The 72,089-nt window shown below is 45.0% G+C and overlaps 1 protein-coding gene across 2 annotated transcripts; it reads right to left on the minus strand.

The window, feature by feature from the left end:
- Positions 1-1,357: 1,357 nt before the first annotated feature.
- Positions 1,358-35,895, minus strand: NCBP3 (nuclear cap binding subunit 3). Of its 2 annotated transcripts, none has more exons than XM_044283904.1 (14): positions 35,613-35,895; positions 21,993-22,058; positions 20,108-20,213; positions 19,559-19,684; positions 17,958-18,077; positions 16,329-16,432; positions 13,756-13,797; positions 10,924-11,032; positions 8,612-8,711; positions 7,513-7,610; positions 6,405-6,657; positions 5,874-6,019; positions 4,431-4,601; positions 1,358-2,176 (listed from the first exon to the last, which is right to left on the minus strand). In XM_044283904.1, the coding sequence occupies exons 1-14, from the start codon at positions 35,739-35,741 to the stop codon at positions 1,941-1,943; spliced, it is 1,806 nt and encodes a 601-aa protein (XP_044139839.1). In that variant the 5' UTR covers positions 35,742-35,895; the 3' UTR covers positions 1,358-1,940. The 2 variants fall into 2 exon arrangements, with proteins under 2 accessions (XP_044139839.1, XP_044139838.1); XM_044283903.1 differs by having other exon boundaries at positions 6,405-6,675.
- Positions 35,896-72,089: the final 36,194 nt, after the last annotated feature.

The raw sequence follows: 72,089 nt of genomic DNA on the forward strand, positions 1-72,089 counted from the left end.
AAAATGAATCCCCAAGTTTATCAAGACATTTTGCAGGAGAACTTAAGGCCATCTGTCCACCAGCTGAAGCTCAACAGAAGATGGGTGTTGCAACAGGACAACGACCCAAAGCATAGAAGTAAATCAACAACAGAATGGCTTAAACAGAAGAAAATACGCCTTCTGGAATGGTCCAGTCAGAGTCCTGACCTCAACCTGATTGAGATGCTGTGGCATGACCTCAATAAAGCGATTCACACCAGACATCCCAAGAATATTGTTGAACTGAAAACGTTCTGTAAAGAGGAATGGTCAAGAATTACTCCTGACCGTTGTGCACGTCAGATCTGCAACTACAGGAAACGTTTGGTTGACGTAATTGCTGCCAAAGGAGGTTCAACCAGTTATTAAATCCAAAGGTTCACATACACCTACACTGTGAATGTTTACATGGTGTGTTCAATACAAACACGGTAACCTTTGATTCTTTGTGTGTTATTAGTTTAAGCAGACTGTGATTGTCTATTGTTGTGACTTAGATGAAGATCAAATCACATTTTATGACCAATTTGTGCAGAAATCCATATCATTTCGAAGGGTTCACATACTTTTCCTTGCAACTGTATATTCTCAAATACCTTTCATTTATAATGGCTCGTTTTGTCTGGAAGCAATCATCAGGGGAAACAAAATGGCTGCTGTCCCATTAGTTCACACAAAACCTGTCCTAATCTAACAGGAGGACAAGTTACTTTACAACACTGAGGTAAAGCGCTGCCTCATCCTCCTCTCTGCTCTACTGATCCTGTATACAGATGATAAGAACTTTAGCTGAATCTCTGGAGAATTTAGTTCCTCAGGAGACATGAAGTACAGAGAGGAGGACAGGACAGACTGTAGTAATGGAGACTGCATTCAAGTGCTGCTGCTCATTAGCCACATCCCCACCTCCTCTCATGATCTCCATTCTCAAAGAGATTTACATGTATTCAGGATCATGATTCCTGACAAGCAGAGAAGAGAGGAGGATGAGGCAGCACTATAGCTCATTGTAGTTAAGTAACGTGTCCTCCTGTGTGATTAGGACAGGTTTTGTGGTTACTGATAGGACGGCGGCCATTTTATTTCTCCTAATGATTTCTCCCTAGACAAAACAAGCCATTATAACTAATGAAATTCATTTGTGAATATATTTATTATAAAATAATATTCCTGGAGAACCACTTTAAAATAAACAACTGTAAGGATCATGGTTATTGCATGAATGGTGCTATCTTAGCTGTAAATACCACAAATAAAGTGTAACCTAAAAAAAGATCCCAAAACAAGGGTTGAACACATTTTCCCCTGATTTGCAGGTCTATAAAACAAAGAGGGCTGTGATTTAGTATGTTTCAAAGTCAATTTTACACAGTGCATCCTAGTTTTGAATTACAAGCACATTTTAACTGGCGAAACCTTTAGTTCTCGGTACAACATGTAAGGAATCTAAAAAGATAAAGATATACAAAATCTTGAGTATCATCAGATGGACCACACATTTACTCAGGATGCAGATGCACAACTAGTGATTACAGCCCACAGGCAATGAAAGTTATATAGCAGACATCACGTCAGAGATATATGTCCAGAAAGTTAAAAACAGACTCCCCTCCAAGTAAAAAAAAAAAAAAAAAAATCAAAGAAAAAAAAATATATTTAAAAAGAAAGGTGTTTTATCCTGATTCACAGTAAGTTTACATCAGCTATAAAAAGGAAACACTGCATATTAACCAATACACTTTAATCCCCAGGGACACAGACGTCAATTTTGCAGAGCCTTGTTGAGAACACAGCTACCACTATTGGCGTCTCAGCTTCAGTATAAAACAATTGTCTGAAAGGCAGGAGCGGCACATTTTCAAGTTGCTGCCATGCTACAGGAAGCCATTGTCCTAAGAAACGCAAGTCTATCATCATGATCATGAGTCTGTGTCGGAGCCAGAACTGCTCTCCCGGCTGATTTCAATTTGTAAGGAAGGCAGGTTGTCCAAACGGCTTTTCTTTTGCCGAATCTGTTCCTTCTCTTTAATTAAAGCTCCCCAGGCTTGCTGCAACACGGAGTCATCTTCTTCTGGAGCTGCGCTGACCTTCTGTCCTTTCTCCACAGTTTTGACTTTGTCTTTTGGTGCTGTTCCTAATCGATTCCACAAACCGCCTGCAATGGATGACAACATATAAGGTTGATCTAAGGCCTCTTTCACATCAACGCAACTTATTTCCACTCTTTTTCTCCATTACAGAAGAACAAAAATAACTTAAGTGTTAGATTCAGCAGATAAATGAATGGAATGGAGCATAAAATAACCCATTGACTATAATGGGAGAACTTACATGCAGATCCCCGTTATTTCTGACTAGGAGCCGTTTTTGAGCCGTAAATGGAGCCCCTGACGGCTTTTAACCTGCCCCCCCCCCCAGTTCACCCTTTACACCCTCTTTCAAACCTAAAAAAACAAAGTCTGGAAGAGAACAGGCATAAATCTGAGAGCCTCAGATGCACAACACCTTCTAACAATAAAAGTTCAGGATGTCCATATCTTCACAATCAAAACCAGATAAAAAATGTCTACCATAAAACTTTTAGTAGAAAAGAACCCCCCACCCAATGTGACAGAGCATGTATCCTCTCTTTTTGTTTAGGGAGAGTGGAACATGAAAAGGTCCTGAATGACAGTATCAGCTTTCTTTCTCCGATCACTTTTGGCGCCCTCCCCTCTTTTTCTTTGACACAGAACCAGTAAGTACTTTTTATTCCGATGCTCGTATTCAGTCGAGTGCGGGGCCCGTAATATTACAAATCTAGAGCGGTTATCCTAGTATCTTTGAAAGTTAATATTCTGGCCGTTAATTTCATATCTGAGCTGTAGTCCGTATATTTTAGTCGTGCAAATGTTTACAAATAATAAATTATATATATATATACACACACACACACACACACACACACAAACACATATACATACACACACACGGGAAATAGTTTTTAAAAATCCATTAACGTGTTTTCTACTGTAAAAAGCTACCGAAAATTTGTAGCAGAAATCGCTTTTTTCCATCGTTGCCTTACAAGAGCTATAAACTTTTTTATTTTTCCGTCTATGTAGTTATATGGGGGAGGATTGTTTTTTGCGGGACAAGCTGTTTTTTTATGGTGCCATTTTGAGAGGGGGATAAGAAAAAACAGCAATACTGCCACTGAGTTCTAACATGATACATTTTGTGGTGTTCATTTTTCGGCATAAATATCACGATAACTTCATTCTCTTCAGTACAGCTGTACCATAGTTTTACTACTTCTGTATTACAAAATCCATTTTTTTTTAAACAAGAAAATATTTTTGCATCGCCACATCCCAAGACCTATAACTTTTATTTTACTTTCTAATGAGCTGTGTAACAACTTGATTCTTGTGGGATGCCTTTTCATTGGCATCATTTTGGGATACATAAGGCTTTTTAATCACTTTTCATTCCTTTTTTTTAAATGGCAAATAAGCAAAAAGCACCAATTCTGTAATTATTATTATTATTATTTTTTTGGGAAAAGCATTTTTTATTAGATTTTTTATTTATTTAATTTGATCCAGGGATCTGTTCCATGGATCAATATAGCAGGATTACAGGTTGGACTTGATGGACTTTTGTCTTTTTCAAGCCTTAACAACTATGTAACTATTTAATAGTCCCACAAGGGGATTGTAATAGGCGATCTTTTGATCACTTCTTAGATACAATGCACTAGTCCAATAGTGCAATGCATTTTAATGAAATGCTGGAGGTAGGCCTGAGGCCTACACTAGGCTCTGGCCTGCCGGCACAGGCACCCTGTGACCTCCTACATACCTGTGGCATGTAAGGGGTTAGACAGCCTAGCATCAGCGCTCCTGCCAGTCCGGGCTGTTAGACCAGGAGTGCAGCTTTAATGTGAGAGCTAAGCCCCTGCTCTCCGCTGCATGGGAGACCTGTGCAGCGCTTAGACTGGGCCACTGTGAAAAGGCAGTGGCCCAGCCTAAGGACCCTCAGTGACCACTGTAAAAAGGTGTATGGGTGTTCACCAAGAGGTTAAAGGCTAGGTTCATCTTTACAAGCAATATTACTATTCTCTCAATGCATATAAAAATAATGAAGCAACTTTTATGCAGATTGTGCTCTAGCACAAAAAACAAAAACAAAACACACATGTAATACGTGTGGTTTTGTTATGGTTTTATCATGTGTTTTTTTATTCTGAAATGCAGTGATACTATGGAATGACATTCACTGTGCGTGCATAACTGGTTAATAATAATAATGGAGCTGTAACCAGAGTCATGACAGCTCTTATTCAGAGTAATACGCACTGTACATTAATAGGCAAACGGAAATAATTTTTCATTTGGAGTTACCGGCACAAACATTGAACATCTCACCTGTTTTCTTCTCCTTGCTGTCAGAGTACAGCCCCTTCCCTTCCGTTTGTTTTGGTACACCGAGTCGGCTATGCACATCGGAAATGGGTTCTCTGCGAGATTCTGGAATCTTACTCAAAACCTTCCTTGGTTCAGGCGAATGTGGTCTTTTGCCAAGCCTCTGCCGCACATCTGTGTAGGTGAGCCAAAAAAACTGATTCTATAATACAATGGTTCTTATATTGTATTATTATACAGTGTCTTTCCAGAATATAATTTTAATGGCACACCAGGCCCGTCTCCAATATCATCCGATTGCTAAATGAATGCCATTTGTGACGTGACTGACTATCCAAGTGACCGACACTATTCAAGATGCATTACACAGGACTCATCCCAAGGCCATACAATTCCACAGTAAAGACTGGGGATTATTGTACTGGTATAAGGCCACATTCACATCTGTGTCAAAGGCTCTCTTAGGAGCTTCCATCACAGACTCCCTCAAAATAAAAGGACAAATGCATGTCCGGTAAAATGCAGGGTCATATGGCCGAAACCCAAAACACCCCACTATAGTCCAGGGGATCCCATCAGGTGTCATTTTGTATGTGACATGTGAGTGATTCGGTGCTTCCGTTATTTTCACAGTTTTCCTATAACAGAGCACAATGGCAGAAATACAAATAGGGAATATGGCCCAAAAAAGGTACACAAGTATTTTAACCCTTTCCCACCCCGTGCAGTAAACACAGACCGCTGGATTTTAAAGGGGTATTTCCATCTCAGACAATGGGGGCATATCGCTAGAATATGCCTCCATTGTCTGAAAGGTGTGGGTCCCGTCTCTAAAATGTGGCTGGCAGTGCTGGGTCCGGCCACCACCAATAGTTCCTATTCGCCCGCTGAAAACAGCGGCGTGGTCAGCTATTTTCAGAATCCCCATAGAATCGAATAGGAGCGCACCACACTTGGACGGCAACCACTTCCATGCACACTTGCACGGCCACCACTTACACAAGCCGCACAAGCGTGGTGCGCACTCCTTCACTTTGCCGGCTGGGTTTACGATATGCTCCCATTGTCCGAGATGGGAAAACTCCTTTAACAGGTGGGATTATGTTAAAATATCGGGAACTTAGATTGTCAGCTCCACTAGGGACAGTGAGTGAAATCTGTAAAGAACTGCAAAATAGGTCAGCACTATATAAGTGAGTAAAATAAATAAAGATTTTTTGAGCATTGTGCAAAAAAGAAAAAAGAAATGCCAGTCTGTGTGTGTAGAAAAATTATACAAAAAAATAAGCACACTGAAAAACATAGAATACTTCACGCAGCAATATCAACAGATTAAAAACTGGAAGACCCTTCAAATTTACCATGACTGTGACCCGGTGGTAAACGTCACAGCAGTTTGGAACATGTTATAACAGGACTACAATAACCGTGTCTAGCCAGTCCTACCAGATTTGACAGCAGTGGCCTGTCTACTTGTACCGCTCTGTCTCTTCTCCTCCAGCAGGAGCCGGATGTCACTCGGCTTCTCAGAAGAGGTTTTACTTCCAATTCGATTTTTCACGCTAGTAGATTCTGATGATCTCATTGAGTTCCTGTATACGGGAGTCGTAGAAGACATTAACTGTTTACTATCCAATGATACTTTACAAATTAACAGCTGATTCTAAAGTCAAAAACTTTACAGGTTTCACTTCTTTACTGCTAAACACACACTACATTATAAAAGAGAATGTACTTATGTTTCATAAAATCAGACATGGAAATACATTCCATATGAGAACTCCAATCCTACTTTGTTTGTTTCACTACGAGTTCATCCAATTTGTCACCAGTTCCTAACGTTCAGCTTTAATCTTTGGTGACAAGGAGAAACCTGGATTGTACAGCGACTTACTCATGAAAGGTCCAATTTCTTGAATACCACTGCTTATTCATTAACCCCACCCCGAACACAGCACATGTCAGGCAGGCCCTTACCTGATGGTTTTCAGCTGCGACTCCACCTCATCTGCATACATGGTCATCTTCATGCTCTTTTTTGGCGATGGCGTGGAGATCATCTTCAGCTCCAGGTCATAGTCCATTTCGTCAGAGTCTGAGGTGCTGGCTGCAGAACGCCTTGCCCCCTCCCGCTCTCTTTTAAAAGCTTGAAGCTCATCTCTGTACTCTACAACAACACGGTCATCTTCATCCATATCCTCTTCCTCCTCCTCCTCTTCTATAGGCTCCTCTGGAACATTCACCAGGCCTATATATCAGGCAAATATTCAACCTATCAGCCAAGCTACTGAGTTCAAGGGCCTTGATCGCTGCCCTCCTATAAATATTGCCACTTACATTACAGGATATACTAGAATGGTTGTGGTGGACCAGGCTAGTGAAACACATTAGCCTGTATAACATCATGTCAGCATAAGGCTGTGTACACATCTCATTCTGTATCTGATGGAGGGCTGAATCATATTCCACTGTATAGACATACAGTGGGATAGGTTGCCATAGGCTTCCATAGTATAATAAAAATGCTGATGAATATAAAGCCCAGCATATACCAAAAAGGATACTTGGCATATGCTGGGTGCAGCACATATCGGGGGTATATGTTAAGATATAGCTACATATAGCTAAACACTGATACACATATTTTTGTCTGAACATACAGGACACTGAGAATTATTCTAGACCAGACATTACGGTATATTTTTTTTGTAAAATTATTAAAAATAGGTGCAAAACTAACACCACAACCATATGGCTAAACAGCACACAGTACTATATGGTGTAAGGCTATGTTGAAACCTCAGTTTTCCCTGCGTATGGGGTATACTATAGGAGGAGCTCCCAATGTATACCCTTAAGGTGTCCACAGGGTATAAAAAGCAGAACATATGCCAAAGGCTTTTTTTTTTTTTTTTTTCCCTTTACGATGCAAGTCAGTGGTAATGTATGCAAATATATTTGATACACTGGCAAGCACTGGGGTTATGACATATATATGCTAGAAACATCACCATAGAGCCTATCCTTGCATCAGTGGCATTTATACCCATGGTCTAAATGTATTCCAGCTAACATCCTCTGTTACCTGAATGAAGGTGCTGGTAGGCAGGTGCATCATCTCCAATAAACGTCCTCTTTTTAGTTATATCTCTTTGGCCACGGCGTGAATGGTATCTTTTTTTCCTACATATATTAGAAAGAGTTTTTTAATTATGATTTTTATAGATTTGTCGATCTCTCATCACATAAATTCTAACATAATACACAGGGATCGGGCGACAAGTGATGTGCAGCATTAATGTCCAATTAAACGTTTTCTTCATTACAGGATCAAAATTAAGGCAAGAGACTTTGAATACTGCAGCTTGCCATGTAAATTCTCATATCTGAGGTCATTGCTGTCTCTTGTGGGTGTCTAAGTAATAAATCAAGCAGCATGTCCATGGCTCATGGAACTGGAATAATCCTCAAATGCAATCTCGGACAAGTGCAAATCTGTGTAGTCCAGTGAAATCTGCTGTTGTCACTAACTAAATCTCCTCCAGGCTGTTTCATGTAGATGAGGTATGGCTATTGCCAACCACAGCAGCTTGTCCTATGCCATAGATCTGCATCTGTTTATCCCAGGCATCCTTATATAAAAATATAGCTTCTAACAGATGTGAGGCCTGGACAAGGCACCATGGTACACACAGATACCAGAGCTACTGTCTGTACTGTAGGCAACGATCACTAAAATGATTATAAATGCTGCATTATTCTCCTCTAGGAGTAGGTTCACATCTCCAGCATTTAACTCCAGTAGTCTGTTCTGACAGAGGAGCAGACTGCTGGAGTTACCTATCCGGCAGTACCAGACACTGCCGCACCCCACAGGATCCCCATTGACTATGATGGGATCAGATGGAGATCCAGCGGGTTTCCGAAATAAATGCCAGCATTCTGCCGGAAACCTGCTGGATCCTTGCCAGATCTCATTATAGTCAATGTGGATCAGGCGGTGTGCGGCAGCATCCGGCTATGCCGGACGCAGTAACTCCAGTAATCTGTTCCTCTGCTGGAATAAACCGCTCATCCAAGCAAAATCCCTGTTTTTGGAGCCAAATTCTCTAAGGGTTCATTGACAGGTTGTACAAGTGAAAAGTACAATCTCTGTGCAACACATTTTTCTAAACACCAAGTACCATGAGTTGCTGAGGATTCCTTTCATGCCACCGTAGTTTGGATTTCCATACTTCAAGTAATATTGGCTTCTTCGTGCTGCTCCCAGCTCTTTCTTGTCATCTAACAAACCAAAAACATCAGATTAGGGAGTAGAAAGCATCTACAGTAACACAATCATGGGAAATGAAATGTATCAGTAAACCATTTTATGGTATAAAAAGGTACAAACAGAATTATGTACGGTTGTAACACTACACCATTTCCCTGTATTTGACCACTATAAGATCTCCACCGGATAATTGTTCAAGTACTTTCTTTTTGTTCCTTTGTTTTATTATTTGTATGTACCAAATACCTTTATCATTGGTATCTCATGATACATTCCTGATGCTATAAACTTTCAATAAAGCATTTGAAACATAAAGGTACAAACAGCTACCAGTCTGTTACTTCCAGGGGCAGACTGGCCACAGACCCTACTGGGGACGCACAAGGCCTCCCCACAGCTGCTGGCCGGGTACATTACGATCCAGCAGTACTTGATGCTGCAAGTGTAAGGTACTCATGTACCTGGTGGGTGGCTGCAAATGCCCTTATGGATTTAACCTTATTGCTGTCCTCAGGACAGTGACAGAGTTGAATACTGCGGCAGTGAATGGGAGCCCATGGCTTCCTGAGCTGTTGTTCACCCTTATAGGCCACTATATAAGGCCTCTTGCACACAATTGTATGGCTTTTTCAGTATTTTGTGGTCCGCAAAAAATACGGATGACGTCCGTGTGCATTCCGTTTTTTGCGGAACAGAACAGCTGGCCCCTGATAGAACAGTACTATCCTTGTCCGTTATGTGGACAATAATTGGACATGCTCTATCTTTGAACGGAAAGGAAAAAGAGAAACGGAAGGCATACGGAATAGGCTACTTTCACACCTGCGTTTAGGTGTGGATCCGTCTGGTATCTGTACAGACGGATCCGCACCTATAATGCAAACGCTTAGATCCGTTCAGAACGGATCTGTTTGCATTTTTTGTTCATGATAATGCAAACGGATCCGTCTAGACTTTACATTGAAAGTCAATGGGGGGCGGATCCGTTTGAAAAATGCACCATATTGTGTCACCTTTGAACAGATCCGCCCCCATTGACTTCCATTGTAAGTCTGGACGGATCCGTTTGCCTGCTGAGCGGAGCGGAGGACAGACGATGCCAGACTGATGCATTCTGAGCGGATCCGCATCCACTCAGAATGCATTAGGGCTGGACGGACCCAGTTCGGGGCCGCTTGTGAGAGCCTTCAAACGGAACTCACAAGCGGAGCCCCGAACGCAAGTGTGAAAGTAGCCATACATTCAGGTTTTTTTTTCAGATCCATTGAAATGAATGGTTCCGTATACGGAACGCAAAAAGAAAAAAAAAAAAAGTTTGTGTACAAGAGGCCTAAGGCAGTGTACAAATGGTGCAGGGTCACGGGCGTTTCAGGCCGCAGGCTGGAAAAGACCTGTGGCCTGCACTGGAGACATGACTTAGAATGGGATGCGTGTATACAATGGAGTGATCTAGGTTACCCAAAAAAAAATTATAATATAACAGCTCCACAGTAAAGCATCACTCTGACAATGGACAAAGTAATACTAAATATGCTTATTTTCACCTAATTCAGATATGAAATCCCTTCTAATCACATCCATATTTTCCAACAAAATACGCATAATAGGGGCTGTCCAAGACAAGAAAAAAAGGGTCTGCTTGAAAATGCACTACTCTTGTGCATGAGTTGTATCAGGCATCGCAGCATAGTCTCACTGACCTAACTAAAGATGCATTGCAATACCAGACACTGCCCACTGACATGAGACCCCCTCAATCCTGGACAACACTCTTAAGGGTCCATTCACATGTCCGTAGTGTATTGCGGATCCGCAATACACCAGGCCGGCACCTCCATAGAACTGCCTATTCTTGTCCGCAATTACGGACAAAAATAGGACATGTTCTATTTTTTACGGAGCCGCATATCGGAAGATTGCGGGCGCACTCCGGAAATGCGGATGCGGACAGCATGCTGTGTTCTGTCTGCATCCATTCCTGCCCCATAGAGAATGAATGGGCCTGCACCCGTTCTGCAATTTGTGTAACGGATGCAGACCCATTCTGCGGACGTGTGAATGGACCCCAAGGATAACAAATGCTAAAATACTAATATAAAGAGGCCAGCTATGGAAAATCCTGCCCAAACATGCCTCAGAAAGATGTCTTGATGCCAGGGCAAACTAATTACTCAAGAACCATGAATGACAGAAGAGGTAGTTTGAAGAATGAGAGGCTCTTACCTTTGGTGGCAAATCTCATAACTAGCTGGTTCCCCTTGAATGGTTTCATAGCGAGCCTAGGATCATTTCTCATTAGGGAATCCTGCTCTGCCTGAGACAGCGTGTCCATCTGTATAAAGAGAAGAAATGGTACCAGCTTGTCTATACTATACTCACAAAGATAACATGTCAGAGGAAAAGACTTAGGCCTCTTTCACACGAGCGTGACGGATTAGGTCCGGATGCGTTCAGGGAAACTCGCAATATTTTGCAAGCAAGTTTAGTCAGTTTTGTCTGCGATTGCGTTCAGTTTTTTTCTGTGCGGGTGCAATGCATTTTGATGCGTTTTTCACGCACATGATATAAAACGGAAGGTTTACAAACAACATCTCCTAGCAACCAACAGTAAAAAATACATTGCATCCGCACTTGCTTCCGGATGCAATGCGTTTTTCACTGAAGCCCTATTCACTTCTATGGGGCCAGGGCTGCGTGAAAAAACGCAGAATGTAGAAAATGCTGAGTTTTCCACGCAACGCAGAACTGCTGCGTAAAAAAAAACAAAAAAAAAACATGTACACACAGCCACTGAAATGAATGGGTCAAAGTTCAGTGCGGGCGCTATGCATTCACGTCACGCATTGCACTCGCGTGGAAAACTCGCTTGTGTGAAAGGGGCCTTACAGAATTCAGGCACTGGGGAACTCATTGTCTTGGGTCCCGCTCCCGGAATACAACTGCCAAGCAGCACTGCAGGGAACTGTACTATTAGGGGGTGCACGATGTGCTGCCCGGATCCGGAACTGCGGACCCGCACTTCCGGGTCTGCAATTCCGTTCCTGAAAAAAAAAATAGAACATGTCCGATTCTTGTTCGCAATTGCGGACAAGATTAGGCATTTTCTATTAAGTGCTGGCGATGTGCGGTCCGCAAAATGTGGAACGCACATTTCCGGTGTCCGTGTTTTGCGGATCCGCAAAACACACACGGATGTGTGAATGGACCCTTACATGGTAGTCATTTAGATGGCATGAGTCTGCCAGGATGAGAGTGGCTCTCCATTCTGGCTGATTGAGGACACTGAGCAGGGAACCCTCGATGAAGTTCTTAGGCCTTAACAATGAATGAGACCACCCCTTTAAGAATCTGTCTCAAAGAGCTTCTATGAATGGCATTAGCATAATACTGCACCACTTTGAAAAAACAAAAACATTCTCATCTACAAATTTACTCTCCCATTCTTTCATGATCAAAGGATAAAGTCAGAATCAAACGCGTTCTGATGGGAAATTGCTAAATTCCTCAAAGGGATTTTCAGTAACATTAGGCTAGGTCACCAATCTCAAACTGTTGGGGGTCCGACTCAGCATCCCCCACCCATCAGCTGAGCACAGCTCCAGTCATTGTGTAGAGGACGGGAAATAGAATTAGGACAGATTGACATTTAAAGGGGTTGTCTCACCTCCTGCTTTGCTCTCTTCCCTGCAGGTCTGTGAGCACCGTTTCTTAGCTGGCAGGGGCATGGCCACTTCCTTTCAGTGATGGCACAGGCAAGTAGGGAGTGCGCACTCCCAAGGTTGCTAGTGTAGTAGAATCATTAGCAGCCTCAGGGTAGCGGACCTTCAGCAGATTGTTTTTTTTTCTCTGTTGTAATAGTTATAAAGAACAGCTCCAAGGCGGAAGTGCATGCCCTGTTCTATAGGAGGCACCAGCTCGACCGGGTAGGAAGCTTAGACAATTAGGGCCCTTGCACGCGACCATATGCCCTCCAAGACATACGGTCCGTGAGCGGGACATATGTCCCGGAGCGGCATTGATTGTGCGCACTGGAGCACACAGCCTTATAGATTACAATGATGCTGTGCACGTCAGGCCGCCCGTGGGACTATTGTCCTGCACTCATAAAATAACGGACCTTACGTCTTGGAGGGCATACAGTCGTGTGCAAGGGCCCTTAGAGATACGAGGTGGTCGGGAGGTAATGTGCATATGCTGGCCTCTATACAAGCTCGCTCCCGCGATTCCCGCCCACTTAACTTACAGTATACAAGCGCAGCCACCACTGCTGCATTGCACTGTTCACAAATTAAATACTTTATTTTTTTTTTACAGACTTAAAACGGACAAGAGCATAAGGCCTTAGTAAAGAAAACACAACCAGTTCTACTAAAGTTAAAATACAGTCGCTCTGTCATGCAGTTCTTTGTAGTTAAGGCTTATGCACATGACAGTATCCATTTTTCAATGTGCAAACCGCAGATACGCAAAATAGATACCAGAGGTATGCATGCTGCATTTTTCTACTAGAACTGACTATTCTTGTCTGTAAAATGTCCTAATTTTTATTTTATTTTTTTAGGACTTTTATAAATCAATAGGTCCTCTTGCTTTCTGCAATAAATGTGGATCGCACTCAGACTAATACTACGGCCAGGTGCATGAGGACATAAAGGGGTTGTGAGGGTTCAGCTCTGAACCTGGACAAAACCCCTTCTTCCCTCATTCAACCACTCAGAGTTGAGCACCTGAGCATTTCATGCTCCGATGCTCCCCCTTGGCCTGCATTGCTTCCGCCTAGCAGTGATTCCGGTGAGGTCACCGCCACTAATGGGTGGTCTTTGGCACACTGCCCTAGCCTGTTTTACAGGGTGGGGCAGTGCTAAAGACTGCCCATTAGTGCTGGTGACATCACCTGGCTCACTGCTAGGCTCGGTATGTCACCGGATCTTAAGAAAAAGACCTTGCCCTGCGTGATACAGGGAAGACAAATGCCTGGAAAAAAAGTTAACGTGTTAAGAAAAACACAGTAAGTGGACACAAAAAGAATAGTAACTATAAAGTAAGAAATTTTACTTCTCTTCCGACTGGATCCACTTCTGGCTTTGGCTCAAAATCCTGCATTAGAAACATGAGTTTTTATTTTTATTATAAAAAAATAAAATAAAAAAAAAGAGTGTGTGTTTGTTAAACCACCATAAGAGGCAGCTCACATCTAGCTTTTAGTGTATGTTTACCGTATACGTTAGATGTACCTAAAAAAAATAATATATATACAATTTCGAGGTTCATTCTTTTTTTTAATGTATACGTGCAGACATTTCAATATGTTTGAGAAACCTTTTTTTTTTTTAAATAAAGATTTGAGGACCTAAAAGGTGTGATATGAAAAGAAAAAAAACAGATCCGTTTCACCCTTTCGCTACCTGCGCAGTACATATATGGCGCTGGAGCAATGTGTAAACATGGAGCCCACTCGAACGTGCAGCGGGCGCCATGGCTGGCAGGTCTCTGCTGTTTTAAATAGCAGATGCCTGCGGCTAATGACCGCGACCAGCAATAATGCCGATCACGGTCATTACAGCCTTTAGATGCCGTGATAGAGTGTGATCAAGGCATCTATAGAGTGAAAAACCCAGAAGCGCGTGCTTCCGGCTTAATACCAGCATCCCTGTGCGACCAATGGGGATGCCGGCAATTCAATCTAATAGGCTGGGTTTCTCTGAAGAAACCCAGTGTATTAGAGCTGCAATTCTTATGTTGGCCAGCAGGTGGTAGGCCAACATAAGAAATCAGCAATTCACATATTACTATGCTGCTGTATGCAGTATGTTAATATTGAATAAAAAATAAATAAAAAAATTGTGAATATGGTAGCCTCTTAGACTGTCTACAAAAACATTTTAAAAAATAAATATATAAAAAATAAAGATTTAAAATCACCCCCCTTTAGAATAAAAAAAAAAATACATAAATAAATATAAACATCATAGGCATCACTGCGCTAAAAAAATAAAATAAATGACCGTACTAATAAAATATACAAATATTTTTTTCCAATACGGCGAATGGCGTAATGGAAAAAAAGTATCAAAATGGCCAATTAGCCATTTTCTCATTACTTCTCTTACCCAAAAAAGTTAGAAACAAACAAACAATGTGATCAAAAAGTCACACACACTCCAAAATAGTATCAATAACTACTACAGATCTAATAGAAAATTGCGGCACACTGCTTTTTTTTGTCTGCAATTTATGGCATTTTATTTGTGTTACGCCACATGGGATTTATGATCCAGTTATATCTCAGAAGCAAAATTGATCACATGTATTAGCGGTAGACTTGGCGATCGGACGTTTTCGGCCTGTCAAGGCCTTCCTCGGCGGTCTATTCTCTAAGGCAAAACAATATAGATGTCATGAGTGACTGGATGTACATAAAACAATAAAGGTGAAGAAGTGAAAAGCAAATATGCATAATCAAATGAATCAGCTGAACAAATATGTGTACATATATAATAGATATTCTCCTGTCTATTATATATGTACACATGTTTGTTCAGTTGATTCATTTGATTATGCATATTTGCTTTTCACTTCTTCACCTTTATTGTTTTATGTACAGCCAGTCACTCATGACATCTATATTGTTTTGCCTCAGATCATAGACCTCTGAGGAAGGCCTTGACAGGCCGAAGCGTCCGATCGCCAAGTCTACCGCTAATATATGTGATCAATTTTGCTTCTGAGATATAACTGAATCATAAATCCCATGTGGCGTAACACAAATAAAATGCCATAAATTGCAGACAAAAAAAGCAGTGTGCCGCAATTTTCTATTAAATTGGCTACGATTGACAAGTCCTTGCTGGCACTGGCAATTACGGTGTGCGGTGCTCTACCTCTACAGCATTTAACAACTACAGATCGTCCCACCAAAAATGAGCCCCCTAAACAGCTCAACAGACATAAAAATAAATAAAAAAAAAGGTTTTGAGGGTCAGAATATAAAGATGTAAAAAAAAAAAAAAAAAAAAAAAAAAAAAAAGGGTTTTTTGTTTACATTATTTAGACATATCAAACCTATACTTATGTGGTATCGTGACTATACTGATCCAGAGAATGAAGGGCACAGGTCAGTTTTGCTGCAAAGGGTACACTGTAGGGACAAAACCTGTAAAAAGGTGGAGAAACTGCATTTTGCCCCCATTCCACCAAATTTGAAATTTTCCCGCTTCCCACTACATTGTATGTCATATTAAATGGTGGCATTAGAAAGTGCAACTTGTCCTGCAAAAAACAAGCCCGAATATGGATAAGTGAACACAAAAAAAAAAAAAAAAGTTAGGGCTCCAGGAAGATGAAAAATGAAAAAATAAATTAAAAAAATCTGGTATCCAAAAGGTTATCACATAGATACATAATGCCTTATGTTTCCATCCTTCTCTCAAATGTATAGGTGTGGTACAGTACAATATTCTGTCCTTCAAAAAAAAAAGTACAGAAACAGTGATAAACGGTGTCAAAAGTACAGTATTTCAAGCGATAGGTTTCAATGCATTTTTACTGTTTACAGACATATCCGCTTGATGTAAAGCAAATACTAGATGTGAACAGCCCCAAATGGAATCAAAAGTATGAATTCACACCGTGCTCAAAACCTTCTTTTCAGGCTCCTTTTCAGCATCACTCGGATTATCTTCTTCAACTTCACCTTCTTCTGTCTCATCCCCAGAGCTGTCATTGTATCTTTCTGGGGAAGAAAAATATTCTCTCTGTATAACCTGGAACTTGCCAACATGCGAGATCAGCAATTCATTGGTGGGCCTGCTCAATATATAGGGGGTTGCCCAATGAGGACATCTATAAATTACACTGCTCACATCCCTTTTTTAATCTTTAAACAGAGATGTACGAATAATGAACAACCCAAAGAAAAATATAAAAAATGCTTACTAATACTAGTAACTTTTTTAAAACCCAAAACAAAGTCTCACGTCAAAACTGATAGCATTTATCAATCTGTGTATACCACTACTGTGGCATTACAAAGTCCCAAATTATGATGCACACCAATATCTGAGTCATAATTTGCAACTTTTTAAGATTCTCGACAGAAAAGGGCAGAGCTTAGCAGGAGGGGGAGGGGCCCATCACAACCTATGCCATGGTGTATGTTATAGCTCAAGTTGGCAGGCTGGCTGGCACAGATTTGAGTTTCCGGCACACGGAGTCCCAGAGATATGCCTAATTTATTAAGGGACATTTGCCTCTTAATAAAGCATGTTACTTTCCAGTGCACAAGGGATCAACACTGGCATATGGGAATGCCAGTCTTGATAAAATGTCCCCTGCTACATTAAAGAGAATCTGTCACCACAATTTTGGACTATTATCTGCAGTAATACATGCGTAGCACTGCAGATAGAGTCCAGATAGCCATTTTTTAAATAAATTTTTTAAATGTTCCTACTGCTCCCTGTTCCCCTGTTGCTGCGCAGGCACAGCAGTATTTCAGTGCAGGTTTAAATGCTGACTGTTGAGTAACGGGGGGCAGTAGGAAAATGAAAATAAAATAAAAAATAGCTATCTGGACTGCTTATCTGCAGTACTACTCACATATTACTGCAGATAATAGATCTCCGTGACAGATTCCTTTTAAAGCGGTTGTGCCATAAACTACTTTTCACGCTAAAGTGTATTTTTAAATTACTCTGGCTCTCATTCCTCCCTGAATTTTGTTTTTCAAATTGACCTCATTTGCAGTTTTCTCTTATCCCCTATGCTTGAATCCTACTTCCTGGTTTGTCATGTGACTGCTGTCCCATCATGCCTTAGGGCAGTGACATCAGCAGATCATGTGACAGTAACCACACTCCTTGGTTTTACCAAGGACACATCCTACATTACAAGGCTCCAATGCAGCATAAAACCAACAGAAACTGAAAATCTAAACGGATTTGCCACATTGTGCAATGGCAGGCTAATGGGTTTAGGATAAGGCAAGTTTGAGAACTGGTAGTATTTAGGAATATCTGTTAGGTGGGATACATTTATATTGGTGGCACACGATTCAGGGATTCTAGGAACACCTGAGAAATTCTCTGCCATGTGCCTACCCATTCAAGCTCTGTACTAGGCAGTTGCCTGAAGTATTCAAGAGCTACCCAGTACATAATATCTGCTCCATACATATATAAACTGGCCAACGGGTCATAGAGCTCAGGTAAGAGATGAAAAACAGTCAAACTGCCAACGGATACAAAAGAGATGATTACCGGTTTTGGACTTTGCAGATAAACTCTGTTGACCTTTTTTGCTCTTAACGTCTGTCGGCATAGTGCTCAAATTTAGCAAGGCCCGAGCCGTGGTCACCTCATCAAGCCAAACCACATTACCTGAAAGCAAGAAATTTTACATTGATATTACCACTAAATGGGCATCATTTTATATTATATACTTGCTTACCCAATCTCATCCACCAATGACTATTTGGCAGCTTAAATGTAGCCCTTCCCTGGATTCTGGGCTATCGCTTCACTATGCTAAATAGCAGTATAATTAATAGCACATGCTGGAGGAAGAAGATTCGGGCATAAGAATCTTCCCGGGGTAATGAAGGACCAGGAATGTTGAATCTCAAAACGCCTGATCATTTGTTCTTGCAGGAAAAAAGCCACCATCTGGCTGCAGCTTACTCCCCTCTCCGTATTGACAGCGCATGCACACTTGCACCAAAATGTGTCAGTATATCCATGCCAGAGTCGAGAGAAATAGCTAATCGGTCAACTGAGGATGGAGGCCACCTTATGTAATTACAGCGCAGTGAAGAGTACTCATTAAATTGTCCACCTTCCTATATTGATGACCTATCCTCAGGACAGGCTATCAATATTAGATCTACAGAGGTCCGACTCCCACCAATCATCTGTCTGAAGAGACCACATATAAGCACTGCGTTCTCTTCACTATTTACTTGCACGCTGTCAACACTGTAGCGGATGTGCAGTGCAATTACACTGCTCTGCAATGTCGCCGACGAGCAGGTCAACACTGAAGAGAAGGCAGTGCTCATACAGGCGCTTCAGTCTTTTCAAACTGATCGGTGAGGGTGCCGGGAGTAAGACCCTATCCGATATTGATGACCTATTCTAAGGATAGTTCATGAATATGGCAAACCAGACAGCCCCTTTAGGCCTCATGCACATGACTGTAGTTTCGGTCTGCATATTTTGCAGATAGGATGCGGACCCATTCATTTCAGTGGGGCCACAAAACATGCGGAAAGCACATTGTGTACTGTTCACATCTGTATGTCTGTTCTGCAGCCCCGCAAAGAAAAATATAAAATGTCCTATTCTTGTATGTTTTGCAGATAAGAATAGGCATTTCTAAAAGAGGGCAGGACGTCCTGATCTGCAAAATGTAGAACGCACACGGCCGGTATCCACGTTTTGCAGATCTGCAATTTGCAATCTGCAAAAAAGGAGATGGCCGTGTGCATGAGGCCTTAAGGTGGGGGTAGTAACACCTGATCACCAAGGGTCTGGCTGCTGTCACTCCCCTTCTCTATTATGATTGAATTTTCTGTTGCCTGTATATTATGTCCATAGTATGTAGCGTTGCACAGAGCATGTTCAAATCAATGGGTGGCCAATAATACATGCTCGTGCTGTGACTTCTGAACGCGCACTTGTCTAGCGACACATCTCCTGCGGGAGAAATCAATTTATAACTAGGCAGATTTGGTGTTCATTAGTTTGAGACTGCTGAGTGATGAAATCTGCGGTAGTTCTGATCCTGCTTTCCTAGGTTTTTAATACATTTTACAAGGTCAAATCAAAGAGTTTTTCTTTACAATGGACTTGTATCAACTTACATGATGTGTCATCCAGCCACTCAATGTGCCCGGGCGGATACTGTTTGAAGAAGGCAAATATATCCTCCGTGCTCATATCGTCCACACCGCTAACATAAAGGGTTTCCAGGCGGACTTTGGGGATTGCTGAAAAACATTTAACATTAAGACTTTCTTCTTCTCTGTAATATCTGACTTAAAACCTGTGAAAATGATAAATCCTCTTGGAGCCTAACAAGAAGAAAATGTAAGATGAGACCACAGGGATTATGTATCCAGCCGGGTCCCGGCCTAGCAACGGTCTAACAAGATTTAATCATTTCCTCAGGGATCACTTACTCAGGACTGAGTTACCCAAACGCTTGCATACAGGTGAGTGAACATCACTTACACATGAACATCATGGCAGGTAGGAAACCTAAGAACACGGAGATGCTGAGCAGCGACAAAGACAATAGGCTCCCAAGTAGTGCTATCCGATTTTACTGGTAGCCCTCAATATATTTAGGTAGAATGATGAAGGCATGACTAATACTCAAACACTACTACAGACAAAGGCAGAATATTCACCTTTCCTCATCATCTCGCGATCCAGTACAACATCTCTTTGGTTATCGTTGACATCTGCACGGAAATGGAAACGCTTTGCTCTCTGCTCCTTTTTTTCAATGGCCTCCTGACCAAAATAAAGAAGAAACCACAAAGATATTGAAATTTACCCTCGTGAAGCAGCTATGGTAGGCCTGCACGCAACAAAGTTTTTCTTCAGAAGCAGTTTCCAATGACAAGACAATACAGAGATAATAAAAAAAAGTGTGTTAGAGATAAGTCAATGTATTTAAAGGGGGTGCACCCCGCTGATCATGTTGTGGCATGTTGCTAAGACATCCCACAGTATGATCGGCGAGGGTCTAACCCCTTGGACCCCCAACAATGGGTCTGTGTTGCAGTTCTCTGCACAGTGGGTGGCCAGGAGTGTCGCTGTGCTCTTAACTAGCGCTGTGACATCATCATTATAAGGATCAGTATTACGCCCCTTTAGAGTTAGGTTGCTTTTACAGTACATGGTTATGACTAACTCATGCCCAATCAGAATAAGGGCCCTTTTACATGGGCCGATGATCATCGGAATGAGCACGGATGACATAACGTAAAGCTTATGGGGGGTGAAAAATCGTACTGACAACTGGTTCATATGCACACAATATACATTGGTGTGAGAGGTCTTTTAATGAGCACCGACTGATATGATAAGTCACTGATCGTAAAGGGCTAGGCAAGTGTAAAACGATCCTAATATCAGGTCAAATTGGTGTGTAAATGGCCATTTGATCTTACGGAAATCTGTCTCGTCTGCTAGAAGACTCTGCCAGTCCCAATGGTTGCTGTACTCCGCCATCTCACAGAGAATGAATCAAGCCGCAGCACAAATGTGCGACTTGCCACTTCACATCTACGGGTCGGGTGGTGGGATCACTGTTTTCATGCATGATCGGTGAGGATGCCAGTGGTCAAATGCTTATCCCCCATCCATTGTTTTCACTGCACAACTCCTGTAATTGTACTTCTGGAGCTGACAGTGTGAAACTGGCAAGTGACTGACAGAGACCAGTTACATCTTCCCAAAGAGAGGGGAATCAAATTGGCAAATGATGTGGGAGAGAACCAAGGACATAGCTGGAAGCCTAACTGGCACAGGCAGGACTGAACATGGATATAGATGATGATATGACGCAGTTAACATGGACAGTTTGTTGCCTTAGTAAAACAAACAAACAATATCAGAGGTCCAAAGTTCCTCATTAGGGCATTTTCACACAGCAGATTTTACATGCCGCTTTTGGTGCATATGCCACATCAAAATCCTCCACTTATGGTTTTCAATGAGAATTTATATTGCCATACCTTATGATTTTTTTTAAATTGATGTAGACATCAAGAAACATGCGCTCTCTTTGCCTGGAAATGGCGAAGGGGTTATCCAGGAAAGGATAGGTCATCATTATCACATCGCAGAGGTCCAAGGTCCTGGCACCCCGGCTGATCAGCTGTTACAGGGGGCTATTGCACTTACCGGAGCTCTGGTGAGCACAGCCGGCTGCCGGCATCTTTTCAGGAACAGTGCCGTACATTGTATAGCAGCTGTGCTTGGTATGGCAGCTCAGACCCATTCACTTAAATGGAGATGAGGTTCAACTAGGGCATGTGACCGATGTACAGGTGACATCACATGGCCTAGGGAGAGGACGCCGCGTCTGCCTCTTCAGCGGGTGTCCCAGATCTGATAGTGATGACCTATCCTCAGGGTAGGTCATCAATATTAACGGATAACACCTTTAAATGAGTTTAACCTATAGTCAGTTCAAAGGATCAGCCTTGGATTTCTGCTTTGGATTGCAGGGCAAATACCGGTCAGATATTTCCACTGTGTGTACATTTATTAGAGACCATTTACCTTTGAGGTGACATCAATTCCGGTGATAAAGGTTCCAGCTTTATTTTCATATCGCCTGGTGCTGCCCTAAAAAAAAAAAAAAAAAAAAAAAAAAAAAGTCAGATTAGTCTATAACACACAGTAGCCGCTGAGATGACTCATGCAGTCATTTGACAAAGTTTGTGAATGTACTAGGACACAGCGAAGACATCACAGATCTGCCATAGAAGCCTTCCTACAGATCTAAGGGCATTTGAGACCCTATGACGGATCTCAATACCGGAAAATAGAAAAGCAAGTGTGAAAGTAGCCTTAGAACAAATGTGTCATATAAAAAGGGACCATTAGCAGGAAACGTATCTACCTAGGCACTCAAGAAGGGCCATAGAGAGGCAGTGACCCGCTGTAAAGAATAGTCAGAGCTTATGATGTATATCTGGGTGCCCCCCTCATGAAGCATCCTCCCATTATCCATATGTATTCTGCAGAAAAGGAAAGAAAGTGAGAAGTTGGATTTCTGTGTAACCCTATATAATGCCGGATTTCAAACGCTGATGTGAATGTACCCTGAAATGAACGGAGTGCTGGTTGATCATATGCTATTCATTCTCTATGGGACTTCCAGAGACAGCCAAGTACAGTAATCGGCAGTTTCCAGCAGTCCCATAGAGAATGAATGGAGCAGTAGTGCCCATGTTTGACTTACTGCTCCATCCATTTCAGGGGGCCCCTGTGGAGGTGTCCTAAAGGTATCCGAAGAAGGGGGTCTACACACTGCCAAAGTTCTGCAGAAGAATCATAAAGTACCGCTATACTAGCTGTCAGCATAGAATTCTCTAAATAAATGACAATCATTAATGGCCGCTACAACAACTGCCCAGCACATGACTATGGGGGAGATTTATTAAACTTAGTTGCCCATAGCAACCAATCAAATTCCAACTTTCATTTCTGACAGCTCCTTTGGAAAATGAAAGGTGGAATCTGATTGGTTGCTAGGGGCAACTAAGACAGTTCTACTTTACATCCTTTCCTTTTCCGAGGATGGAGATGAGCAGAAGGAAGGTAATGAAACCTCTTTATTCGTAATGGAATCTAGAAACCATCTTTGGAAGAAAGGAAGGGCAACGTCTGAGGACTATGCAGTTGTCTAGAATTACAAGGTACGGAGGTTTGCAGGAAAAAGCCTATATTTCACCAACTCTCCTAGTGGTGAGAAGTTTAAGAGAAATTTCTTCGATTGGTTCAAACGGAGGTTCCATCAGGAGCGAAAGAACCAGGTTGAGATCCCAGGGTGGAACAATGGAACGGGAGGCGGGTATACTTCTCATAGCCCCTTTCAGAAAACGTTTAATTAAGGGCTCTTTCACACCTGCGTTCTTCTGTTCCGGAATAGAGTTCCGTCGTCGGGGCTCTATGCCGGAAGAATCCTGATCAGGATTATCCCCATGCATTCTGAATGGAGAGAAATCCGTTCAGGATGCATCAGGATGTCTTCAGTTCCGGACCGGAAAGTTTTTTGGCCGGAGAAAATACCGCAGCATGCTGCGTTTTTTGCTCCGGCCAAAAATCCTGAACACTTGCCGCAAGGCCGGATCCGGAATTAATGCCCATTGAAAGGTATTAATCCAGATCCAGCCTTAAGCTAATAGTCGTTTCGGCATATTACCGGATCCGACGTTTAGCTTTTTCTGAATGGTTACCATGGCTGCCAGGACGCTAAAGTCCTGTTTGCCATGGTAAAGTGTAGTGGGGAGCAGTATACTTACCGTCCGTGCGGCTCCCGGGGTGCTTCAGAGTGAGGTCAGGGCGCCCCACGCGCATGGATGACGTGATCGCATGGACACGTCATCCATGCGCATGGGGCGCTCTGACGTCATTCTGGAGCGCCCCGGGAGCCGCACGGACGGTAAGTATACTGCTCCCCCGCTCCCCACTACTACTATGGCAACCAGGACTTTAATAGCGTCCTGGCTGCCATAGTAACACTGAACGCATTTTGAAGACTGATCCGTCTTCAAATGCTTTCAGTTCACTTGCGTTTTTCCGGATCCGGCGTGTAATTCCGGCAAATGGAGTACACGACGGATCCGGACAACGCAAGTGTGAAAGAGGCCTAAGCTAGCAGATTCTCGCCTCATGTCCAAAAATGCACTTAAGGCCTCATGCACACGACCGCTGTTTTATTCCGTGTCCGTTGTTCCGTTTTTCGTGATTTTCTGCGGACCCATTGACTTTCAATGGGTCCGGTGAAAACTCGGCTAATGCACCGTTTGTCATCAGCGTCCGTGGTTCCAGTCCGTGAAATAAATATAACCTGTCCTATTATTTTCGAGGAAAACGGTTCGTGGACCCATTCAAGTCAATGGGACCGCTAAGAAACACGGAGGCACAGAAGATTGTCATCCGCGTCTGTTTTTTTCCTATCATTTGCATGGCAAACCTGTCTTAGATTTTTTTTTGTTACTTTCCTTTATGTCTGGTGATCCTCCAAAAATAAAGGAAGACACACGGAAACAAAAACGGATCAACGGAACCCCATTTTGCAGAACGGAACACAACAACAGTCGTGTGCATGAGGCCTAAGGCTGATACTTGTAACTTAAGTGTTGAAGGCCTTCATCCAGCCCTGTTTGCAAAATTTTTTAAATATCTGGGGAAAACCTTACCTGAAAAGGATAAAAAAGTGTTTCAGGTAGATCTTAGATGTTATGGGCTTTCGACTTAACTAGGGCTGAAACGATTATTCGATTTAAATCGAGTAATTCAACACAAAAAATTCTCGATGCAAAAAATTTGCATCAAGGATTCGTTTGTGTCATGTGACCACAGAGCGAGAGTGAAGCACTTGCTATTACTTACACATCACAGGTCATAGTGCACGTAAGTGCGGACTATGACCGACGCTGTGTGACGTCAGTGCAGCACGCAGAGAAGATGGAGGAGCTGTGGAGCGGCACCCCTCCAGGAAAGGCAAGTACTGTCGCTGGGAACATGGCTAGGAGGGGGAGATGGTGGCAGAAGGGTGTTGGAGACTGATGGCAGGGGGTCTGATGAGTTTTTATAAAAGGAAAACAGTCTATTAATTCATGTTTTCTTATTAGATTACTCGATTAATCATAAAAAATTATCGTTAGAATACTCGATTACTAAAATAATCATTTACTGCAGCCCTAGACTTTACATTAATGTAGAGATCACAGCATCTGATAAGCCCTTTCTTCTCAAGGTGAGGCGTTCAGTCTCCAGGGGGTCAAATTGAGTTGGCTTATCTTGGGATGATGTACTCGGCCCTGGTGGAGAAGGTCGGTGTTGACGGGAGAGTCCTGAATATTCCTGCAGACAGCCCGAGTAGGAGGGGGAACCAAGATCTTATTGGCCAGAAAAGAGCAATGAATATTACCTGGGCTCCTTCTTCCTCTACCTTCATAAGTGCTTTTGGGATCAAACTGAATGGAGGAAAGGCATAAAGAAGGGATTTGGGCCATGGTTGGGAAAATGTATCCACCCATAACAGTTGATCCTGTCTGGAGAGGGAGCAAAACTTCATGGTCTGCCTGTTGTTTTTCGTGGCAAATAGGCCCAAATCTGGAACCCCCCATTTTTTGCAGATTGGATGAAGTATCTGAAGATTCAGAGAACATTCTATGATAGACCTTCAAGACGCGTACTATAGTCGCCATAAAACAGTCCTGAGGGAGTATGTTTATAGTAGATTTTATCGTCTCCATTTTGAACTTTGTGTAGATGATAGATCTGTTTAGGGATTTTAGATTATTAGACCAAAGGATCCGTTTGGCTTTTGTATGAGAAAAACTGGAGAATAGTAGCCTTTGCCTCGTTGATTTTCTGGGATCGGATGGATTACTTTTTTGTGTACTAGGGATAAAATTTCTGATTCTAAACAAATTTGTATTTCCTTCTGGGGCAGCTTTTTGTTTTGTAAAGAAACAGCCTCGGGAATAAGAAAAACTCCAGTTTTAGGCCTTCTTTTAAAAGGTCATTACAACCCATGGGGAGGCTCCTATGCTTTTCCAGATGGGAGCGAAATGTTTTAGTCTGCCCCCCCACCTGGTGTATGGTGTCATTGTCTGGAAAGGGAGGAATTTTCAGGGTTAAAAAGGAAACCTCTTCCTCGGGACGTCTTCCACTTCCTTTAATGACTTTTTTCTTCTGGTCCAATCTCGATCTTTTCCGGGTTTGAAAGGAAAGTCTCTGAAAGTAACGGTTTTCAAGCGGAAAACCTTTTTACTGATCGGAAGCTTTATCAAGAATATCATCCAATGTTTAGACAAATAATCTGTCTCCTTTACATGGGATTTAGCACAAGCGGTTTTCAGAACTTGCATCCCCAGACCATGTACGAAGCCAGATAGCTCTTCTGGTTGCATTAGACAAGGTGGCAGACCTAGCCAAGAATCTGACTAAATCAGCAGACTCATCATCTAGAAAGTTGGATGCGTTCTTTAAAGTAGGCAAGGAGGCTAAGATTTCCTCCCTAGGGGTACCTGCTGCCAGCTGTTCTTCTAATTAATTTAGCCAGACAGATAATGTTCTGGCTGTGCAGGTAGATGCAATGCTGAGACGTAACATGGCTGTATTGGTTTCCCATGATTTCTTTAGTAAGTTTTCACATTTTTTGTCCATGGGATCTCTCAGGAGACCCATGTCTTCAAACGGGAGTGAGTTTTTTTTTTTTTTTTAAATCCAAGCAACTGGAGCATCTACTTTTGGCATTTTATCCCACAGATTAGAGTCAGACTCTAAAAAGGGGTATTTTCATTTAAAGGTATTTGTTACGGCCAACCTTTTTTCCAGATCTCTCCATTCCCTGGATATTATGGTTTTAATATGGTTATGGGTGGGAAAGGATCTTTTCTTTCTTTCACCCAGCCCGTGAAACATTTGGTCCTGGATGGAGTGGGTTTCCTTAACTTCTTCTAAATTCATAGTGGCTCTTATGGTTTTTAGAAGTCCGTCAGTTTTTTCCAGAAGAAACAAAGGTTTTCCAGGCCAGTCATCAGAGGAAGAAGAGTCTGGATCGGACAGTATTTCCCCCTTCATCTAGATCAAATGCTATATCAGAAGCAAGAGATCCGAGACGTGGATGGGCCATGGGATTGTGGCATAATCTAAGAGTCCACCACTGCATTAACTTCTCCCTTAATGATAGCTCTCATGGTCTCAAGAAGGAAGGAAGGCGATTCCTCTGTAACTACCTTTTCAGTGCATTTACGGCACGTTTTTTTTAGATTTTGAGGAAAATGACTTTCGGCATATAGTGTATTTTTGCGCCCTGAGTCTCCACTTGCTGGCTTAGGCATCATGGTCTCTCTGCCCTAGAAAAAATCAAAGTTAAAACTTTTATAGGGCCGAGCAGAGAAAGAAGACCGACACCTACACCAGGGGTGGATTCAGATGGCAAGAATTACCAACACCATGTGATAGACTCTGGAATAGAGGCCATACCATAAACCCAATAAAAGCTAAATACAGATAATCAGTAGGAGAAACAGGCCCCCCTTTGGGGAGGAGGCTTACCGGGCTGAGGCAGTGGCATCCCCAGGCTTCTTAGGCTGCTTTCACATCACCGTTTCTCCTTTCCGTTCTCCGGCTCCGTTAAGCGGACACCGAACGGACCCCATTATAGTCTATGGGGTCTTTAGGCTCCGTTAGGTCTCAGTTATCTGCAGAATCCATCCTTTCCGTTCTCCTGTTCCTCAACGGAGCCGGAAAGGAGAAACAGTGATGTGAAAGGAGCCTAAACGGCGTCCACGTCTCCCGGGCCAAGCATGGTTACAAGCAGAGAGCGAGGACAGAAAACAATCTCCTCACTCACATATAACTTGAACGCCGAGCCAACGGAAGTGCCGCATGATCGCGAGATTCTCTTGCCCAAAGAGAATCCCGCCTGGTGACGTCACCGCGTCGGATCTCGTGCGAGTTCCCCTTACCTGGGAATCTTCTCACACGCGCCCGGGGAGGCCTGCATGCAGGGCTTATTCCAAGGAACAAGTAAGTTAGGGAAGCCATGCGTCCCCGGGGTACTCATTCCCTTGCTCCAGCCCTCCCATGTCGTGGGGAATAATGCACCGGCGCTATATTCATAGTGGCTCTGAGGAATAAGGCTGGGCGATAAGATGATGTTCCTGGCACTCCAGGAGAGGCTTCTGTGCATACCCGAGGACAGGAAACAACGACTGAATAGGTAAGGGGAGGAGGCCTTTTAAATCTTGTGCTTCTGCGTTGTTTCCTGTCCTGCGGGCGGGGACAGTAAGTGCGGTTGTGGAGACACCGGGGAAAATACAGATACCGTCTGTGTGCATGCCATGTTTTCCTAATAGAACTGCCGATTCTTGTCCATGGTTTATTGTAGTCTGTTTTGCATTCTATAATTTGCATAACAGCTGCACAGATGAGGACAGTGCACGGGTGACATCCGTGTGCTGTTGCTAGAGTGAAAATCGGACACGGACCCAAAGTACAGTCATGTGCATGAGGCCTTACAGTTTCTCTTTGTTTTAGCAGTTTAGACAGGCCGATTAGCAGCAGATTGTCGGGAATGAAGCGTTCCTTCCCCACAGCTGCTCGCTCAGTGGGGGTGAACGCTCGTTCATCGGGCGATCTGCTGCAAATTTACACGTGCAGATTGTCAGGAACAAGCATTGGCAGGATCACCTTCTTTACTCACCATCACTAATTCCCTACCGCTGCTCCGATATCTGCTGCTCTGCACTTCCTCTTCTGAACAACCATGCCAAAAATCCTAGGAAAGGCCCACTCAGCCAATTGTGGGCCTTAGGAGTGACCCCTGCAACGAGTGACTTACTGAGCGGGACTGCTCAGTGAAGAAAAAGGTTCTTTGGTAATTTTAGGCGTCATTCACATAACCGTATTGTGTGTGGAACTGTGTGGCCATTCCCCAAATTATAAAACATACTCCGGTCCACACTGTGGATGAGAATAGTTATTATTGATGGGAGTGAGAGAAATGCAGAGCACACACAGAAGGTATCCGTATTTTGCAGATTCGTGGTTTTTGGACTGAAATACGGATACCGTCATGTGCATGAGACCTTAAAAGGGGTTATCCCATCTTGGACATTGGGGGCATATCGTTAGCATATGCCCCCAATGTCTGATAGGTGCAGCTATCCATAGGATGAGGCCGCCCTCCATTTATTTGTATGGGAGTGCCGAAAATAGCAGAGTCTTTCAGAAACGGACGTCTCTAGATTCCACTCCCACCAGGAGGTGGGGGGGGGGGGGGGAGAGAGGAGAAAGGGCGCACAATAGGGTGGTATGTTCAAACAAACAAAGGGGGCTCACCTTGTAAGGTTGTGCAAATGATAGGCACAACCCTATGGAAGAATTGTGTGAATTAGACCCATTCACCAGGACTGCAGCCGCAGGAAGAGTTTAATTTGGATTGGATGTCCAGTCCCCCGAAGGATACTTGTAGCGGAAAAGAGACACTGGTGGAGGCGGTCGTGATCAAATAAAAATTCCTTCTTTATTTGAGAAAAGCGCATGTGTACATTAAAACAACGTGTTTCGGGGATAGGTAGTTCCCCTTCATCAGGTTAAATAGGGAGTATTCCAAACATGTAGAAAAGGTGGGTATTTAAAACATAAAAACCGCCAAAAACACACCTGTGGGTGGTCCCTGGTGGGGGGAGCCAACATCAGGAGGCCTTTGAGATCAACCTATAGAATTAAATCAGACTTCATTCCCCTCCCCCACCGAATTTAGTTGCACTCCCAGTCTTTATACCACTCCAAAATATAGGTTTCATTTTGTAACCATTATTTTATAGAGCTTCCTATTCATCTATTCAATCATTTATATTACCTATCCCCCAACTACAGAATAAATTAAATCAATCCTCCATATAGCCATGAGGGCTTTTTAATGTGCATTTTCATATTTACTTGTGGCCATGTCTAATAATCTTCTAAAGTTGTAATGCATAAACCAACAGATTAGATCAGCCCTTCCTATGCGTTCAATGCGTTTTCCTATGATTATATTTAATAACCTTCTAATGCTTTAGTGCCCAGGGCTACCTATATCCCTGGCAGCCAAACAAATAGCCATTTCTTTATTCTCCTATTTGGTCCTGAGGCATTTCCTGACAGCAGCGCTCCCTGCACCCACGGGACTCCCCTTCTGTTTACCACCTAGTGCCACCCGACGCCCACATCTCCCAGCATAAGAAAGATATAGTGTGTGAGTCCTGGTTGCCCTGGTGACAGGTCACATGACCGCAGACTTAGCGATCATGTGACCCTCTCCTAACAATGTTTCAACATTACTGAATCTGCCCAATAGAACCCGCGCCCCATCCACAGTAGTACTGGAGACACGAGCGCTCACCCACCTCCTTCCTTCACATGAATATTCATGAGTACACACCGTGTGATCACAGGAGATGCGATCACATGACTAATGAACATGTGACCTGGACCTCATTTTCTTTTAGCCTTTTTCTTTGTGAATTAAACACTCGTTTTTATATTAACAAATAAAAAAAAAAAAAAAAAACCATCAGGGACCGTCCACATGTGTCTTTTTGCCATTTTTTGGCAGTTTTTATGCTTTAAATACCCACCTTTTCTGCATGTTTGGAATACTCCCTATTTAACCTGATGTAGGGGGAACTACCTATCCCCGAAACACGTTGGTTTAATGTACACATGCGCTTTTCTCAAATAAAGAAGGAATTTTTATTTGATGATCACGACCGCCTCCACCAGTGTCCTTGCGCCTAAGCAAACCCTCTTTTCTGAAAATAGCTGAGCGGCGTGCTCAGATATTTTCTGAAGTTTCATTGAAATGAATGGGAAGTGCACCGCGCAAGCGCAGCCACTGCTCCAATCACTCCTGTGGGGCTTACAGAAATTAGGTCAGCTATTTTCGGTAGTCCCATAGAAATGAATGGAGGGCGGCCGTGCATGCGCGGATGTGCCCTCTTAGCGTCCATTGACATATCTGTGGTGTATGGCGTTCCCCCATAGAACTGCCTATTTTTGTTCGCAATTGCGAACAAGAATAGGACATGTTATATTTTTTGCGGGGCCGCGCTCTGGAAATGCGGATGCGGAGAGTACATAGTGTGCTCTCCGCATCCCGTTCTGCCCCATTGAGAATGAATGGGTCCTCACCCGTTCCCGATAATGCGAAACGGATGCGGACCCATTTGCGGACGTCTGAATGGAGCCCTACACTTTGTGGGCTCCGTTCTAAGGAGACCCACACCTATCAGACATTGAGGGCATGTTCTAGCGATATTCCACCAATGTCCAAAATGGGAATAACCCTTTAATATCTTCTAGCCTATTTGGTTTTTTTTTATCTCCCGGAAAACCCCTTTCATTTTCGGGTGGATCTTTCAATGACGGCGTGCGCTGTCAGATTATTCAGGAATCTCTACTGTAATCACTCAGATCGGGCACAACATGGATTTGATCACCCACAGCACGCCCTCGAATCTGCTCCAACTGTCCGTGCCACCTGCTAATAGGGTCTAGTGCAGATTCATAGCTAGTTATAGGGCAAATTTATTCAACCAGCATTCAGACGATGCTCAGTCTGGACGGCGTCCCATAAGGCTCCATTCACACGTCCGTTTTGTTTTTTGCGGATCCACAAAACACGGACACTGCAATGTTTGTGGACCGCACATCGCCGGCACTAATAGAATATGCCTATTCTTGTCCGCAATTGCGGACAAAAATAGGACATGTTCTATTTTTTTCGGGAACAGAAATGCGGACCCGGAAGTGCGGGTCCGCATTTCTGGATCCGGGCCGCACAACGTGCAACCCCATAGAGATGAATGGGTCCGCAATTCCATTACGCAAAATGCGTAACTAAATTGCGGACGTGTGAATGGGGCCGTGTGAATGTATAACGTACATATCTGGCATGATCAGAACGCTATCCGTGTACGATATGTGATTACCACCGGGCTCCATAATGCCTGTCATAAGCGGAGCATAAAGTGTCCTGCTGACAGGTCATGGATAAACTAAAAGTGGCCCCATGTAGGTGCTATCCAGACTGCCAGAAGGTGGGGCAACACAAGCAGAAGTACACAGGGCCAACAGTACTATACTGCAGCACAATATACTGCCCCAGCAATACCAAATACCACAGTGCAGCACAATATACCGCCCCAGCAGAAGTGTACCACGGTGCAGCACAATATACCGCCCCAGCAGAAGTGTACCACGGTGCAGCACAATATACCACCCCAGCAGAAGTGTACCACGGTGCAGCACAATATACCTCCCCAGCAGAAGTGTACCACGGTACAGCACAATATACCGCCCCAGCAGAACTGTCCTAAAGTGCAGCACAATATACCGCCCCAGCAGAAGTGTACCACGGTGCAGCACAATATACCGCCCCAGCAGAAGTGTACCACGGTGCAGCACAATATACCGCCCCAGCAGAAGTGTACCACGGTGCAGCACAATATACCGCCCCAGCAGAAGTGTACCACGGTGCAGCACAATATACCGCCCCAGCAGAAGTGTACCACGGTGCAGCACAATATACCGCCCCAGCAGAAGTGTACCACGGTGCAGCACAATATACCGCCCCAGCAGAAGTGTACCACGGTGCAGCACAATATACCGCCCCAGCAGAAGTGTACCACGGTGCAGCACAATATACCGCCCCAGCAGAAGTGTACCACGGTGCAGCACAATATACCGCCCCAGCAGAAGTGTACCACGGTGCAGCACAATATACCGCCCCAGCAGAAGTGTACCACGGTGCAGCACAATATACCGCCCCAGCAGAAGTGTACCACGGTGCAGCACAATATACCGCCCCAGCAGAAGTGTACCACGGTGCAGCACAATATACCGCCCCAGCAGAAGTGTACCACGGTGCAGCACAATATACCGCCCCAGCAGAAGTGTACCACGGTGCAGCACAATATACCGCCCCAGCAGAAGTGTACCACGGTGCAGCACAATATACCGCCCCAGCAGAAGTGTACCACGGTGCAGCACAATATACCGCCCCAGCAGAAGTGTACCACGGTGCAGCACAATATACCGCCCCAGCAGAAGTGTACCACGGTGCAGCACAATATACCGCCCCAGCAGAAGTGTACCACGATGCGCACAATATACCGCCCCAGCAGAAGTGTACCACGATGCAGCACAATATACCGCCCCAGCAGAAGTGTACCACGATGCAGCACAATATACCGCCCAGCAGAAGTGTACCACGGTGCAGCACAATATACCGCCCCAGCAGAAGTGTACCACGGTGCACCACAATATACCGCCCCAGCAGAAGTGTACCACGGTGCACCACAATATACCGCCCCAGCAGAAGTGTACCACAGTGCAGCACAATATACCGCCCCAGCAGAAGTGTACCACGGTGCAGCACAATATACCGCCCCAGCAGAAGTGTACCACGGTGCAGCACAATATACCACCCCAGCAGAAGTGTACCACGGTGCAGCACAATATACCTCCCCAGCAGAAGTGTACCACGGTACAGCACAATATACCGCCCCAGCAGAACTGTCCTAAAGTGCAGCACAATATACCGCCCCAGCAGAAGTGTACCACGGTGCAGCACAATATACCGCCCCAGCAGAAGTGTACCACGGTGCAGCACAATATACCGCCCCAGCAGAAGTGTACCACGGTGCAGCACAATATACCGCCCCAGCAGAAGTGTACCACGGTGCAGCACAATATACCGCCCCAGCAGAAGTGTACCACGGTGCAGCACAATATACCGCCCCAGCAGAAGTGTACCACGGTGCAGCACAATATACCGCCCCAGCAGAAGTGTACCACGGTGCAGCACAATATACCGCCCCAGCAGAAGTGTACCACGGTGCAGCACAATATACCGCCCCAGCAGAAGTGTACCACGGTGCAGCACAATATACCGCCCCAGCAGAAGTGTACCACGGTGCAGCACAATATACCGCCCCAGCAGAAGTGTACCACGGTGCAGCACAATATACCGCCCCAGCAGAAGTGTACCACGGTGCAGCACAATATACCGCCCCAGCAGAAGTGTACCACGGTGCAGCACAATATACCGCCCCAGCAGAAGTGTACCACGGTGCAGCACAATATACCGCCCCAGCAGAAGTGTACCACGGTGCAGCACAATATACCGCCCCAGCAGAAGTGTACCACGGTGCAGCACAATATACCGCCCCAGCAGAAGTGTACCACGGTGCAGCACAATATACCGCCCCAGCAGAAGTGTACCACGGTGCAGCACAATATACCGCCCCAGCAGAAGTGTACCACGGTGCAGCACAATATACCGCCCCAGCAGAAGTGTACCACGGTGCAGCACAATATACCGCCCCAGCAGAAGTGTACCACGGTGCAGCACAATATACCGCCCCAGCAGAAGTGTACCACGATGCAGCACAATATACCGCCCCAGCAGAAGTGTACCACGATGCAGCACAATATACCGCCCCAGCAGAAGTGTACCACGATGCAGCACAATATACCGCCCCAGCAGAAGTGTACCACGGTGCAGCACAATATACCGCCCCAGCAGAAGTGTACCACGGTGCACCACAATATACCGCCCCAGCAGAAGTGTACCACGGTGCACCACAATATACCGCCCCAGCAGAAGTGTACCACGATGCAGCACAATATACCGCCCCAGCAGAAGTGTACCACGATGCAGCACAATATACCGCCCCAGCAGAAGTGTACCACGGTGCAGCACAATATACCGCCCCAGCAGAAGTGTACCACGATGCAGCACAATATACCGCCCCAGCAGAAGTGTACCACGGTGCAGCACAATATACCGCCCCAGCAGAACTGTACCACAGTGCAGAAAAACATACTGATGCTCCTAGTATAAATTAAAGGGGTTATCCGAGACAAAAAAATAAAAATAAAAATGTACCGCATATGCCCGGGTCCCTCACACTGAGTACTTACCTGGCTCCCCACACCGCCGCTGCTTTTCCCCATGCGCAGATGAAAACATCTGGTTGGGGGGGGGGGGAGATGGACAGCCAATGGCAGACACTGACGAGCCTCCCTAGCATCACAGGTGACGCTAGGGAGGCTCAGTGTTTGGGTCACGGGCATATGCAGTACATTCTTTAGTCTTGAATAACCCCTTTAATGCAGCATTAAATCCCTGGATATTGGCCCATCAGGAAATGTCCCGGTAGGGTCTATGGTCAGTCCGCCCCTTCCTGCTGATGGAGACCCCAGCGATCAGCTGCAATATAAATGGGAACCTAGCAGCAGTGCTCCATTACCCTGCAGCGCCACCACAGGAGAAATGGAGCATTACACTACTGAAACGGATAGGATGTCCAGTCCTGCAGAGACACTTTGTCCAGAGGAGGATCCTGATCAGGGGCCCCCACCTAGGTTACCCTCTATGATCACCCCGTCTACCACATGTGACAGGAGCATTCCCAGCGCTGCAGTCTATGGCGGCGCTATACACACAGGCCGGGCCTGCTGGATGGGTCAGCACTGCTCAGCTATGAATGGCCGCTCACAGAAGGAGCCGGCTCCTCTCTGTGGCGATGGCGGACAGCCACCTAACAGGTCACAGCCCAGACAGAAAGCAGGCCCGGTGCCGGCTCCCTCCACAGAACGTACCGAAACCACCTCCCGAGGAGGACTCTTGTCTGGCGCGGCCTCCACCTCGCCTTCCTCCACTTCCATAGGTTCCGGTTCGTTAACGCCTCCCGATTTGACCGACACCCGCAGTCCCCGGACCGCCGCCATCTCCTCGGCTAGACACTTCGGGCGACAGCGACAACTGCAGGCAGCCTCCCAGTCTTCCGCCCGGTGGTCATAGAGTGCTAGGTGCCTTGGCTAGACGGGAAACAGCACATGACCCCCAGGTGAAGGGGCGTCCGCCATCTTGGTTGTGGAGCGCAGCCAGAACGTGGTGCGTGCGTATTACGTGATGTTCTGCAGGCGATAGGGTAGTCCTGGCTATTAACCCCTTGGAGTCGGGCTGGTGTTTATTTAGGCCCTGCGGTTTTTCTCTATGAATGTGAGGACCCACTTGTGATTTGACCCCTATTTAGCATCCCACTGGACATGGTAGTGCCACCTCTCACGAAAATGGGACGCAACAGATTTTTGGTGCAGAAACCGCAGCAAAATTCCAGCATCAACACACACCCTGTGAAGGAGACCTAAAGAAAAGTTATATCATTCCACAGTATATTTATGAATTGGTTTTCAAGATATCTACCGTTAACCATCAGATAACCGATCTACGGTAATAAATAATGCCGCCATGAGCCGACGTGGTAGAGCCATACAGTCTCTAAATAATAGATCTGACTTTAGAGTTCCAGCCCAGGGTGTATAAAAGGGTTTTCCGAGACTTATTTTTACTGTGGATAGCTCATCAGTATCTGATTGGTGGGGGTCCGACCTAACCATCAGTAAAAAAAAAAAAATCTCGGAAAACCTTGTCACGTAATCGGCTCGTGACTGACGAAGATAGGCACTGAGTAGGGTTGCCACCTTTCCCAGCCATAAAAAACACTGGGCAAGATAAAGAGGTTGTCCGAGTTATGAAAAAAAAAAAATATAGCACTGTAAGGCTACTTTCACACTCGCGTCTTGTGCGGATCCATCACGGACGGATCAGTTCAGATAATACAACCGTCTGAATCCGTTCAGAACGGATCCGTTTGTATTATCTTTAACATAGCCAAGACGGATCCGTCTTGAACACCATTGAAAGTCAATGGAGGACGGATCCATTTTCTATTGTATCAGAGAAAATGGATCCGTTCCCATTGACTTACATTGTTTGTGAGAACGGATCCGTTTGGCTCAGTTTCGTCAGACACCAAAACGCTGCAAGCAGCATTTTGGTGTCCGCATCCAAGGCGGAACGGAGGCAAATGGATGCATTCTGAGCGGATCCTTTTCCATTCAGAATACATTAGGGCAAAATTGATCCGTTTTGGACCGCTTCTGAGAGCGGATCTCACAAACGGAAAGCTAAAACGCCACTGTGAAAAAAGCCTAAATCTGATGGGCAGCAATATATACAGTAGCTGAGCTAAGCAAGTTTTAGGTAAAAAAAAAAAAATCTATTTCCTCATTTCCCTGGTTCTCTTCTGGCCCTTTGTTTACCTGCAATAACAACAATCTCTGCCCCTCCCCCTGCTTTGCAAAGGGAGTGAATACAAGTGCTGCCCTGAGTGACATATCTGCCTGCTGGGAGACTCAGCAGCATGTTGTATGTGTAGGACTACAAGTCCCAGCTGTATAATGACACTGCTAAGGGAGTGAATACAAGTGCTGCCCTGAGTGACATGTCTGCCTGCTGGGAGACTCAGCAGCATGTTGTATGTGTAGGACTACAAGTCCCAGCTGTATAATGACACTGCTAAGGGAGTGAATACAAGTGCTGCCCTGAGTGACATGTCTGCCTGCTGGGAGACTCTGCAGCATGTTGTATGCGTAGGACTACAAGTCCCAGCTGTATAATGAGACTGCTAAGGGAGTGAATACAAGTGCTGCCCTGAGTGACATGTCTGCCTGCTAGGAGACTCTGCAGCATGTTGCATGTGTAGGACTACAAGTCCCAGCTGTATAATGACACTGCTAAGGGAGTGAATACAAGTGCTGCCCTGAGTGACATGTCTGCCTGCTGGGAGACTCAGCAGCATGTTGTATGTGTAGGACTACATGTCCCAGCTGTATAATGAGACTGCTAAGGGAGTGAATACAAGTGCTGCCCTGAGTGACATGTCTGCCTGCTGGGAGACTCTGCAGCATGTTGCATGTGTAGGACTACAAGTCCCAGCTGTATAATGACACTGCTAAGGGAGTGAATACAAGTGCTGCCCTGAGTGACATGTCTGCCTGCTGGGAGACTCTGCAGCATGTTGTATGCGTAGGACTACAAGTCCCAGCTGTATAATGACACTGCTAAGGGAGTGAATCGAAGTGCTGCCCTGAGTGACATGTCTGCCTGCTGGGAGACTCTGCAGCATGTTGTATGTGTAGGACTACAAGTCCCAGCTGTATAATGACACTGCTAAGGGAGTGAATACAAGTGCTGCCCTGAGTGACATGTCTGCCTGCTGGGAGACTCTGCAGCATGTTGTATGCGTAGGACTACAAGTCCCAGCTGTATAATGACACTGCTAAGGGAGTGAATACAAGTGCTGCCCTGAGTGACATGTCTGCCTGCTGGGAGACTCAGCAGCATGTTGTATGTGTAGGACTACAAGTCCCAGCTGTATAATGACACTGCTAAGGGAGTGAATACAAGAGCTGCCCTGAGTGACATATCTGCCTGCTGGGAGACTCTGCAGCATGTTGCATGTGTAGGACTACAAGTCCCAGCTGTATAATGACACTGCTAAGGGAGTGAATACAAGTGCTGCCCTGAGTGACCTGTCTGCCTGCTGGGAGACTCTGCAGCATGTTGCATGTGTAGGACTACAAGTTCCAGCTGTATAATGACACTGCTAAGGGAGTGAATACAAGTGCTGCCCTGAGTGACATATCTGCCTGCTGGGAGACTCTGCAGCATGTTGCATGTGTAGGACTACAAGTCCCAGCTGTATAATGACACTGCTAAGGGAGTGAATACAAGTGCTGTCCTGAGTGACATGTCTGCCTGCTGGGAGACTCAGCAGCATGTTGTATGTGTAGGACTACAAGTCCCAGCTGTATAATGACACTGCTAAGGGAGTGAATACAAGTGCTGCCCTGAGTGACATATCTGCCTGCTGGGAGACTCTGCAGCATGTTGTATGTGTAGGACTACAAGTCCCAGCTGTATAATGACACTGCTAAGGGAGTGAATACAAGTGCTGCCCTGAGTGACATGTCTGCCTGCTGGGATACTCAGCAGCATGTTGTATGTATATGACTACAAGTCCCAGCTGTACAATGACAGTGCTGATACAGGATCTTCCCCCTACCTGCTCTTGTGCAGAACTCCTCTAGTCTGTCAGCTCCTGTGCCCAGTATTTGTCTCCTCACTGCCTGCATCTACTCAGTAAAGCTCTCAGCCCTGAGTCTGTGCTGCTGAAGAGGTTAAGAATCCAGGGAGAGAGCAGATGGCAGTGAAGGGGGCGTGGCCAGCACGTGAGATCTCCTGTACAGACACATCTGCTCCTTCAGGCTTGTGCACCAATCATTATCAGAGCAGGGAGAGAAGCTGATATCACAGGTCATGTGACCCTCAGTGAAATCTGAGAAACCAGGCACTGGAGATAAAGTGAGTGAATTGTAAAGTCCTTTCATTTGTATAGTTAGAAACATACAAAGAACAAAAAAATTACTCGGACTACCCCTTTAACCACCTCCGGACCGCCTAACGCACGGATGCGTCCGGAAGGTGGTTGATTCATTCCTCCTGGACGCATCCGTGCGTCATCTCGCGATAGCCGAGATTTCCTGTGAACGCGCGCGCTCACAGGAACGGAAGGTAAGCGAGTGGATCTCCAGCCTGCCAGCGGCGATCGTTCGCTGGCAGGCTGGAGATGTGATTTTTTTAACCCCTAACAGGTATATTAGACGCTGTTTTGATAACAGCGTCTAATATACCTGCTACCTGGTCCTCTGGTGGTCCCTTTTGTTTGGATCGACCACCAGAGGACACAGGCAGCTCAGTAAAGTAGCACCAAACACCACTACACTACACCCCCCCCCCCTGTCACTTATTAACCCTTTATGAACCACTGATCACCCCATATAGACTCCCTGATCACCCCCCTGTCATTGATCACCCCCCTGTCATTGATCACCCCCCTGTAAGGCTCCATTCAGAGGTCCGTATGATTTTTACGGATCCACGGATACATGGATCGGATCCGCAAAACGCATACGGACGTCTGAATGGAGCCTTACAGGGGGGTGATCAATGACAGAGGGGTGATCACCCATATAGACTCCCTGATCACCCCTGTCATTGATCACCCCCCTGTAAGGCTCCATTCAGACGTCCGTATGATTTTTACAGATCCACGGATACATGGATCGGATCCGCAAAACGCATACGGACGTCTGAATGGAGCCTTACAGGGGGGTGATCAATGACAGAGGGGGGATCACCCATATAGACTCCCTGATCACCCCCGTCATTGATCACCACCCTGTAAGGCTCCATTCAGACGTCCGTATGTGTTTTGCGGATCCGATCCATGTATCCGTGGATCCGTAAAAATCATACGGAGTCTCATATTCCACTAACTTGTGTCAAAAAATAAAATCTCACATGAACTCACCATACCCCTCACAGAATCCAAATGCGTAAATTTTTTTAGACATTTATATTCCAGACTTCTTCTCAAGCTTTAGGGCCCCTAAAATGCCAGGGCAGTATACATACCCCACATGTGACCCCATTTCGGAAAGAAGACACCCCAAGGTATTCCGTGAGGGGCATATTGAGTCCATGAAAGATTTACATTTTTGTCCCAAGTTAGCGGAAAGGGAGACTTTGTGAGAGAAAAAAAATAATAATCAATTTCCGCTAACTTGTGCCCAAAAATTTTTTTTCTATGAACTCGCCATGCCCCTCATTGAATACCTTGGGGTGTCTTCTTTCCAAAATGGGGTCACATGTGGGGTATTTATACTGCCCTGGCTTTTTAGGGGCCCTAAAGCGTGAGAAGAAGTCTGGGATCCAAATGTCTAAAAATGCCCTCCTAAAAGGAATTTGGGCCGCTTTGCGCATCTAGGCTGCAAAAAAGTGTCACACATGTGGTATCGCCGTACTCAGAAGAAGTTGGGGAATGTGTTTTGGGGTGTCATTTTACATATACCCATGCTGGGTGAGAGAAATATCTTGGTATAAGACAACATTTCCCATTTTTTTATACAAAGTTGGCATTTGACCAAGATATTTCTCTCACCAAGCATGGGTATATGTAAAATGACACCCCAAAACACATTCCCCATCTTCTCCTGAGTACGGCGATACCAGATGTGTGACACTTTTTTGCAGCCTAGGTGGGCAAAGGGGCACACATTCCAAAGAGCACCTTTCGGATTTCACCGGTCATTTTTTACAGATTTTGATTGCAAACTACTTCTCACGCATATGGGCCCCTAGAATGCCAGGGCAGTATAACTACCCCACAAGTGACCCCATTTTGGAAAGAAGACACCCCAAGGTATTCCGTGAGGGGCATGGCGAGTTCCTAGAATTTTTTATTTTTTGTCACAAGTTAGCGGAAAATGATGAATTTTTTTTTCTTTTTCTTACAAAGTCTCATATTCCACTAACTTGTGACAAAAAATAAAAAATTCTAGGAACTCGCCATGCCCCTCACGGAACACCCTGGGGTGTCTTCTTTCCAAAATGGGGTCACTTGTGGGGTAGTTATACTGCCCTGGCATTTTAGGGGCCCATATGCGTGAGAAGTAGTTTGCAATCAAAATCTGTAAAAAATGACCGGTGAAATCCGAAAGGTGCTCTTTGGAATGTGTGCCCCTTTGCCCACCTAGGCTGCAAAAAAGTGTCACACATCTGGTATCGCAGTACTCGGGAGAAGTTGGGGAATGTGTTTTGGGGTGTCATTTTACATATACCCATGCTGGGTGAGATAAATATCTTGGTCAAATGCCAACTTTGTATAAAAAAATTGGAAAAGTTGTCTTTTGCCAAGATATTTCTCTCACCCAGCATGGGTATATGTAAAATGACACCCCAAAACACATTCCCCAACTTCTCCCGAGTACTGCGATACCAGATGTGTGACACTTTTTTGCAGCCTAGGTGGGCAAAGGGGCACACATTCCAAAGAGCACCTTTCGGATTTCACCGGTCATTTTTTACAGATTTTGATTGCAAACTACTTCTCACGCATATGGGCCCCTAAAATGCCAGGGCAGTATAACTACCCCACAAGTGACCCCATTTTGGAAAGAAGACACCTCAGGGTATTCCGTGAGGGGCATGGCGAGTTCCTAGAATTTTTTATTTTTTGTCACAAGTTAGTGGAATATGAGACTTTGTAAGAAAAAAATTAAATAAAAAATAAATCATCATTTTCCACTAACTTGTGACAAAAAATAAAAAGTTCTATGAACTCACTATGCCCATCAGTGAATACCTTAGGGTGTCTACTTTCCGAAATGGGGTCATTTGTGGGGTGTTTGTACTGTCTGGGCATTGTAGAACCTCAGGAAACATGACAGGTGCTCAGAAAGTCAGAGCTGCTTCAAAAAGCGGAAATTCACATTTTTGTACCATAGTTTGTAAACGCTATAACTTTTACCCAAACCATTTTTTTTTGACCGGATGTCTTTTTTTTTTGCAAAATTTTACAACTGAAAGTGAAAAATGTCATTTTTTTGCAAAAAAATCGTTAAATTTCGATTAATAACAAAAAAAGTAAAAATGTCAGCAGCAATGAAATACCACCAAATGAAAGCTCTATTAGTGAGAAGAAAAGGAGGTAAAATTAATTTTGGGGGTAAGTTGCATGTCCGAGCAATAAACGGTGAAAGTAGTGTAGTGCAGAAGTGTAAAAAGTGGCCTGGTCATTAAGGGGGTTTCAGCTAGCGGGGTTGAAGTGGTTAAGCCACATCCCAAAGGAGGTGTAGTTGTGGGGGTGTGGCTTAACATGGGGCTTTAAGTCACTGTCATACTGCAGCTCCCAATAATATTAATGCCTTCATTAGTGCCCCCCAGAAGTAATAATGCCCCCATTAGTGCTCCCCAATAATATTAATTCCCCTATTAGCGCCTCCAGAATTAATACTGCCCCCATTGGTGTCCACCAGTAATATTATTGCCCCCAGTAATAGTAATGCCCCAATTAGTGCCTCCCAGTAGTAGTAATGGCCCCATTAGTGCAACCCAAATTAATAATGCCCCCCAGTAAGAACAATGAGCCCATTAGTGCCCCCAGTAGGAATAATGCCCCCATTAGTGCTCCCAGTAAGAATAATGCCATTAGTGCCCCCAGTAAGAATAATTCCCCCATTAGTGCCCCCAGTAAGAATAATTCCCCCATTAGTGCCCCCAGTAAGAATAATTCCCCCATTAGTGCCCCCAGTAAGAATAATGCCTCCATTAGTGCCCCCAGTAAGAATAATGCCCCCATTAGTGCCCCCAGTAAGAATAATTCCCCCATTAGTGCCCCCAGTAAGAATAATGCCCCCACTAGTGCCCCCAGTAAGAATAATACCCCCATTAGTGCACCCAGTAAGAGTAATGCCCCCATTAGTGCCCCCTTCTCTGCTTCTGCAAAAAAACCTCCTCCATTTTTATTTTTTTATTTGTTATTTTAAGAAATAAACATTTAGAACAGTTCAAAGAACCAGATTCACACAAATCAGTGAAACATGTTGGCAACGGTTTGGTACATTATCACCTCCTCCATTTGCTCGAGCTGCGGCGAGCGCTCACTGCTGACTGGGAGCTGAGGACAGGACCTGCGCTCCAGCGTGATGACGTCTCACAGGTCCTGTCCTCCAGTCAGCAGTGAGTGTTCCCCGCAGCGTGAGCAAATAGGAGGTGAATAAAAAAAAGAGTGGGGGAGGTAAAAGCTGTTCTAGTTAGCACTTCACAATGAAAGCGCTAATTAGTATCAGTCCGTACAGGAAAATTATTAATTGCTGGTAGAAAAAAAATTACCGGCACTGTCAAATATCGGCCTTGCCGGTGAGATACCGGCCGGGTGGCAACCCTAGCACAGAGCAATAGGAGTTGTCACACATGAGCAGTTTATTGGAGGTCACACGTGAAGTTGCAGGTAAAGCTACAGATTTTCCAAGTTCCCATATTGAAGCAAATCCAAGAGGAGAGAATGCCTCGACTTATTCTCACACCTCCCATCCACTGACTACTACCCCCAGTTTTAGAGATATTCAGAAAACACATCCCCCTCCTCTGTCTGTACTATCACTAGCAGGGGCCGGGGTTCCCCTTGGGTGAGGAATGCTGTGAGGCATGGCCAGACCACTGAGACCCCAAACCTAAAATTTCCTGAGGGTCACAGAGGTCATCAGCATACCTTATCTCTGGTAACAGGGCGATGTGAAGACCATCACTACAACCCCCAAGATCTAATATAGCACACTATAACTAATAGAAGAAGCGTATTGACCAGCTATATACAAGTTTATAGGAACAGGACACAGTCCTCTGTGACACCCCCTTTTAAGAAAGTAAATTAATTAGTAAAATATTACAAAACTGAACTTTGAGGAATTTACAATAGTTTAAAAGAGAAAATTAAATCATGGGGAAGATGTACATGAGGTAATAAACTGCATAAGCATATCTCTTAAAAAAAAACAGTAATCCCAGAAAATCCCTTTAACCAGTTCCTGACCTCCCACAGAATGCCTGGGCAGACATAAAGTATCTCTGTACTGATGTTTTAAATCAAAAGTGCAGAGAAGCATGCTAATTGTGTAACTGCTGGAGTGGGGAGTGCAGCAAGCCCCTGAGGAGCCGGTGCAGAGGATGAGAATGGTAGTGGCTCTGATGAGATGTTGTATCATGGTGTACTCCCTCAGGCCATTTCTCCCCGGGAGATCAGTGCAGTAGAAATGACATTTGAAGAATCAGGCCAGAAATAAACATATAAAAGTCTCTTTTTACTTAGTGCAAAATATAACTTGTGGCACATCCAGCAGTAAAAAGTAGAAAGTGCACTTTTTGACACCAGATGAGGAGGTATGATGGCTGGGCGTGTAACAAATGGTTGCCCCTAGCAGGCACTTGTGGATATAGGTGTCCTCTGTAATATAAACTTGATATTTGTCTGGTTTACTGGTGATGGGTGTCTGAGCCATAGCCCCTCACCTTGCACCAGTGTCTATAAAGTTGTATTTTGCTGATCACTCTGCTCTCTTCACATACTGATGCTGTGTTCTTGATTTTCCTGATCTCTCTGGAGTGTTGGTCTTCTAGGGGTATAAGATCTGGTTCTGAGGAGTAGGAGATCTCACATGTGCATCCTCTCTCTTCTCTGACTCGACTGGAACTCCCCCTCCTGACAGGAAGCAGGACCAACCCACTCCTATTAAGAGGGGAGGAGCAGGTTAGCCCTGTTCCTGCCAACCATAACTTCCTCTGCAGGAACACATGGAAAAAACATACCATTATATTATATACAATTTCAGATACCCTCACATCTGAGGTACTGCAGAAGCATGCTGACAGCTAGGCTCTCCATAGAGAAGTCAGGGGCATTATTTTATCATCCCTGCCTTCCCTATGGCTCCATACACAGCGATCAACGAGCACTGTGTATAGATATCAGGAAGCGCAATGCTGGTTGCAGCAGTCATGTAACGACCGGGGGTCTGGAGAGCTGGCTGAGTCTTATCGGACTAGATCAGTTCTGCGCAGCCTCTCTGGGGGCTGTATTCCCCCTGTAACTGGGGCTACTATATCAGCCCCAGTTACACAATAAATCAGCAAAAAAATATATATATGTAAATGGCCTCCAGAGGTCTTGTATGTCCTTATTAGGAGCACAAACTGTTAAATAAAGAAAAAAATATATATATCAATAAAAAAACTTGAATGCCCCTTTGCCCTCATTAAAGGGTTATCCAACCACTGAAATCTCCCCCATATGCCCGGGCCCCTCACACACAATGTACTTCCCTGGCTCCCCCAGTACCTGCGTCGCTTCTTATTGGGGAGCATTTCAGGGGTTGGATAACCATTTTGAGCCCGATATTATTATAAAAATAGACAGTTAGGTATCGTCACATCCGTAATGACCGGCTCCAAAATCAGTTCCATTCATTTGACTGAGGTGGAAAGCATGGATTTCTGCAAGTCCCATTCAGGTGAATGGAACTGATTTTCTGTCAAAATTCGCAGCGTGTGAAGGTGCCCTAAAAATATAACATAATCTACCACCTCGGGTAAATGCTTTAAAAAGAAAATGCCAGAACAGCCATTTATTCACCTTACTTCCCAAAATAAACATACCGTAATATCAAACGATTAACATAGCCTTATGTACCTCAAAATCATACCAGTGAAAACATCAACTCGTCCCGTAAAAATGAGCTCCCACACAAGACCATCACCAGAATAATAAAAACAATATGGCTCTCAGAAATTGGTGACACAAATTTTTACATTTTTTTTTTTTTTTTTTCAAAAATGCTTTTATGGTATGAAAGTTACAAAACTAAGGGTACTTTGTTGTTGGAGTATGGTTCTCAGAAAATAGCAGTAATGGTACCCCAGTGGCTAATCGAAAGCAACATGGCACCCGTAGACTAATCTATCTGCTCTGCAAAAGGTGCTCTTTCCCTTCTGAACCCTGCAGCATACACTAACAGCAGTTTACCTAGTCAATATGGACATACTTTGGCATTAAAACTGTAAAATCAAATAATAAAATCCTTTACAAAGATGAATTTTAGGGCATTTAAAATAGTTTAAAAGAAAGTTGTCTGAAAGTTTAGTTTCTCTTTAAAGTCTCATTGTCCTACTTCTGCAGTCCACTAGGTGGTGCTGTGGTACCTTGTGGGAGTGCAGAGAGAGTAAGGGTACTTCCACACTAGCGTTATTCTTTTCTGGCATTGAGTTTCGTCCTAGGGGCTCTATACAGGAAAATAACTGATTAGTTTTATCCTAATGCATTCTGAATGGAGAGCAATCCGTTCAGGATGCATCAGGATGTCTTCTCTTTAGTTCAGTCTTTTTGACTGAGAAAATACCGCAGCATGCTGGGACATCAGAGGGAATGCCGTGTAGTTTCACGATGTTATCGACAAACACTTGAGCGAGAGTTTTGGCATTAGGTAAACCTGATAATGGTATAAAGTGTGCCATCTTGCTGAAGCCGTCAACAACCACCAGAATCACAGTTTTCCCAGAAGAAAGGCAAATCTGTGATAAAGTCCATGGACAAATGAGTCCAGGTAGGGATTGGATAGACAAGGGAAGTAGAGATCCTGAAGGCCGAGTATGTGCCACCTTAGCGCGCGCACAAGTCTCACAAGCTGCCACATAGCCCTCAACACATTTACGTAACCCTGGCCACCAGAATCTTTGAGAAATTAGATCCACAGTGGATCTGCACCCAGGGTGTCCCGTAAGAACTGTATTGTGATGTTCCTTAAACACCTTGTGTCGTAGTTCCGAAGGGACAAACAACTTCCCTGGAGGACAGGAATCAGGTGTCTCTCCCTGGGCCTCCCTCTGCCTCAAGTTTAGAGTTCAGGATAAAGGGCGGATACAACCACCCCATCAGCCAATATCGGAGCAGGATTCTCCGAATCACACACACACACACACACACACCCATCCCGGGAAAGCTACACGACAAGGCATCCGTAAATCTAGTAAAAAACAACGACCATCTGGCCTGTCTTGGGTTCAGACGTTTAGCCGACTGCAGGTAGGCCAGATTTTTGTGACCAGTAATTACCGTAACGGGATGAATCGCTCCTTCCAACTAATGACGCCACTCTTCAAAAGCCAATTTAATGGCCAACAACTCTCTATTACCTACATTATAATTTCTTTCGGCAGAAGAGAGTTTTTTAGAGAAAAAAACACAAGGGCGTCATTTGCTTGGAGAAGAACCCTGCGACAAGACTGCTCCAGCCCCTACCTCTGATGCGTCAACTTCCACAATAAATGGTTGTGACACATCGGGTTGCACCAGAATAGGAGCAGAAGCAAAACATCCCTTTATTGCTGAAAAAGCATGCAATGCTTCTTCAGACCAGACTGAGAAATCCACGCCTTTCTTAGGCTACTTTCACACTTGCGGCAGAGAGATCCGGCAGGCAGTTCTCCATTTTGGCATACAATTTATTCTCTTTTAGAATCTGTAAGACCTGTCTCACGTGATCCTTATGCGTCTCCATATCAGGAGAATAAATTAAAATATCATCCAGATAAACCACCACAAACCTGCCTACCAGATGAAAGATCTCATTGATGAAGTGTTGAAAAACCGCAGGAGCATTGGACAAACCAAAAAGCATGACCAGATTCTCAAAATGACCCTCAGGAGTATTAAAGGCCGTTTTCCATTCGTCCCCTTCCTTAACTCTTATCAGATTATATGCCCCCCTCAAATCCAATTTAGAGAACACCTTGGCACTGACAATCTGATTGAATAAATCTGGGATCAAAGGAAGGGGATAGGGATCACGGATAGTGATGCGATTAAGCTGACGAAAGTCCAAACATGGCCTAAGAGTTCCCTCCGTTTTTTTTAACAAAGAAGAACCCCACCGCCATTGGTGATTTGGATGGTCTAATATGACCTTTAGCCAAACTCTCGGTGATATACTCTCGCATGGCTACTCTTTTGGGTTCAGAAAGATTATACAACCGAGTCTTTGGCTATCTAGCTTCGGGAAAAAGATTGACGGGACAATCATACTCCTGATGAGGAGGCAACTCCTGGTCTCCACGCTTATAGACTACATCAGAAAAATCTGAAAGAAAAGGGGGTAACATTTTAGTAGTTGGTTAACCATGGTAACCCTAACACCAGAGGAGCAGGCAAACCCTTCATAACAAAACATGATATGGATTCAGTATGAGAATCTCTCACCTTAAGGCAAATGTCCTGCACCATTTGAGACAGACACTTTTGAGAGAGAGGGGCGGAATAAATCGCAAACACTGAAATATTTTTGTCTAATGCGCTTGTTGTCAAACCATGCATATGGACAAACTGGCCATCCACTAGGTTAACCCCTGCCCCACTGTCAATAAATACTTCCATTTCCACAGTTTTGGAATCTAGCGCCACCTTGGCAGGCAGGAGAAATCGGGTACTACTGGTAAAAGACAAAAGGTACATTCTCAATTTCCCCATCCACACTACCAAGAGTGAGAAGAGGACTAGACACCTTAGGATGTTTATTTTCCTTTTCACCTTGATATTTAACATAAGGACATAGGTTAACAAAATGTCCTCCTTTACCACAGAAACCTTAACCTTAAAGTTTTTATCACCTGGTCCAGGTGTGACCTGACCCAATTGCATTGGCTCATCACCAGGCATAAGCTTGAGTGTCTCTTTACCCAGAGTGTCAGACGAGACAACTTCCCCGTATGATAATACGTCCCGGGCGAGAGGAACTTTAGATGTCTCCCTCAGGCGAGACATGGCCGCCTTCAATTACTGTATTTGCGTGAAATGCCAAGGCGTCCTTCAGGTTTTCAGACAGTTCTTGACAAAATTGACTACGGAGAGCTGGGTCATTCCACTCCGTATCAGTTGCCCACCTCCTAAATTCAGAACAATAGCAGAACGCTCTCCCTGCCGCAAGCCACGCAACTTAAATTCAGCTAGGCAAACCCGATCTGGGTCATTGTAGATAAGTCCCAGAGCACTGACAAATTCATCTACCGACAGTAGGGTTTGTGAACGGGTTGGCAAAGAGAAAGCTCATCACTGAGCGTCACCTTTCAACAACAAAATAATAATCCCCACTCTCTGATTCTCGTCCCCAGAAGAGTTAGGACGTAGCCTGAAATATAACTTGCACAACTCCCTGAACCGAACAAGCTGTCACTTCTCCCGAAAAACCTATCCGGGAGAGCAACCTTCGCTTCAGGGCAGGCCTGGTTCCCACTGCCGGAAACCACCGCCTGTGGTCTCTGAAACTGTGCAACGGCCGTACGGAGGTCAGCCAGCTCCAAAGACGGCACCCCTGCATACGATCAACCAGTGCAGAAACAGTATCCATAGCTGCACTGATAAAACAAAGGATAACTTTTTTTAGGCGGTTGATAATGTCACGGGTAATGGGGAGGGGAAAACACCAAATACACACAACAACGTATGGACAACAATCTAGGCCTCTAAAACTAAGGAAGAGGGATGGTGACCTCCTAGGAATCCCTAGGTCTCTCCCTAACTCCTGCCAGTATGAGCAGATCCTGAAGGTGGAAATACTCATATGTCGGATATGTGAGATTGTGAATAAGCTCTGCCTGTATAAGGTTTATGTTTAAAGGGACACTGACAGGCCCAATAAGCATATTTAGCTATAGATATGACTGCACAGGTCTTCTATTGTGTATTAAAAACATATACAGGTCCTTCTCAAAAAATTAGCATATTGTGATAAAGTTCATTATTTTCTGTAATGTACTGATAAACATTAGACTTTCATATATTTTAGATTCATTACACACAACTGAAGTAGTTCAAGCCTTTTATTGTTTTAATATTGATGATTTTGGCATACAGCTCATGAAAACCCAAATTTCCTATCTCAAAAAATTAGCATATTTCATCCGACCAATAAAAGAAAAGTGTTTTTAATACAAAAAAAGTCAACCTTCAAATAATTATGTTCAGTTATGCACTCAATACTTGGTCGGGAATCCTTTTGCAGAAATCACTGCTTCAATGCGGCGTGGCATGGAGGCAATCAGCCTGTGGCACTGCTGAGGTGTTATGAAGGCCCAGGATGCTTCGATAGCGGCCTTAAGCTCATCCAGAGTGTTGGGTCTTGCGTCTCTCAACTTTCTCTTCCCAATATCCCACAGATTCTCTATAGGGTTCAGGTCAGGAGAGTTGGCAGGCCAATTGAGCACAGTAATACCATGGTCAGTAAACCATTTACCAGTGGTTTTGGCACTGTGAGCAGGTGCCAGGTCGTGCTGAAAAATGAAATCTTCATCTCCATAAAGCTTTTCAGCAGATGGAAGCATGAAGTGCTCCAAAATCTCCTGATAGCTAGCTGCATTGGCCCTGCCCTTGATAAAACACAGTGGACCAACACCAGCAGCTGACATGGCACCCCAGACCATCACTGACTGTGGTTACTTGACACTGGACTTCAGGCATTTTGGCATTTCCCTCTCCCCAGTCTTCCTCCAGACTCTGGCACTTTGATTTCCGAATGACATGCAACAGTCCAGTGCTGCTTCTCTGTAGCCCAGGTCAGGCGCTTCTGCCGCTGTTTCTGGTTCAAAAGTGGCTTGACCTGGGGAATGCGGCACCTGTAGCCCATTTCCTGCACACGCCTGTACACGGTGGCTCTGGATGTTTCTACTCCAGACTCAGTCCACTGCTTCCGCAGGTCCCCCAAGATCTGGAATCGGTCCTTCTCCACAATCTCCCTCAGGGTCCGGTCACCTCTTCTCGTTGTGCAGCGTTTTCTGCCACACTTTTTCCTTCCCACAGACTTCCCACTGAGGTGCCTTGATACAGCACTCTGGGAACAGCCTATTCGTTCAGAAATTTCTTTCTGTGTCTTACCCTCCTGCTTGAGAGTGTCAATGATGGCCTTCTGGACAGCAGTCAGGTCGGCAGTCTTACCCATGATTGCGGTTTTGAGTAATGAACCAGGCTGGGAGTTTTTAAAAGCCTCAGGAATCTTTTGCAGGTGTTTAGAGTTAATTAGTTGATTCAGATGATTAGGTTAATAGCTCGTTTAGAGAACCTTTTCATGATATGCTAATTTTTTGAGATAGGAATTTTGGGTTTTCATGAGCTGTATGCCAAAATCATCAATATTAAAACAATAAAAGGCTTGAACTACTTCAGTTGGTGTGTAATGAATCTAAAATATATGAAAGTCTAATGTTTATCAGTACATTACAGAAAATAATGAACTTTATCACAATATGCTAATTTTTTGAGAAGGACCTGTAAGTATACCCCCTGTCCACCTTAAAAAATACAGTAAACTGATGTTTTATAACCTGATAGAACCGTCTTCTTTCTGCCCAAGGGGCGGCGTTTCAGCTTCACTTGCGCCCAGCCAGCCGCGCCCCAACCGCCGTTTTGAAGCGCCACCCAGCTCATCAATATTCACTTCGCTGGGCGGCTTCTGCTGTCCCCGACGTTCTGAGATCACGCGCATGCCCAGTAGAAAGCTATGGGATCTCGGAACGTCGGGGAAAGCAGAAGCCGCCCAGCGAAGTGAATATTGATGAGCTGGTCGGCGCTTCAAAACGGCGGTTGGGATGCGCCCCGGGTTTTTACGCCCCATGTGCATTATCTTTTAAATTTTAGTTGCCAGATTTTTGACCATTCCTCTAGTTTTCCTAAATCCTTTTCAATTTGGTGTATCCCTCCGGGAACATGAACCCTGTTACAAATCTTTGTGTCATCAGCAAAAAGACACACATTACCATCAAGGCCTTCTGCAATTTCGCTGATAAAGATATTAAACAATATGGGTCCCAGAATAGATCCCTGAGGTACCCCACCGGTAACAAGACCATGGTTTGAATATACTCCATTGACTACAACCGTCTGTGTCCCTCAGCCACTGCCTAATCCATTCAACAATATGGGAGTCCAAGCTCAAAGACTGCAATTTATTTATAAGCCTTCTATATGGGACAGTATTAAAAGCCTTACTAAAGTCTAGATAAGCGATGTCTACTGCACCTCCGCCATCTATTATTTTAGTCACCCAATCAAAAAATCTATAAGATTAGTTTGACATGATCTCCCTGAAGGAAACCCATGCTGTTTTTCATCTTTCAATCCATGGGATTTTAGATGTTCCACAATCCTCTCCTTAAGTATGGTTTTCATTAATTTCCCCACTATTGATGTCAGGCTTACTGGCCTATAGTTGCCTGATTCCTCCCTAGTAACTACCTTTCTTGTAAATGGGCACAACATTTGCTAATTTCCAATCTTCTGAGACGACTCCTGTTACCAGTGATTGGTTAAATAAATCTGTTAATGGTTTGCCTAGTACACGGCTAAGCTCTTTTAATAGCTTTGGGTGTATCCCATAAGGCCCCTGTGACTTATTTGTATTAATTTTAGACAGCTGACTTAGAACCTCTTCCTCTGTAAAGACACATGCATCAAAAGATCCATTAGTCTTCCTCCCTGAGGTCCTTTTCCTTCATTTTCTTTTGTAAAAACTGAACAGAAGTATTCATTGAGGCAGTCAGCTAGTTCTTCTTCCATATACCTTCCTTCTTTTGTTTTTAATTTGATAATTCCTTGTTTTAATTTCCTTTTTTCATTTATGTATCAGAAGAATATCTTATCACCTAATGATTATCACAAAATTATCACCTAAAGCCCTGCTAAAACTGACGAGCCCTAAAATAGGGAGCAGGAGACGAGACTGCTGGTTCCTCCCCAGATGAAGGAACCCGCGTCTCCCTGAGGTCTAGAAACAACACACAACAGAGAATAACAAACAGTGAAGGCAACAAGTATTTAGCTTAGAGGAGTATGGAGAAGCAGGAGATCCAATACAACCAAGCTCTAGCAAATCCAAGCAGAAAGTATCAACTGCATGGTTAGCAGTGTGAGGCAGACCTAAATAGAGCTTCATCACTGATAACGAGCGGAACCTGAGGAGAGGTGAGATCCTGCTAAACAACAACATACATAGAGAAAAACAGAGAGACCTGTCAGATAGCCTCACGTGCAGCAAGTCTAGCCGATCTTCTCACCTCTCTCACAGGCGGGACCATGACATGCTCATTCTGGGCTTTGAGGTCAAGGAGGCAGTCCTATCAGTGATTGATGGCTTTCCCTCTTGACTGTGTATACAGAGATAGCTGTCACTGTCACTGATAGGACCGCCTCCTGGACCTCAAAGCCCAGAATGAGCAGGAATTTAAATTAATAAATTACAAGTTTGTCACGACCCTTGGTCATGGTCGTGACTCTTGTGGCCGCATGCAGTTGCCTGCGGTCTTGGTGTTGGTGTCAATCACAGGTGAGGGCTATAGTATGTTGCCTCACCTGTGGTTGCCGCTGGCAACATTGGGTATGTGGCAGCAGTGCAGCCTGAGCGGTGTTAGGCAGCTTGCAGCAGTAGGCATGCGGTTGCACCTGGCAACCTCTCCGATAGGTGTGCCTTTTATCAGTGTGCACGGGGTGTTATATGTGTTGTGTGCACTTCCCCTTTAAGTTGATGTTTTCCCTTCCCTGGTGTTGGAAGGGTTAACTTCCTTCCTAGTGTGTGTGTGTGTGTGCACTGGGTGTGTCTGACTGTTGGGTGTGGCTTCTTGGCCCTATAAAGCCTCAGTGGAAGGCAGTTGTCAGAGAGGGTGCTTCAGCCATGCTTGCTGGAGACATCCTCCTGGTTATTTACCATCTGCCAGTGAGGGCCACCCTGGTGCTCATAAACTTTATGTCTGGTGTTAGTTTATGGTTTATGTGTTATTGCAGCATATGGTTTACTGGGTTCCCGTGTGATGTCTGTTGTGTGCTGTGTCCTTGGTGTTGGTTGTGGATAACAGCACTTGCACGTGGGTTCCAGGTTGTGTGTCTGTGGCAGGTAAGTGTGGTACCAGTCTCACTTACCTGTCAATGCCATATGTCTGTTTATGTTTCCCCTTTCATATGTAGCTTGGCCAGTGAGACTCCGTGTCTAGGAGGAACGGGTCGTCTTACCCTGCTCCTAGTCCAGGGCCACCCTGAGGGCGAGCAGGAATATCAGGTTCCGGAGTATGAGCCCTCCTACCTTCAGGGTTGGCTCATACGGATAGGAGACAGGGTCAGAATTAGGGATGTGTAGGAGGTGACCAGCTCCCTAATTCTCTGTCCTGGCCTTGCAGCGACTCCATCTGCTGATACCGCACGGCTGAGGGTTTTCCCCATCCGCAGCCGTGACAAAGTTATACTGAATCTTTTCCCATAAAACGATATATCAATCTGCTCAGCTCCTCCTGCTATACCTTGCTGCCTGAAGATTATTTAGCAGTTTCATAGTGACAGATTCCCTTTAAAGGGAGTCTGTCACCTCCATATGGCCATATACAGTGCTTACATGGCTCTGTAGCACACCTATACAGGATTGTAACGGTACCTTTGTCTGTAGACTTGCACCAGCAGGAAAAACGAAGTTTAATTCATGTGCAAATGAGCACTTGCAAGTGCCCAGGGGTGGCGTTCTGTGTGTAGGTGCCCAGGCTGCTCTGCCTTCTTTTCACTTTACTCCTCCCCAGCCTCTTCCTTTGCCCGGCCTCCAAGTCTCTTGCCTCATCGATAGGTCCGGACTTGGAGGGCGGGCAAAGGAAGAGGCTGGGGAGGAGTAAAGTGAAAAGAAGGCAGAGCAGCCTGGGCACCTACACACTAAACGCCGCCCCTGGGCACTTGCGAGTGCTCATTTGCATATGAATCAAACTTTGTTTTTCCTGCTGGTGCAAGTCTAAAGAAAAGAACAAAGGTACCGTTACAATCCTGTATAGGTGTGCTACAGAGCCATGTAAGCGGTGACAGACTCCCTTTAAACCAGATATTGGTACTTTTGGCAGTGTGGGCAGGTGCTAAGTCCTGCTGGGAAAAGAAATCAGTATCTCTATAAAGCTCGTCAGTAACTATGAGCGAATCGAGCTCAAAACTTAGGCTACTTTCACACTAGTGTTAATATTTTCCGGTATTGAGATCCGTCATAGGGGCTCAATACTGGGAAAAAAACGTTTCCGTTTTGTCCCTATTCATTGTGAATAGGGGCAAAACGTAACTGAACAGAACGGAATGCTCCAAAATGCATTCTGTTCCATTCTCATATACTTTTATCTAGTGCTGGACGAATTCATTTCAGAGTTTATTTTGGAATTCATTTTGGAGTTTGGAGAAGGCCATAGCCATTGCAGAGCGGCAGATCAGCTTAACGGCAATGCCTGCTGGGGCAAACAGGTGTCACGGACGGTGTACAGGAAACAAGACAAAGCAACATGCATATATGACTGAGTGGATCCAAAGCTAAGGAACCAAAAGGGAGACCCCTGCACAAGACCTGAGACTTTCCCTGGCTGCTCAGCCTATGCAAAGATCCGAAAGGTGGAAGGTTGCACATCCATGTACCTCGACTATATAACCCCTGAACACCCTACAATAGTGAGGGGACACGACCACCGGCTCCCTACACCAGACACGGAGGGAGTCAGGGTCACCTGGGATCCAGCAAACAGAAAATAACAGATAAATGTTCAGCACTTAACTTTGTAGCAGACTGGAAAACAAGATCAGCATGCACACACACTCCAGGAAGAAGTATAAGCCGCCCAGTAATGCACCATGGGGAGGAATTTAAAGGGAAGCAATCAGTCCAACACCATGACAGCTGAGAGAGACTAACGAGATGAGGAACTGAACAGCACAACAAAGAGAACTCAAGGAGGAGGTTCTGAAAGGCCTCTGTCAGAGCTTCTCAGCTGTCTGGTTGTGACAGTACCCCTCCCTCTATGAGTGGACTCCGGACACTCAGAGCCCACCTTCTCAGGATGGGACCTATGGAAAGCCCTGATGAGATGAGAGGCCTTAATGTCCGTCACTGGGACCCACATCCTCTCCTCAGGACCATAACCCTCCCAATGAACAAGGTACTGAAGAGAACCGCGGACAAGACGAGAATCCACAATCCTAGAGACCTGAAATTCAAGATTCCCATCAACCATAATCGGAGGAGGAGGCAAAGGCGAGGGTACAATGGGTTGAACATAAGGTTTTAATAAGGACTTATGAAAAACATTATGGATCTTCCAAGTCTGAGGAAGATCAAGACGGTAGGCAACAGGATTGATGACAGACAGGATTTTGTAAGGCCCAATAAACCTAGGACCCAACTTCCAGGAGGGAACCTTCAATTTGATATTCTTGGTAGACAACCACACCAGATCACCAACATTCAGGTCCGGACCAAGCACACGTCTCTTATCTGCCACATGCTTATATCTCTCACTCATGCTCTTTAGATTATCCTGAATCTTTTGCCAAATAGATGACAAAGACGAGGAGAATCTGTCCTCATCAGGTAAACCAGAAGACCCCTCCCCCGATAAAGTCCCAAACTGCGGATGAAACCCATATGCACCAAAAAATGGTGACTTATCAGAGGACTCCTGACGACGGTTATTTAAAGCAAACTCAGCAAGGGACAAAAAAGAACACCAATCCTCTTGATTCTCCGCCACAAAACAGCGCAGATATGTCTCCAGATTCTGATTGACGCGCTCTGTCTGGCCATTCGACTGCGGGTGGAAAGCAGAAGAGAATGACAACCGAACCCCCAAGCGAGAACAGAAAGCCTTCCAGAATCTGGAAACAAACTGCGTGCCCCTATCAGAGACTATGTCTGAAGGAATACCGTGCAATTTGACAATGTGATCAATAAATGCCTGCGCCAGCGTCTTAGCATTGGGCAAACCAGGAAAAGGGATGAAATGCACCATTTTGCTAAAACGGTCCACCACCACCAGAATCTCAGTCTTCCCCGAGGAACGAGGCAGGTCCGTTATAAAGTCCATGGACAGATGTGTCCAAGGACGGGAAGGAATGGGTAAGGGAAGGAGAGGACCTGATGGCCGTGAATGAGGGACTTTAGCACGAGCGCAAGTCTCGCAGGCTGCCACAAAACCCTCAACCGACTTACGAAGCGCAGGCCACCAGAATCTCCGAGCGATGAGATCCAGTGTGGCTCTTGCCCCCGGGTGCCCAGCAAGGACCGTATCGTGGTGTTCCTTAAAAATCTTGTGTCTTAAAGCGAGAGGCACAAACAACCTCCCAGGAGGACAAAGATCAGGAGCCTCTGACTGGGCTGCCTGCACCTCTGCCTCCAATTCAGAAAAAAGAGCAGAGACCACCACACCTTCAGCCAAAATGGGACCCGGGTCTTCAAAATTCCCGCCTCCCGGAAAACAACGTGACAGGGCATCTGCCTTCACATTCTTAACTCCAGGGCGGAACGTGACCACAAAATTTAACCTAGAAAAGAACAAAGACCATCTGGCCTGTCTCGGGTTCAGACGCTTGGCTGACTCCAAGTAGGCCAGATTTTTATGGTCAGTAAATACGGTAATAGGGTGTCTGGCTCCCTCTAGCCAATGGCGCCATTCCTCAAAAGCCAACTTGATGGCCAACAATTCCCTATCTCCCACATCGTAATTTCTCTCTGCGGAGGAGAGTTTTTTCGAGAAAAAGGCACACGGTCGCCATTTGGCAGGAGAGGAACCCTGAGACAAGACCGCCCCCACACCCACCTCAGAAGCATCAACCTCAACTATGAAGGGTAAAGAAATATCAGGTTTCACCAAGATGGGAGCGGAAGCAAAACTCTCCTTGATATTAGAAAAAGCCTTACGCGCCTCTACTGACCAAGAAGAAAAATCTACCCCCTTTCTGGTCATATCAGTGAGTGGTTTAACAATAGAGGAATAATTCAAAATAAACTTCCTGTAATAATTGGCAAAGCCCAAAAACCGCATCAGCGCCTTCTGATTCTCAGGAAGCTCCCACTCAAGCACAGCGCGGACCTTCTCGGGGTCCATGCGAAAACCAGAAGCGGAGAGAAGAAACCCCAGAAATTGAATTTCTGGAACCGCAAACACACATTTTTCCAGTTTCGCATATAATTTATTCTCCCGCAGGATGAGCAAGACCTGACGTAAATGTTCCTTATGAGCTTTGAAATCAGGAGAAAAAATCAAAATGTCATCCAAATACACTAATACAAATTTTCCCATCAAATGATAAAAAATGCTGTTCACGAAATGCTGAAAAACGGCTGGGGCATTCATCAAACCAAAAGGCATAACCAAATTCTCAAAATGGCCCTCAGGGGTATTGAAGGCCGTCTTCCATTCGTCTCCTTCTCTGACCCTGACCAGGTTGTATCCCCCTCTTAGATCTAATTTGGAAAAGACTTTAGCCCCAACAACCTGGTTAAACAGGTCCGGGATCAGAGGAAGCGGATAAGGGTCACAAATAGTGATACTGTTCAGCTCCCTGAAATCCAGACAAGGTCTTAAAGAACCATCTTTTTTCTTAACAAAGAAAAAACCAGCGGTAAGAGGTGACTTTGAGGGTCGTATGTGTCCTTTTCTCAGACTCTCAGAGATATAAGCACGCATAGCGATCCTCTCAGGTTGGGAAAGATTGTATAAACGAGATTTAGGCAGTTTGGCGCCTGGGATGAGATTAATAGGGCAATCGTACTCCCTGTGCGGGGGCAAATCCTGAACTCCACTCAGAGAAGACATCCGAAAATTCAGAGAGAAAAGATGGTACAGTCTTAGTAGCAACCTCAGAAACAGATGTCGTGAGGCAATTCTCTCTGCAAAAGTCACTCCAACCATTTATTTGCCTCGCTTGCCAATCAATGGTGGGGTTATGTTTAGTGAGCCAGGGTAGCCCCAACACTAGAGGAGTAGGCAAACCGCTAAAGACGAAACATGACACATCCTCAACATGAGCATCACTCACAATTAAACGGATATTGTGAACTATGCCCTTTAATGATTTCTGAGAAAGTGGAGCGGAATCAATAGCAAAAACAGGAATATCCTTTCCCAAAATGCGCACCTGGAAACCATGAGTTATCGCAAATTGATTATCAGTGAGATTGACCGCTGCTCCACTATCTACAAAAATCTCACAAAAAATGTTCTTGCTCTCTAGCGCCACCCTAGCCGGCAGGACAAAACGGGAACTACAAGCAAATGGAAAACCTTCAATTTCCGCCTCAACCCTGCCAATAGTAACAGACGGAGCATTTTTAAAAGATTTTTTCCTGTATGTTTCTTTATTACTCCCAGAAAACTGCCTGAATCTCCTAGAGGGACAAATATTTGCCAAATGATTTATACCTCCACAACAAAAACAAACCCTCCAATGCGAGCTGAATCTTCTATTGTCAGAAGCAATCAACCCCAGCTGCATGGGCTCCTGCTCAGAAGGGGCTGACAGCGACTGAGACCCCTGCGCACAGAATGGGACCGCTGCACTGTCCTGGGACTGAGTATGACAGGAAGGGGACATCTCTCCTCTCTCTCTAAGATGCCTGTCAATACGAACGGCCTGAGACATAGCAGAGTCCAAAGAAATAGGCCTCTCATGAAAGGCAAATGCATCTTTCAATCCCTCTGAAAGACCATGGCAAAATTGACTTCGGAGTACAGCATCATTCCAACCAGTATCAACTGCCCATCTCCGAAATTCTGAGCAGTATATTTCTGCGGATTGTTTACCCTGGCATAATAGACGTAGTCTAGACTCAGCCAGAGCAATACGATCCGGATCATCATATATCTGACCCAGGGCTAAAAAGAATTCATCCACTGAACGGAGAGGCCGTGCCCCCTCCGGCAGCGAAAAGGCCCAGGACTGAGCGTTACCCCTGAGCAGCGATATAATGATCCCCACCCTCCGTTCCTCATCACCAGAGGAATGGGGAAGAAGGCGAAAATGGAGTTTGCAAGCCTCTCTAAAACGCACAAAATTCTCACTACCCCCGGAGAACGTATCCGGGAGCGAGATCTTAGGCTCAGAACAAACTCCATGAACGCAAGCTGAAACGGTCACTTGAAGCTGAGAAAAAGTCTTACGGAGATCAGCTACCTCCAATGAAAGACCCTGGATACGTTCAGCCAAAAGTGAAACCGGATCCATGCTTGAGACGGTTTTGGCGGCTTATAATGTCACGGACGGTGTACAGGAAACAAGACAAAGCAACATGCATATATGACTGAGTGGATCCAAAGCTAAGGAACCAAAAGGGAGACCCCTGCACAAGACCTGAGACTTTCCCTGGCTGCTCAGCCTATGCAAAGATCCGAAAGGTGGAAGGTTGCATATCCACGTACCTCGACTATATAACCCCTGAACACCCTACAATAGTGAGGGGACACGACCACCGGCTCCCTACACCAGACACGGAGGGAGTCAGGGTCACCTGGGATCCAGCAAACAGAAAATAACAGATAAATGTTCAGCACTTAACTTTGTAGCAGACTGGAAAACAAGATCAGCATGCACACACACTCCAGGAAGAAGTATAAGCCGCCCAGTAATGCACCATGGGGAGGAATTTAAAGGGAAGCAATCAGTCCAACTCCATGACAGCTGAGAGAGGCTAACGAGATGAGGAACTGAACAGCACAACAAAGAGAACTCAAGGAGGAGGTTCTGAAAGGCCTCTGTCAGAGCTTCTCAGCTGTCTGGTTGTGACAACAGGTGGACATAGCAGTCACTTTCCTGAAAGGTCCTTGTGCATCCATACCTATTATCCAACAGTACGACAATCTCAAGTGTATTTACCGCCATATCTACTGTGGCTCATCTACGATGTCCATCACATTCTGGCCAAGGTGTATGACTCCCCAGATTTCTGATCTGCTGTTGCAGACTATCTGTGACATTTCTCAAACATTGACAGCTATGTCCAGGGAATGCACAGGCAGAGAGTTTTACCCATCTAGGGCAGCGTCTTCTTTTGTGGTAGCCCAGTTGGCATTCAATAGCAGTATAAGACCCACACAGCTCATATATTACACATCGCATTACATAAACATCATGGCATGTAAATTATTAATATTATTATTATAGTGCCATTCATTCCATGGCGCTGTACATACAGTCCTGATCAAAAGTTTAGGACCACTTGAAAAATGGCAAAAACATATTTAGCATGGCTGGATCTTAACAAGGTTCCAAGTAGAGCTTCAACATGCAACAAGAAGAAATGGGAGTGAGACCAGTGGCGTAGGGATCGCCATAGCAACCATAGCAGTGGCTATGGGGCCCTACGCCACTGGGGGCCCGCCCGTCCGGACCGCATCATTTTTTTTTTTTTTATAATCACAGCACTTACAGGCAGCCAGGGCCGACCGCCCGCCCAGTGTAGTGGGCGAGGCGCGGGCGGTCCAACATGAGGTAGGCCGGCGGATGCGGTGGAGGGGGCCGGAACGGGGGCGTAGCGGAGGCGGAGCCAGGCTGGCACCAGCGCCGCCCGCAGTGCAGGAAAATAATGAATTTCCCCGCCCCCTCCACCGCCTGAGTCCGCCTCCTGAGTCCTCCCACCCAGTCCCTCTAGTTAGTAGGAGGCGGACTCAGGCGGTGGAGGGGGCGGGGCCGGGGCAGGCCCAGGCCGGGGGGGGGGAATGTGATTGTTACCTGTCCTGCTGTGTGGAGGAGGGACTGGGAGTGGGACGAGGAAGACTGGTCCCGGACTCCCGCCTAAAACCTACTACTGCTGTCACTCACTGGATGGCACAGAGGGGTGATGGCACCTACTTCTCCAGGCTGCCTGTGAGGACCAGACATCAGCTGTCTACAGGAAAGGTAAGTGTCTGTCTGTAGAAATAGTGTCTGTCTGTCTGTAGAAATAGGTGTATAACTACTTGAAAGTTCATGTGTATGTAATGTGTGTGTGTGTGTGTGTATATATATATATATATATATATATACACAGTATATATGTCCATATATGTGGTGAGTGCGTATGTGAGTCTGTCCATGTATGTAGTGAGTGCCTGTATGAGTGCGTCCATGTATGTAGTGAGTGCCTGTATTAGAGCGTCCATGTATGTGGTGAGTGTATGAGTGCCTCCATGTATATGGTGAGTGCCTGTATGAGTGAGTGCCTGTATGAGTGCGTCCATGTATGTAGTGAGTGCCTGTATGAGTGCGTCCATGTATGTAGTGAGTGCCTGTATTAGAGCGTCCATGTATGTGGTGAGTGTATGAGTGCCTCCATGTATATGGTGAGTGCCTGTATACGTGCGTCCATGTATGTGGTGAGTGCCTGTATGAGTGCGTCCATGTATGTAGTGAGTGCCTGTATTAGAGCGTCCATGTATGTGGTGAGTGTATGAGTGCCTCCATGTATATGGTGAGTGCCTGTATACGTGCGTCCATGTATGTGGTGAGTGCCTGTATGAGTGCGTCCATGTATGTAGTGAGTGCGTCCATGTATGTAGTGAGTGCGTCCATGTATGTAGTGAGTGCCTGTATTAGAGCGTCCATGTATGTGGTGAGTGTATGAGTGCCTCCATGTATATGGTGAGTGCCTGTATACGTGCGTCCATGTATGTGGTGAGTGCCTGTATGAGTGCGTCCATGTATGTAGTGAGTGCGTCCATGTATGTAGTGAGTGCGTCCATGTATGTAGTGAGTGCCTGTATTAGAGCGTCCATGTATGTGGTGAGTGTATGAGTGCCTCCATGTATATGGTGAGTGCCTGTATACGTGCGTCCATGTATGTGGTGAGTGCCTGTATGAGTGCGTCCATGTATGTGGTGAATGCGTGTATGAGTGCGTCCATGTATGTGGTGAGTACGTGTATGAGTGCGTCCATGTATGTGGCGAGTGTGTGTATGAGTGCGTCCATTAAGTTTGGGAGGGGCCCAGTACAAAAATTTGCTATGGGGCCCAGTCAGTTCTAGCTATGCCCCTGAGTGAGACAAAACATTTTTTGAGCATTCAATTGAATGAAAACAAGGAATAAACTGAAACAGGCTGTTTTTCAGCTGATCAAAAGTTTAGGACCACACCTCAAAAAAACCTAAACCCCCCCAAAACAGAAATCAAACTTCCAAACATGAACTCAGTACTGAGTAGCTCCGCCGTTATTGTTGATCACTTAAAAAATTTGTTTCGGCATGCTTGATGCAAGCTTTTTTTCATGAAGTGAATGGGAACATTTCTCCAAGTGGTGAAGACGGCTGCACGAAGGTCATCTACTGTTTGGAACTGTTGTCCATTTTTGTAAACTTCCCTTGCCATCCATCCCCAAAGGTTCTCTATTAGATTTAGATTAGGGGAACACGCAGGATGGGCCAAAAGAGTGATGTTATTCTCCTGGAAGAAGTCCCTTGTCCTGCGGGCAATGTTTACTGTAGCGTTGTCCTGTTAAAAAACCCAGTCGTTACCTCACAGACGAGGGCCCTCAGTCATGAGGAATGCTCTCTGCAACATCTGGACATAGCCAGCGGCCGTTTGACGCCCGTGCACTTTCTGAAGCTCCATTGTTCCACTGTAGGAAAAAGCACCCCAGACCATTATGGCACCCCCTCCACTGTGGTGCATAGAAAACATCTCAGGTGGGATCTGCTTGTCATGCCAGTAACGTTGGAAACCATCAGGACCATCAAAGTTAAATTTTTTCTCATCAGAGAATAAACTTTCTTCCACCTTTGAATGTTCCATGTTTGGTTCTCTCTTGCAAATTCCAAACGAGTAGTTCTGCGGCGTTCAAGGAGACGAAGTATTTAAAACGTTTTTTGTTTTTGAAGCCCTTCAGTCTCAGTCATCACCAGTAAGGGCCTTAATTTGGGTCGAGGATCGTCCAGTGTCTTGACGGACAGCCAATTGGATCCCCCGGCTCAGTGCTGGTGAATTTCTTTTGGGTCTTCTACTTGACTTTTTTGTTCCATAACCCTTAGAATCATTTAAGAAATTCCAAATGACTCTTACTGCGTCCCTCCTCAGCAGCGATGGCACGCTGTGAGAGACCCTGTTTATGCAGTTCAACAACCTGACCACGTTCAAAAAGGGAGAGTTTTTTTGCCTTTGCCATCACAACGTGTGACTACCTGACAGAATATGACAATGAATCCACATCTTTGCACAGATTTGGCCTTTTAAAGGCATGTGGTCCTAAAATTTTGATCAGCTGAAAAACAGCCTGTTTCAGTTTATTCCTTGTTTTCATTAAATTGAATGCTCAAAAAATGTTTTGTCTCACTCCCATTTCTTCTTGTTGCATGTTGAAGCTCTACTTGGAACCTTGTTAAGATCCAGCCATGCTAAATATGATTTTTTGCCATTTTTCAAGTGGTCCTAAACTTTTGATCAGGACTGTATGAAAAGGGGTACACATACATACAATTGCAATAAGCATGAACAAGACAAGTTACAAACTGGTACAGAAGGAGAGAGGGTCCTGCCCGTGAGGGCTTACAATCTACAAATGCAAGTACGTGGGACACTTAAGGTGCCTTCACATGCGGCAGATTTTGATGCAGTACATTTTCTGCAACTGAAAAAAAGTTCCAATCAATTTGAACGGGGTTGTGTTAGTTAGCAAAATGAATAAGAGTGGTCAGTAGCAGGTGAAGAAGTCTCCAGCATTCTCCTGAGGTTAGACCGTGCTGTGTACTACTGTCTTGTGGAGGGGAATTCTTCTTCTTCATCACTTTGCAACAGATCCACAAGAGACACTCAGCACGTGACTGGCTGCTGTGTGGTGTCCAAATATTTCTCACTGGCATAGACAAGTCTAATCTGCAACAACAGGCAAAAATAAGACCTGTGGTGAGGTCTGGCCATGGATCCATGAAAAGAAACTGATGTGTGAATAATCCCCCTGACTTGAATGGGTCAGACATTGTTTAATGAACAGATAGCACGCTGAATAAAATTGCAATCATGTGAATAGCAGGAGAGTGTGCCAAGGTGGACAACTAGAATATTACATGAAGAACCATAAACGTGGGGAACTGAGTTCATATCCAGCTCTCGGAAGTGGCAATCACAAGTCCGTACTTCACATACAATGAACCTGCTATCCACCTCCAGCCTGTCGTCAGATCTCGCCTTGAGCCACCGACCGCCCACTCCAAACCGGGTCAAGATTACCTTCACAAAAGGACAGAGAGATGGTGCAATACCCTCAACAATCAGAGGTAACCAAGTTTTATTGTACTCACATATTCCAAAGTTTTCACATGCATATAAGAATGCCCGACCCGGGTTTCGCAGTTAGCTTCGTCAGGGGCTGCGGTACAAACGCCGCTCTAATCCACGAGTAATTAATCCACACAAATTAACAAAAAGGAGGCTCAATGGATTTATGAAATGAATACATTGCAGCCACAAGGACATAATATTGAATGGGACATAAAATCGGTCTGCATGGTGTGATCTTTTTGAATATATATTGTTTTGAATATATCTGTAATTTTACATATTTATTATATTTTTATATTAATTTTTTTATATTTCAGTATAATTTTTAATGATATTCTGAAATATTGGTTTGTGTGTTTGTGTAAGGTATTGGAGCTTTTATGTAATTGAATATACTGTAAGTTTGTATACGTTTTTAGCAATTTCAGCATGTGATGGTTTGACATGCCGCCGGACAACGGAAGTCCGTTTTGGTTCCGGGGTAAAAGTTGTTATATACTCGTGTACCGCAGTCCCTGACGAAGCTAACTGCGAAACCCGGGTCGGGCATTCTTATATACATGTGAAAATTTTGGAATATGTGAGTACAATAAAACTTGGTTACCTCTGATTGTTGAGGGTACTGCACCATCTCTCTGTCCTTTTGTGAAGGTAATCTTGACCCGGTTTGGAGTGGGCGGTCGGTGGCTCAAGGCGAGATCTGACGACAGGCTGGAGGTGGATAGCAGGTTCATTGTATATGAAGTATGGACTTGTGATTGCCACTTCCGAGAGCTGGATATGAACTCAGTTCCCCACGTTTATGGTTCTTCATTCCAACTACTCTCATAAACTGTCAAAAATATAGCGCGGTTCCCGTATTTAATTTTTTACTTTGTATTAAAGAGATTGAACCTACACTATTAAGGGCACCACTGCTTTGTCCAGTATTTCACACTAAATATCACTTGTTTTATTACCTAGAATATTACATGGGCTTGTTCAGCTTGGCAAAAAGCCATCCTAGAGGTGATCGTATTCTCATGTATAAAAATACTGTAACACATTTGACCAGGGGACATTCTTTATATGTGGAGGAAAGGTGATTAAGGCTGAGTTCACACGGGCGAGATTTCCGTGTGGGTGCAAAGCGTGAGGTGAACGCATTGCACCCGCACTGAATCCTGACCCATTCACTTCTATGGGGCTGTGCACATGAGCAGTGATTTTCACGCATCACTTATGCGTTGCGTGAAAATCACAGCATGCTCTATATAGTGCGTTTATCACGCAACGCCCCATAGAAGTGAATAGGGGTGAGTGAAAATCTCAAGCATCCGCAAGCAAGTGCGCATGCGGTGCGATTTTCACGCATGGTTGCTAAGATGACAGTCTATTCACTGTATTATTTTCTCTTATAACATGGTTATAAGGGAATATAATAGCATTTTTTTTATACAGAATGCTTAGTAGAAGGTCAGTTGAGGGTTAAAATTTACTCACCTCCTCCTCTTGATCGCGTAGTTGCCGATCTCTTCTTACTTCTTTAATCTTGAGCTGTCGGCTAAAGGACCTGTGGTGATGTCACATCACATGGTACAATCACATGGTCCATCACCGTGGTGATGGACCATGTGATTGGACCATGTGACGATCTCAGTGACGTCATCACAGGTCCTTTGACAGGTCCTGAAGAAAGAACAGGAGACCGGCAGCTACGCGATTAATTGGAGGAGGTGAGTACATTTTTTTTATTTTTTTAACCCTCAATTGACCTTCTACTAAGCATTCTGTATTAAAGAATGCTATTATTTTCCATTATAACCATGTTATAAGGGAAAATAATTACATCTACACACCACCGAACCCAAACCTAAACTGCAGTGAAGAAGTTCGGGTCTGGGTACCACATTCAGGTTTTTATCACGCGCATGCAAAACGCATTGCACCGGCGCAATAAAAACTGAACAACGGAACGCACTCGCAGTCAAAACTGACTGCAACTGGGTACCTACTCACGCAGGTTTGCCGCAGTACACCCGGGACGCATCCTGAACAAATCCGTCACGCCCATGTGAACTCAGCCAAAGGCTACTTTCACACTCGCGTTTGGTGCGGATCCGTCATGGATCTGCACAGATGGATCCGTTCAGATAATACCACCATCTGCATACGTTCAGAACGGATCCGTTTGTATTATCTTTAACATAGCCAAGACGGATCCGTCTTAAATACCACTGAAAGTCAATGGAGGACGGATCCGTTTTCTATTGTGTCATAGAAAACGGATCCATCCCCATTGACTTACATTGTGTGTCAGAACGGATCAGTTTGGCTCAGTCTTGTCAGACGGACACCAAAACGCTGCAAGTAGCGTTTTGGTGTCCGCCTCCAAAGCGGAATGGAGACGGAACGGAGGCAAACTGATGCATTCTGAGCAGATCCTTTTCCATTCAGAATGCATTAGGACAAAACTGATCCGTTTTGGACCGCTTGTCAGAGCCCTGAACGGATCTCACAAACAGAAACCAAAACGCCAGTGTGAAAGTAGCCTTAGTTACCAATACGGGAAAGGGTTCTTTACAGTTAGGCCTCTTGCACACGAACGATATGGCTTAGGTCCGGATGCGTTCAGGAAAACTCGCACCATTTTGCAAGCAAGTTCAGTCAGTTTTGTTTGCGATTGCGTTCAGTTGTTCAGCTTTTATCGCGCAGGTGAAATGCGCATTCATGCGTTTTTCATATGCGTGATAGAAAACTGAATGTTTACAAACAACATCTCTTAGCAACCATCAGTGAGAAACGCATTGCATCTGCACTTGCTTGCGGATGCGATGCGCTTTTCACGCAGCCCTATTCACTTCTATGTGGCCATCGTTGCGTGAAAAACGCAGAATATAGAACATGCTGTGATTTTTACGCAAAGCACAAGTGATGCTTGAAAAACAACGCTTATGTACACAGACCCATTGAAATTAATGGTTCCGGATTAAGTGCGGGTGCAATGCTTTTGCATCACGCATTGCACCCGCACGGAAAACTTGCTTGTCTGAAAGGGGCCTTACAGTGGTCAAACTATGGAATGCCCTAGATTAGATGACAAATGGCACTGCGGCTTATAATTTATCAAGCAATGCATGCTGTATAAAGACTGAAACTGATGGACCTGTATCAGTTTTCAGCCTAAGTTACTATGTAACTAAGGCCGCTTTCACACAGTCAGTGTTTGGTCAGTGATTTTCATCAGTGATTATGAGCCAAAACCAGTGGAGGCTACACAGAGATACGGTATAATGGAAAGATTTGCACCTTTTCTTTTATTGACCTGCACCTGGTTTTTGCTCACAATTTCTGATCACTGTTCAAACACTGACTAAACATGGACTATGTCTCTTGCCTCTTAAGTTCTTACATATCAGTTATCAGGGCGGACTGGGAACTTAAACTGGCCCTGGAAATAAAAAAATTAAGTGGCCCTATGTTGCAAGGCTAACACAAGTAGGTGGGGCCAGCAAAACCATATTGCGGCACAAAATACCACCCTAGTAGAGCCAAATACCTCAATGCAACACAATAAACTTACCCAGCAGCATCAAAAACTACAGTGCAGCACAAAATAATGCCCCAGGAGGACAAAATATCTCCTCAGAAGCTGCCCCTTTGTGGTGGCCAGCTCCAGCTGCCATGTTCTGTCCTTCTACACCAGTTGCTTCATGATGGCAACACAGTTGAATTCAGGAATCAGGAGGGGACCTGTGGTCGCCGGATGGATGCATAACTACAGTACTTGACAACCCCCAGCAATAATTAACTCTGAGAGTAACAGATCATTACTTGGCTAGCGCCTGTGAGGAGGGCTTAGGTGGCCCACCTACCAAACAGAGGAAGATGGTATCTGGTGCACACTATTGGATTGAAAATTTCATGTTATAGTACCGTATTTTTCACCATATAAGATGCACTCCCTCCCCCCCAAAGTGGGGGTGAAATGATAGTGCGTCTTATAGGACAAATACAGGGGGTGGGGGAAAAATGCTTTGCATGTGGCCGGTACATAGCAGACTGTGCTGCATAAGGACAGCAGCCTGCGCTGTACCGGACATGGATCTTGGCATGGACGGTACCTTCTGAGGATAAGGGAAGAGCCCGGTGCTTTGGCATGGATAAAGGCCCGGCCTGCAGCGCTCCTGCAGTATTGATAATGTGGGCGGTGCGCTGCTCGGCGCGCGTCATGTTCACTTTAGTGATGTCCCGAACTATTCGCCGGCGAACAGTTCACGGCGAACATGGCTTGTTCGCCGCGGCGGGCGAACATGTGCGATGTTCGGTCCGCCCCCTATATATCATCATTGAGCAAACTTTGACCCTGTACCTCACAGTCAGCAGACACATTCCAGCCAATCAGCAGCAGACCCTCCCTCCCAGACCCTCCCACCTCCTGGACAGCATTCATTTTAGATTCATTCGGAAGCTGCATTCACAGTGAGAGGAGGGAGAGTGTAGCTGCTGCTGATCTAATAGGAAAAGCGTTAGCTAGGGCATTGTTCTGTGTCCACAGACTCATCTGCTATAAGGAGAGCGTCCTGACAGCACCCCAAAAAGCCCTTTTTTGGGGCTGGTACATCAGTCAGCTTTTTTTTTAAAATATATATATATATGTATATATAGAAACAGAAAGAATCCGGAATGCACTCCAAGATAAACGTGAAACAAGTGATTTATTCACCCATAAAAGGCACAACTCGCGACGTTTCGGCTCACAGAGCCTTTCTCAAGCTTGAGAAAGGCTCTGTGAGCCGAAACGTCGCGAGTTGTGCCTTTTATGGGTGAATAAATCACTTGTTTCACGTTTATCTTGGAGTGCATTCCGGATTCTTTCTGTTTCTATAATACTTGAGGTATTGCCGCTACCTTGTACTGGACAGTGCACCCACACTCAGGTTGATGCTCCCGCTGGATTTCGTTGTTTTTCTATATGTATATATATATATATATTACAGTTGCCTGCCCGTGTGTGAGAGGCTGCAGGATCACAGACAGTACTGAGTGCACACCATTCATACAGGGTGTCACAGACAGTACCTTGCAGATAAAAAAAAGTCAATTTATTATTTATCTGTGATATAATCGCAGTTGCAAGCCAGTGTGTGTCTGGCCCACAGACTGTACTGTGTGTACACCATTCATACAGGGTGTCACAGACAATACCTTGCAGATAAAAAAAATTCAATTTATTATTTATCTGTGATATAATCGCGGTTGCAAGCCAGTGAGTGTCTGGCCCACAGACTGTACTGTGGCCACTGGCTAGGCCACCACTCATACCGTTACAGGGTGTCACTCACAAATCCCAATACCTTGCAGATAAAAAAAAGTCAAATTATTTTTTCACTGTGATATAATCGCAGTTGCAATCCAGTGTGTGTCAGGCCCACACAGACTGTACTGTGCCCACTGCCCACCACTTATATATAGGGTGGCACAGTACCTTGCATAGTACCACTTATAAAAAAAAAATGACAGGCAGAGGCAGGCCACCCCGCAGGGGCCGTCGTGGTCGTGGTGCTGTGATTTCCACTGGGACTGGAATAATGCCCAGTGTTCAGAGGCCACGTACCCTGAACCCGAAAAATTCTGAGAACATAGTTGACTGGCTGACACAGGACACCCAATCTTCAACAGCTTCCGCTAAGAACCTTGAAGCACCATCCTCCTCCAGCTCAGCTTTGGCCACCTGCTCTCAAGTTACCACTCTCCCGCCCGCCGCCACCACCACAGCCACCACAGCCGCTTCACTTGATCCGTCAGAGGAGTTATTTACACATTAGTTGGATGAAATTAGTGATGCGCAACCATTATTGCCAGAGGATGTAGATAACAGGGATATGTCTCAGTCAGGCAGCATTACACACATGGACGTACAGTGTGATGATTATGATGATGTTGTACCCTCTGCTGCTTCCTTTGCTGAGGTGTCAGATACAAGTGAAGCGGTTGATGATGACGATGTGTCCGTGGATGCCACGTGGGTGCCTGCTCGAAGAGAAGAAGAGGGGGAAAGTTCAGAAGGGGAGACAGAGAGAAGGAGGAGACGAGTTGGAAGCAGGGGGAGGTCGTCGCAAGGAGCTAGTGGCACAGTCAGACAGCATGTATCGGCACCCGGGGTCAGCCAGACAGCACGCCAATCAACGCATGCTGTTGCCACCACCAGAATGCCGTCATTGCAAAGCTCAGCAGTGTGGCATTTTTTTTGTGTGTCTGCCTCTGATAACAGCAATGCCATTTGCAACCTGTGCCAGAAGAAACTGAGTCGTGGGAAGTCCAACACCCACCTAGGTACAACTGCTTTGCGAAGGCACATGATCTCACATCACAAACGCCAATGGGATCGACACATGAGTACAAGCAGCACACAAACTCAAAGCCACCATCCTTCTCCTGGTCCAGCATCTTCAGCCACGTCAACCACTGCTGTCCTCCTTGCCCCCTCTCAACCACCCGCCACTCCACCTCTCACCTTCAGCAGTTCCATCTCATCTGCCCATAGTCAGGTGTCTGTCAAGGAAATGTTTGAGCGTAAGAAGCCAATGTCACAGAGTCACTCCCTTGCCCGGCGTCTGACAGCTGGCTTGACGGAACTCTTAGCCCACCAGCTTTTACCATACAAGCTGGTGGAGTCTGAGGCCTTCAAAAAATTTGTCGCTTTTGGGACACCACAGTGGAAGGTACCCGGACGATTCTTTTTTCAAAAAAGGCAATCCCAAACCTCTACTCGGTGATTGAAAAGGAAGTCATG

This window comes from Bufo gargarizans, chromosome 3 (genome assembly GCF_014858855.1).
Source record: "Bufo gargarizans isolate SCDJY-AF-19 chromosome 3, ASM1485885v1, whole genome shotgun sequence".
NCBI classification, from domain to species: Eukaryota; Metazoa; Chordata; class Amphibia; order Anura; family Bufonidae; genus Bufo; species Bufo gargarizans.

What these genes read in the sequence shown, in the direction of transcription:
- NCBP3 (XM_044283903.1), bottom strand. Translation starts at nt 35,741, where the DNA reads ATGGCGGCGGTCCGGGGACTGCGGGTGTCGGTCAAATCGGGAGGCGTT. An exon ending in TGGATCCAGTCGGAAGAGAA is followed by an intron (nt 11,033 to 13,755) that starts GTAAAATTTCTT and finishes CTCTTTATACAG; the next exon opens with ATGGACACGCTGTCTCAGGC. An exon ending in GGAATCCTCAGCAACTCATG is followed by an intron (nt 7,611 to 8,611) that starts GTACTTGGTGTT and finishes TAATATATGTAG; the next exon opens with GAAAAAAAGATACCATTCAC.